At 50.0% G+C, this 70580-nt stretch overlaps 1 protein-coding gene across 1 annotated transcript; it reads left to right on the top strand.

The window, feature by feature from the left end:
* The first annotated feature begins 19264 nt into the window (after nucleotides 1-19264).
* LOC116793975 (gamma-aminobutyric acid receptor subunit gamma-4) lies at nucleotides 19265-54925 on the top strand. The gene is made up of 9 exons (XM_032702243.1): nucleotides 19265-19344; nucleotides 24677-24825; nucleotides 25029-25096; nucleotides 42960-43180; nucleotides 43774-43856; nucleotides 45467-45604; nucleotides 47074-47226; nucleotides 50299-50501; nucleotides 51624-54925. Exons 1-9 carry the CDS (start codon nucleotides 19289-19291, stop codon nucleotides 51915-51917), a joined length of 1365 nt encoding a protein of 454 aa, XP_032558134.1. The 5' UTR covers nucleotides 19265-19288; the 3' UTR covers nucleotides 51918-54925.
* The last annotated feature ends 15655 nt before the right edge of the window (nucleotides 54926-70580 follow it).

Below are 70580 nucleotides of genomic sequence, written 5' to 3'. Positions count from 1 at the left end.
AAAATCAGCCTGAACCCAAAGGCACACCACAAAGTGCAGCAGTCAGCATTTGGCATCTGGGTCCAGCCAGCACCCTGGTGTTGGAGCCTTTGGTTCTGTAGCCACCTAAATGTTCTCCAAGGGGTCGTCCAAGGTCTGTGAGTGAAGCTGTTTGGCCAGATCACAGTGTGAAAGGAGAACCTGGTGCATTGGTGTTACCAGGATCTGGGTTGCAGCCTTTATCCTAAACCCTCTTCAGCATAATTTATATGCCCTTGAAGTGCTATGTCTTTTCCTTTACTTGGACTAGGGTGGCCATGTGGGAGAACTTCCCTCCAAAGCTAAAACAATCCCTTGGCACTTAAAATCTTGCACGGAAAATGTAATTTTCTCCGAGGCAGGTGGGAAAGGAAGCTGTTTCATCTCAGCTGCAACCAGTGGTTTGGGGAAGGAGGGAGATAATGAGAGGAAATTAAGTGTTCAGGTCCAGTTTGGACTGGTCTTGGAGCAACCTGGTGTGGTGGAAGGTGTCCCTGGCCATGGCAGGAGGGTTGGAACGAGATGATCTTTAGGGTCCATTCCAATCCAAACCATTCTGTGATTCTGTGAAGCCCAGGTGGGTCTGCAGAAATCCCCAGCTGTCAAGGCCCACAGCTGCTGCAGGAAGCAGAGGCACCACATGGAGACTATTTAGGACATGGGAGGAGCTCTAGGGCCTGGAGAGGATTGCTGCTGGAATGGTTTCATGCTGGTTTGGGATCCTGCCCCAGTCCAAAGCAGTTCCTGGGACTTGCACTGGCCAGGTGAGAGATTCCCAGAGCAGGATGGAGTGTGGTGGTGAGGAGGGAGGTCTGGGGGGAGGTAACCCCTGGGGAGAGCAGCAAACTGGGTCTGTGCTTCTTGGGCTCACACAGAGCCTAAATCTGGTGTGCATGTGAAGTGCCTGAAATGGAAACATTTTGGAAATAGTGATAAAGGGGTGTTTTTGAAGGGCTCCAACCCTTCTCTGTGTGATTTTTTTTCAGCCCTTCAGAGTGTTTGTCACTTCTTTTGGTGGCAGAATTCAGGGAATCTGAACTGAATTTTTGCACTGTTTTAGATGCCTAGAAATGGCATCTGCTTAAAGACATGAGTTATTTGCTGAAAACATCTTGCCCTGCTATGTGGAGGAGAGAAGGCAGGTATTCCTAAAATGAACCCAGTGTTAGTGCAAGTGTTTGCTGGGGGGACAGAAGAGCTGCTACGCTGGGAGAGCCCAAAGCCTTATCTAAAGAGTGTCTGATTTCTATAACAGCTTAACAGCAGATGTTGCCCTATAATCTCGGGCTCTCTTTCCCTCTCCTGCATCTTGCAGAGCTTCACCAGGGTGCTCTCCCAGTCTCCAGCAATCTGTGGTTCAGGGACTCGCCTGTAAAAGCCACATCCTTCTTCTGTATAATTGTGTTGTGTTCTCTTTCTGTTAAGGAGGCTGAGGGGTGACCTCACTGGTCTCTGCAGCTTCCTGAGGAGGGGGAGCAGGAGGTGTTGAGCTCTTCTCCCTGGTACCCAGTGATAGGATGTGTTAAAGTGGTTCAAGGCTGTCCCAGGGGAGGTTCAGACTGGGTGTTAGGAAGCATTTCTTCACTGGTCAAACACTGGAACATACTTACTGGAGAGTTGGTTGATGCCCAAAGCCTGTCAGTGTTGAGATTTGTTTGGACAATGCCCTTAATAAATAATTTTTTTGCACTTTTGGTCAGCCCTGAAGAGGTCAGGCAGTTGGACTAAGTGATCACTGTAGGTCCCTTCCAGCTGAAAATATTTGATTATAACAACTCTTGATGGGTTGTTGTTTTGTGATTTGGTCCAGCTACTCCTTGAACTCTTATCATCTGTGTCCACAACATCCTGCAGAAAAGAGCTTCCTGGTTTAATTGTGGTATAAAAACATACCTAATTTAGGTTTGGGGGCTATGGTTTCCCCTCTCCACTTGATGTCTTCTTACACACTTGCATTAGAAGAGAAGGTGAAACCTTGATCCCTGTCCATCCTCTGCCTCATAATTTTATGCACTATATCATGGAATCACAGAAAGGTTTGGGTTGAAAGGGAACTGAAAGACCATGTAGTTCCCACCACCCTGCCAGGGGCAGGGACATCTTCCACTAGACCATGTGCTATTCCATCTTAATTATCTCAGTCTGAGGGAGCCAAGGGCTCTGCTTAGCCAGTGATCTGGCTGAGACAAGCTGTGCTGACCATGGCAGACAAAGGTACAGCCTGTTTCCCTCTGCCTCTGAGTACAGCAGCTCCTGGGCAGAATCTGGGTGCTGGGGAGCTGCAGTGTGGTGCATGTGCAGGGTCAATGTCCCAGCAGTCCAGCGATATCCAGCTGTGTGCCTGCTGCTCAGTGCCTAACTCAGGGTTTGGGGAGTGCTTTTGATGATGTTTCCTCCGAGCAGAGCCCACAAGTTCCTGGGCACGTGTGCCAGGATGTCCCTGTGGCCGGTGGGATGGGCAGTGCTCCTGCAGCAGCACACCAGGGGATGGTTTCCAGGACAGCATTTCCAAAAGGGGGTTCACATCAGCTTGTGAAACCCAGCATGCAATAGGACTTCTCATGTGGCATGCAGGCTCAGTGCCCTTCCACTGCTGCTTTCCTACTGCCTGAAAGGGCTGCATCTCTCTCATAGTCTTGCCCAGGTTGTGGTTTTCCCACAAAGGGGCATCCCAGTCAAAATTCCCAGAGTAGGAGCTGGCTGTAGCCCTCCCCTCCGGGGGATGATCACCTCTCCCCTTGGTCTCCCAGGCTGCAGAGTCACAGCCTGTTGCTCCTCACCTCCTGGAAGGAGCTATGGAAAATCAGACCCTGGTTTGGAAAGTCCTGTATTCTGTAGGAGCCTGCTGAAAGGATGGTTCACAGGGCAGCATTTGAAGGGAATGAGATTTATGTGAGTGGGGGGCAGATGAGAGCTGTGTGGGGGTAGTGATGCTGACTGGAGGTACTGTCCAGCTTCCCTGCTCTGCTGGCTCAGGCTGCTGATGATGCTGTCATGGTTCTGATGAGGCACCTCCATCCCCCTGAGCTCTTCCACCCCTCTCTTTGTCCCTGCTTTGCTCAGTGGGGGCACTCCAAGCTCAGGCTGAAGGACTTCCATGGTCCTGCTCCCAGCTGCTTCCTACCAGTCATGCCCAACTCCCATGCAGGGGGTTCTGAAGATGTAGATAAATATTTCATGAGAGCATGGAGTTCACTTTATTAGTGATCAGCGCAGCTTTTCAGGGACAAAACATGGATTTAGAGCTTAATCTCTGCCTCCTGCTGTGTTGCAAGCACTCTGTAAAACCTTGGTGGGCACCAAGGCCATTTTGGAGTTTCAAAGTTAAACAATCCCTCTCTCTCCCCTCCATGTGAACACCGGGAGGATTAGAGAATCAAAGCCTCAGTTGTGAAAATATTCCAGCTCTCAGGTGTCTCCATGCCTCGAACCTGTTTGTGTGGCATGACTCCAAATCTTCCTAGCTTGTTTCCTATGCTCAGGGCTAGAGTTGGTCAGGGAAGTTCAAAACAATAACCACCCCTCAATGCACAAATATGTTGAAAACCAAAGGGACAGTGAATTCTAGCATAAATAAATATTAATTTGTTTTTTTGAAGCTTTTCATTTATCTGCCATCTGTGATTCTTCTGATTAAAAAATCATCCCATCATCCAGTCCAAGACAGGAAAGGTCTATCTGGGGTTTAGCTGGCTCACCCTGTGGCACAGAGATCACTTTGCAGACAGATGAACCCGATGGTTCATTTGTGCCTGACAGGCTGAAAATGGCTCATCAAAAGTATCAGGCAAAGAGCTAAAAATTTGCCAGGCAGAATTCAACCAACACAGTCAGACTCCAGTGCAGAGTTCACGTCCCCTTTAGAAGCAGAGGTTCAGATCAGCAAAGCCCTTGCTTTGAATTACACTTTCCTGGCCTTGCCTGAAGTTCTGGAAATATCCTCCAAATGTAGTAATATGATGTTGGGGAGAGAGGGAAAACACAAAAGGTAACCAGCCAAGTAAATGTGCAAGGAAAAAAAAGAAAAAATCAGTGGACAAAAGGCTTTGCTTTGCCAGCAGTCAGACCATTCAGGCAGCCACAATAGCTGCTCCCTCCCTGCCCTGTGCACCCCAGCCCCGTGCATTTGTGGTTATTATCTCGCCTGGACCACATTGGTGTTGACAAACAAAAACGTCCCCACACGTAGCTTTCATTTTCTCTGTGTGCACGGGCAAAGGGAAGCAGCCACCTGCCCCTTGGTGCCTGCTTTCCCACTGTCCTTGCTCTGCTTTATTCCCTCTGTGTCACAGCGCGGAACAAAGACCTGAATCATGGCAGAAGATGAATTAAGTGTTCGAAGAACTATTACAACAATTAGGTGGTGAGGCTCAGTGCAGGGGGAGGGCTGAGGGGTCGCTGCTTTGAGGGCTGGAGTGCTCTGAGTTCTGGGAAGGTTTGGCTGCTGGTGGAGCTGGTCCTCTGGAGATGAAGCAGGAGAGAAATGCAGGCAACCAGGAGTGGTGCTGGCTCCTGCCATCAGCTGTCCTGTGACTGGCTGCCTAGATAAGGGAACCTGACAGCAAAGGCTTTTTTGGTTCCCCTTCTCCATCCTGAGCTGGTGTGGGAAGCAATTCCCAGCCCTGCCAGGGGAGAGGAGGGAGAGAAAGTCTGGGAAAGCAAATAGACAGCAGGACAAGGATAACTCGTTAGAGATGACTTGCTGAATCATGGAGGGTCCTGGAGAGGGAGGAACTGTCCATACACCTGCCCCTTTCTTTAGCATCTGCTCTGAGCAGCTGCAGCAAGATGGGACAAGGGGCACAGTGAGAACTTGGTTTTACCCACCGTGGCTGCTTCTAAAATGTGCTGTTACTGTGCAGATCTCCCGCCGTTTGTACTCTGGAAGAAAATTTCTAAGGAGGACAGTGGCTGGTGGGAGCAGCTCAGCGTTCCTCGGTGCTGAGGGCACATGCTGGAGATAAGGATTATTTCTTCCATTACTCGGCTGGGGAGCTGAGCACCGAGAAATCCCCTGCAGGCTCCAATCAAGACAGTTCAGAGCTGCAAGCAGCCCCAGACCACGGTATTTCTCAATGGAAAATGCTTCTTTTCAGGATGGGATGAGAGTCTGGAAATCCCTAGGGCACCTGGATGGCGAGCAGTAGCAGTGTGGGTGGGGGACCAGGAATAGAGACCCACAGAGCCAAGTTGTTGCCACTAATTTAAGGTTTGTTAGGTGTGATGGTAAACTGGGTGGTCTATAGGTTTCCCTTCTGTGCTGCTGTTCTCAGAGCACTCCATTTATTCTGCAGCCCAGGCTTGGAGGAAAGCTTTTACTTCCCCAAAATCAGACTTAGTGTCAATGGAAAATGAGATCATTACTCTCTTGCTGGCAGAGTAGTGTGAAACAATGGTGATATGAAAAATGGTAATCTCTAGAAAACAAAGGCCTGGTCTCCCTTGGCAGGTGTTATTTATTTTTTCTAGCAGAGGGAGTAAGAAACTGCAGCTGGAATCTCCAGTTGGCTTCCCAAGATACTACTGTGACATTTTAATGATCTAATTCCCCTCAAAGGTGGCATTTTCACTTGTTCCCCTGACCTATCACTGTACATTTGCTGTGAAACAAACTATCTGCTATCAACCCTGACATCTCAGGCTCAGAGGAAAAAAAAATAAGCCCATGATACCGATGCAATGAATGGACTCTCTACCCTGTGAATCCTTATGAGGGTGTAACTGGCCACTGTCACCACGGGCTCTTTGGAAGCACATCAGTGCCATTCCCCCTGCAGAGGCTGTGACTCAGGGTGCCCTGTGTGTGGTTCCTGGCCTATTAACAGTCTCCTCCTGCACTGCTAAAGATGATGCTCATGCTGTGAGACCCTTTTCTCCCCTGTGGTGGCAGCTCTTCCCTGCTCAGAGCAGTCACACCAGGCTGGAGTGTTGTTCGTTGCCTGGGCGAGGTGACCCGCAGAGGATGTGACACCCAGGATGTCCTGTCCCACAGCCAGGCTCCCCTTTCCACCCTCTGGAGATAAACTAGTTCATGCTGGTGTAAGATGTGTGCAATGAATAACACAACCACAGCAAAATAGTTTATGTAAAGCACTGATGTGGGAGAAGTTTCATAAGAGGTTTCATACCTCAAAAAGGCCTTTTGTCAAAAATAGAAGCCTTTTCTGTAAGGGAAAAAAAAAAAAATCAAGTTTCTTCTTGCACAGCCTTACTGTTGTGCTTGTGCTGTTCCTAGCTGCCATGGAGACCTTCTTCTTTTCCAGAGTGAGAGATGCTGCTGCAGTCCTTTTCTGAGCAGGACAGAGAGCAGAGGCAGCCCTTCTGAGACTGACTGGGCTGGGGCCACCAGCTTCCACCCACTGAGGCAACTGGCCTCATGGCAAAGCCCATTGGGGATTGAGCTCTTTGCCTGAGATGTTTCAAGGGGCTGCTGAGTGAACCTGTCTGGAAGGAAACAGCCTGAGGAGGGGTCAGCTGTCAACTGTCAGCTGTCAGCTGTCTTTGAGGGAGCAAAGAGGGGAAAACTGGCTGGGAAATGGTGTGCAGGGAAACATCCCCCTCTGTCATGAGACTGGGTCAAGCCAAAGCAACTCAGTGTGTGTGTGCTGCTAAACCTGCAGGTGAATGCTGACATCCATCCAGCACCAGCATTTTGTTTTCTTCCTCTGGGAAGGAACCAGGGATGCAGCGAACCCCTAAAAGAGGCAAGAAACTGGTGCTCCCTCTTCAGAGAGGGGCAGGGCGGCTACAACGATGGGAAGAAGAACCCAGGCAGAGAAACCAGGCCATGGAAGTCAATGCAAATGACTTTGATCACAGAGTTTCGAGCCCATTTGCTCTGTAGGAAGCACGGCTGTCAGCGGGGATAGGCAGTGAGAGGGGTGGGAGCTCACAGCTTGCGAGATGAAATGAGGAGTGTGGAAGATGCCTTTTTTTTTTTTTTCCCCCTAGCTTCAGAGAGCCCTTAGCGTTCCTTAGGGATGATCTCAATCCCCAGCCCCACGCCCCTACTCTGCTGTGGGTCTAAGTGGCAGCATGATGGGCAGTGTTGGTGTTGCTGCTGCGTGGTGATGGGGCCAGGGAGTGACGGACACCAGAGGGGGCTGGTGATGGCGAGGCACCGGGGCCCTGGTGAATCGCCTGTTCCTGGGGCACAGGTAGGTTTGGTGCACTGGAGACCCCCGGAATGCCCCTGGAGCTGCCCAGTGAAGCAGCAGAGCCCCTCCATGAGCAACAGCCAGCAGCATGGGAAGGGAGAGTGCTACCTACACACGGGCTCTGCGCAGCGCCTTGGGGAGTGCTCGGATGAGGAAAAGCTCCAGTTATGTCAGTCATCATTTCTAGGCATTTTTAAAAAGAAATCCCTTTGGGGCAGAGGCTCTGTTTTCATTCAGAGCTGCACATGATGGGACGTGTGCCTTTGCTCTAGTTTCTGAGTGCCACTGTTGTTGTAGGTTAATTATCATTAGTAATTAATCATCACCACTCACAGAAAGGCTTTTCCCTGCTGGTCAGGAGTCACAAGGAGCATTAACAGCTTTTTTTTTGCCCTGCAAACACAGATCCAGTTTGACTCAGGGCCTCCTCTGTCTCTGGCAACTGCCTCAGAGCCTCATAGACCCTTGGAAGGTGGTTGTGAGGAGTCTGAATGGTCCTGCCTGGTGATTTTTCTTTTTTAATATAACTTAAATAGAGGTAGCTGAAATCTCTCCATGAGAAAGGTTGCACAGGCTCTCCTAGTTGAAGTCTTCTTGACTTTTTCTTTCTTTAAATAAGTTTCTGACGCAGTGAAACAGCTGGGAAAAAAAAGTAAATCTGGTGATGCATCCCGTGGCAATAAATCAGTTTTCAAAGACGTAGCTGAAAAAAACATGATTGCTTTTACTACGGATGAAAAATGAAGCAAAGAGAAGGAAAGTGGCATCAGGATTTCTCTGCTAAGGCCACACCAGGGGAGGGACAGAGCCCGGGAGACCCGCTGCCCTCATTGTCACGCAGCCATGGGCACAGCCATGAGCCATCTCTCCTGGCAGAGACACGCCAGAAGTGCTGCCACTTCCAGCACTGGCCTCCCCACAGCACTCTGGGGTTGATTTATTTTTTGTCTCCCTCGCAGATCCAGCCGCCAAGATCCTAAAACGGGTCAGGCATATGGGATCATGGCATGAGCAAATTCGGCTGGCTCCAGCTCAAATTTATAAGGAACCCAGTTGCCTTTTTATCTTTTTCTTTTTTTTTTTTTTCCTCCCCCCCTCCCTTCAACTCCAACCAAATCCCAAACATAAATTATGGGAACCAGGCGCTTCCTGGTGCCTGCAGCTGCTCAGCAAAATTGACTTTTCCATCAGTGCTGCCGCTCAGAGCGCAAACCTGGCAGCTGAGCTCCGGACCCAGTTGGAGCCCTGCTTTTCCATTCAACAAAAGTTCAGCCAACTTGGAGCATTTCAGACTCAGCGAATTATTTTCTGACAAAAACGTGGGTTTATTGGGAAATTTCCGGCTGGCTCTAATTGGGACAGCTGTTAAGGCGGCAGTTTTCACAAGAACTAAGAGTTGCTTTCAGATGAGTACAGCTCTTAAAAAGGCTGCTGCTTTGATAGCTGCTCGTTGCCTTTCTTGTCTGATTATTGAGCTTAGTATCTCCCTGCAAGCTTAAAAAAATCCACTTTGCCTGTCTCATCTTTCTCTCCTCTTTACCCAATATTATCTCCCGCCCCTCCTCCTCCTTCAAGGAGACTCTGTCAGTTTGAATTTGACCCTAAATCTGAGCTTTGCAAAAATTAATGTGTAGAGCATTTCAGATTAAGAGAATTTCTCTCTCTCTTTTTTCCCTTTTTTTTTTTTTTTATTTTATGGTTTTTTATAGTTTTACCCCCCCACAGGGTTCACAAACGGTGCTGAAAAGTCAAAGCAAACGTTTGCCTTGTTGCTTTAGCACGGGAGATCCTGCCAAGAAAATTAACGGGGCCTATCTCCACAAAGGGAAAAAACTCATCTCAGCCTGATAGTGGCACTGAGAGATGTGCAGCTTGCTGGCTTTCTGTAATGACTTTTTTAATTTGTTTTTTCTTCCTATTCCCACATACATTTTTTGCCTTTTAGCAAGGAGGTTGAATAAAGCACATGAAGGTTCCTGAATAGCTAATTCAGTCCCAGAGTCTATGAGCTGGAAATTTTATGTCCTTAGGGAGCTGTAAGGGCTGACGAAAGCCCTTGATAAAACAATATTATGAGTCTTACTCTTATCTGCTGGGAATTCCCACCAAACCCATCTTGCTCCCCACATGGCAATGGGAAGACCTGGCATGTCCTGCAATATACATTGCAGAAAAGGAAATTGCTCTGGAGCAAAGTGAGGAATGGATTAAATTTGGTTCATATTGAATCAAATCTTTTATTTTTATTTTTTTTTTAATATGGCTTTCCAGTGAAAGAGGAAAAATGAAAAAATTTCATCTTGTCATCTCAGTATGTTGTTCAAACCTAAACAGTGATTCTTTTTCTACCCCTTTATTTAAAGAAAGTCAGGTTTTAAATGAACATTGGTGTGCTGAAGTGGAAAACCTTGAAACATTTAATTTAGAACATGGATCGATGAAACATTTTGGCATTCTTAAGCAAAACATTTTATTTCAAAACAGGTTGAAAAAAAGTGCTCTCGTCGCAGCTGTTTTTTCTTGGATTGTGGTTTTGTTTGTTTTTCTTCTCATTTAAGCTAATTGCCAAATTCTGCCTATTTTTGCCAATTATCTTGCTGCCTCAGGACTCCGTTGTGCACCAGATTTGTGGTTCATTTAAAGTGAAAAATCTTTGATTGCAAATCATGTGTGTACAAGGAGCTAATGAGAGCTCCCTGGCTTCTGGGTCGTGACGTGCAGCTTTCTTGCAGGTAGTGCCGGGAGCGGCTACCTGGGAGCAGTGCATCCCGTCATTCCCGATGGGCAGTGCCTGATGGAGAGCAGTTCTGCTTCTGGTAATAAACTGGCTGCTTGAAGAACACGTGATGCCAGCGCTGTCCCCTCTGGGCTCTGTGCTGGTGCCTCTGCTGCTGCACCAGCCCCTTCCACCAGGAAAGGTGCCCAGCCCTCCTGCGGTTCCTGGGCGCTCCTGCAGGACCTATGGAATACACACAGTGCCTTCCACCCAGTTACCAGCCACAGCCCTCCCCCTGGGTGGCAGAGGGAAGGAATTTAAATAAAGAGGAGAGAAGTTTATATTTAGAGCTGGAGGTTGCTCCTTCATCAGATTACGCCAGTTTTAAGTAGGTCAGGCGGGAGACCCAAGATATCCAAGTCCCCTTCAAAGGCATCCGTCCGTCACTTATTATTCCAGGCATTTCCCTTTCACTCTGCCTTCCCTTCACGGCCCTGGTCCTTTGTCACTGTTTCTGGGCTGTGCTGGCTCTCGCTGTCCTTCCCAACACTTGATCCTTTCATTGCCTTTCCCACTCCTCATCCCTCCTGGCTCTGGTACAGCCCTGGGGACAGCAGTGGCCTTGGCTGTGTCATTAAGCCAAGTGGTGCTCAAGGCCACCTTTGTGGGGTGCAGCCCAGCAGCTGGAGACCAGAGGGGCAGCTGTTTGTGTGGGATGCTCCTCGCAGCACCATGTCCCCCCACACCTGGGGTTCTAACCTGAACACACGGGGGTTTAGGTGAAGGCAAGCAACAGTGGCAATGAAAACACCCAAAATCCAAAAGAATTCCCTCAACCTCCTTGTTTAACCCTTCTCTCCTAGGAAAATGATTGCCTGCCCTGATCAGTTTGAGAGAACCTGCCTGCTCTCCCCAGCAGCACCAGGATCCAGGTACCTGTTCCAGCCAGTTTCTCCTGTAATCCATCCTAATCATAAAGGCTCTGGACACATCCAAGGCCCTTCCTGCTCATTCCTGGGCTGCCTCACAACCAAATGCCCAGCAAGGAGAACAGCTCATGGGGTCCTGTCACAGGGCTCAGGAATGCAGCAGGCCTGTCACCTTCATTACCCAGAACGACTTAAATCCTCTCTCCTTCAGCACGGGCAGGTCTGACAGGGTGAGGGGACCTCGCTGGAGCAGACCCTGGGGCTGGTCCTCCAGCAAACACTTCAGCATGCATTAAGTTGTGTTCTCCCAGCTGGCTGGGGTTATTTGAGTACTCGTGGTGAGGGACTTTGCAGGGTGGCAGCAGGGAACTTGCACCTTGACTGATGCTGGGCAGGTCAGCAGTGCCCCATGTCACTCATCCCACCCTCCCAGAGGGTCCAGCACAGGCTGCACTGGGGCCAGAGGTGCTCCAGACCCTCCTGGTGGCCACACTGACACGTTCACATGCCAAAATCACAATCAATAATCCCCACTGGTCTATATTGAGCCATTTCCTTCACTCACTCCCAGTCTATTACGTTTTTCAACTCTCAGTGGAATTTTTTTTTTTAACTCAAGGCCTCCTTCAAGCTGATCACAAGGGAATGCTGAGTGCTTGTTTTTTAATATTCTGACAGGTGCTATTTTGCTATTTACTTGTGATGATTCAGGACATTTGCATCTCTTTGTCCTTAATTAAAAAGCACTTCACCCTTGCTGCAGGGGTATGGCAGATTTCTCTTGATCTATTCATTTTGGGGGACTTTTAATCAACATATACACTCTATAGGTGCGGGTGCATTTCTGGGAAGGGGGGTGAAGCTTAGCACGATGTGGAGAGCTGTGTGGGTGTAATTATGGCTTGCTCTTTATTTTTTTTTTTTGGGGGGGTGAATTTGACTGCAGCTGAAAGGCATTTTCTAACAGCCTCCTAGAAGACAGGAGTCCCCTGTCCACCAGACACACAGGCAATGACAAAGACAAAATTTGCTGCAAAGCAAAATCTGCTGCGAGCTGGCAGAGCTGCCTGTGGAGTCAATGCTCTGCCAAGAGCCTGCAGACAGAGTGTCCCCCAGGTCACAGGACCCTCATCAGACCCCACTCTGCTTGCACAGACACGATCTGGCTCAGCTTATCTTCATCTCTGCACTGCAACCCCTCCTGCAAACACCCAGGGCTGGGCACGTCCCTCTGCAGAGCGTGGGACAGAGGTGTGTGTGCTTGCTGTGCCACAATGGGGTCAGTTTGGAGCATGCCCTGGATGGGCACACATTTTTTTCAAGGTGAAAGGGCAGCATCTTTCCCAGCAGGGCCTTTTCCAATGGCAGCACATGTTGCCTTGGGCTGCCAGGGAGGCTGAAAGTACCTGTGAGCCAAGGAAGGGATTCAGCAGCAGCTCAGCCGGCAGTGACAAGTCCATAGTCTGGAAGCAGCTTCCACTGTAGGAACCTCCCAGGCCTTGGGGGAAGATGCAAGGAGAGAGAAGATCCCTCCATGGATGTGCCTTGGCTGAGGATGAGAGGGGCTGGCACAGCACTGTCTGCAGGGATGCTGCAAGGCAATGGGATGCAGAGGGGTGAGGCAGCCCCAGGCAGGATGGTGGGAGCAGGGTGCTGTGCTGCCCTGGCTCCTTGCCCTGAGAGCCCATGAGGATGGGCAGCAAACGCCCTTCCTGGGCAACTCCTTCCCGAGGCAACTCCTTCCATCCCCCCAGTACAGGTAATTTCTCTGCAGATCTTTCCACCTGGCTGGATCCCCCTCACAGGCAGGGTGGTGAGAAGGGCCTGCAGACCCTCCTGGGGTTTCTCACCCAGGGAAACCCATCCAGCCCCTCATGTGCTGGTGCTTTGGCTTGTCCCCAGCCCCGTGGAAAAATGGGAACTGGGCTTTGCCTTGTGGACCTGAACCTGCCAGGCAGCAGTGATCCCAGGGACGGGGTCCCAGGGGCTGGGTTGCTGAGATCCTGTAACTGCTTTTGAATATTCCAGCCTTAACTCTTCTGTCTCCTCCCACAAAATACCAGGCTGAAAAACAGCTCCAGCAAGGCTCAGTGTTGATCTGTTCTGCTTTTCCAGGCCGGGGAGCGCAGGCTCGCAGGAACCTTTGAAGATTATTTCCCTTCAGTTTTCTGAAGAGACTTCAGCCTCCTCTCCAATCTTTTTATTTTGCCTCCTTTCAACACATCGGCCCGATTTCTCTGAGACTTAACAGCAATGAACAAGATTAAGATTGGAGCTTAGAAAGTATTAGGAGAAGATCTCTCATTCCTGACGTGCTGGCAATTGCCAGACCCTAGTGCCAGCATCTCTCTTCTGGAGAGGCACTACGTGTGCAGGCGTTTCTGCTCCGATGGCTTTGGGAGCGCAGAGCTGGAGGGCACCGAGCGCGAACGCCGCAGCTCACGGTGTCTGCTCCTTTGCACTTCAGCTGCCACTGATTGCTTTGGGCAGCCAGAGGGGCTGGGATGGAGGGGGAGAAAACCAGAGGGGAGAGGGAAGGTGGGTGCTGGACACAATGGCACCAGCTGTGTTGGCCAGATGGGGTCTGGATTTCCGCACGATGAGGGGTGAGGACTGTTGGGCTGGGAAGTAAAATCCCAAAGCAGGGGTACCCGAGTGGGGCTCGCCATGCTGGCAGCCACAGCAGCACAGCCTGGGCTCGTGTGCAGCTCTGGGTTTATCTAGGTCAGTATTTCACGGGAGATCCTAGAGCTAAGGAACAGAGCAGTGCTGGCATTTCTCCATGTGCTCCTGCGAGCACGGGCTGAGGAGAATCATGGACACTCACAAGGGTGGGGAGGTGGAAAGGGTGCAAATGGCAGTGCCAGCAGTGGAGAACAGCTGGATGGGGTCTGGACTGGGAGAGCAGCTCTGCCATTGACTCAGGGAGTGAGGGGAGAACAACACCCTGGAGGCATGACCATGGCAGGCTCTCAGGGCTGCTGTGGGGGTTAACTGTGCTCCTGTGTCCCACCTGGGCCAAGAGAACACGGGAAGGAGAGGCAGTGCCATTGATTTCCCCATCTGGGAGTGGGTAATAGCAGCACATCAGATGCTCTCACTCCCCTGCATGAATGATGCTTTGGGGTAGAGGTGGAAGAGGGTCTGTCAAGCTGCTCCAGGGAAGGAGCAGGTTCTGCCCCTGCCCTGAGCAGGCGTGTGCTGGGGATCCCACATTTGGATGGGCAAAATGCATCAAGGTGTGCCAAGCCTGTTCTCAGCTGGTCACCTCCCTGGTGAGCTCTTGCTGATGCAGCCCTGCTGGGTTGGCAACATGGGCTGCAGCGCCACAGTCCCAAGCACTGCCTCCCTAAAAAAACCACAACAAAAACCTCCACAGTGTGTCCCTTGAGCTCAGGCACTTGGGAGAGAAGGGCATGTCCCAAGGGAGACACTGGCCCTTCACACTGGAGGAAATTTAAACAGGCCTTGGGAATGTCTAACAGCTCCCAAGAAGTAAAGAGGTGTGAGAAAATGGGCTCACTGCTGGCATCCCTCCTGCAGCTTCAGAGCCAGGCCCACGGCAGGGAGCAAGAAAGGCAGCTTGTGTGAGCCCAGCTCAGGGGGTACCTGCAACAGGAGGGACTGTGCTCTGCCTCAGCTCTGGGAGGAAAAGCTTCTTGCACTGTTTTCTCCACTTGTCAACCGTCCTGCGTTATCCTCGGGCTGACAAAATGTCAAGCTGCCAGACAAACCACAGTGCCGGGGCGAGGGGGAGAGCGGAGTGCAGGGCTCGGATCAGCTGCTGGAGATGGCTGTAATTGAACATCTCCACTCAGCCACAGATGAGCAGTTCCCATTATTTACTGGTGTATAAACATTCCCGAGACGGCGGAGAGAGAAGTCATTGAAATCCTCACGTCCCTGGATAGAAATGCCTGAGGGTATTAACAATAAAAGGCAACTCTGCCTCCCTCTCTCCCCCTCTCAAATCCCACCAGGGGGGCCAGAAGGGGATGATGTGCCCTCAGCTGTGCCTTCAGGGCTGCAGTACGGAAAGGGTCAGGTAGGGTCATGCTGGCCATGGGGTTTTGGTGGTGAGCACCACCTTCTGCATGTGGTGCTCTCAGTCCCAGTGTGTCCTCTGGAGAGCCCCAAGATCAGGTTTTTCCCAGCTATTGAGCAACTCTGGGAGGAATCACTGTGTGAAACACAGTTTGCATCCCAATGACAGTTTTTGTTGCCTCCATGACCTCCCTGGCTCCTTTTCCCCTACCCTGAACTGCTGTGGCACAGGTTGACAAGGAGCTAGGGTATCTCCATCCAGAAGCAGACACATTTCTACAGTGAAGAGAAGCAGCTCCTCCTGTTCCTGCAGCTGCATGTCCCCAAAGTTTGTGTCAGCAGTTGCAGAGTATTTAAAATAATGAGGTTCTGCCTGGGAGTTATTCTGGAGGCTAAACCACCAGCTCATGGCCCTGGGCTGGATGTACAAGGTCAGATGCAGGGATGGCATAGCTGCAAATTCTATTTGAAAAAAGTATTGAAACACCTGGTGCTCAATTTGCTGAGATTTTTCCCTTTTTTGTCCAATGCTGCCAATTCTCTTCCCCTTCACAGTTTTTCCCATGTGCATTTTCTCTTTTTACATTTCGATCCCTGGGAGGGATGTAACACGTTCAACCCTGAGCTGGGGAGGGGTTCAGAAAGGCAGAGCCATAAAAGTGCAGGAAATGGCATCTTTCCCATCCCCAGGATGACAGCAGGAGCCATGCTGACACACAGGATCAGATCACCTAGCATTTGGTGATCTCTTTCCACTAAGCAACTCATTTTGAAGAGGGACTGTCCACAGTGGAAGGAACTCCAGAGGCTCCTTCAGGCCTGACGTAGCAGCAGAGGATGAAAGTAAAGTTCTCACTCCTGTCAATGCTCTTGTCACCCTCTGGGACACCTTGCACCAGCTCCTGCTACGGCCTGGGCTGTCCTCCCACACCCTTCATTCTCCTTGGAAAACATACACGTCACATTTGTTCAGACTCCAAACACATTTTTTTTAATCTGTCAGCACTGCAAGTTCACTCCAGCACCTAAAAACCACACTGTGTCCTGTCTGCTTCATCTATCATCGCTGCCCAGAAAGGTGGGAAGGCAGAGCCCAGCTGAAGTGGTTATTGATGTCATGTGAGCCCAGATGCAGCATCTGCTGCTGTGCCTGGTGAGCCTGAAAAAGACAAAACCTCGGTTATGTTGAACAAATGCCCTGATACAGTAAACAAATGTTTCTACAGCGCAGGACAAGCCCCAACTTGGAGAAAAGGGTCAAGGCTTATACAGGGGTTTTCATCCTCCAAGTTTCCCAAAGGGACCCTGTAATCAGCTTCTCCTCAGATGTCCTTCCCCACTCTCATGCCAGGTCTGTCAGCACACTCAGCCTCAGGGATGCTGCTGTAGGAGACTCACAGCCCTACCAGCCTCTGCCTTCTGCCAGAGCACACAGTTCTGGGCTTGGAGAGGACATCCGTGGGAAGCCTTGGCCTTGGAACCTGCGCTGCTCCCAGAGGATGCACTGAGTAGGTGACAGCTGGAGCCCCAGTTCATTATCAGGAGGAGAATGAGCACCAAGGACAGCGGCTCTAACTGTGCTCCGTCCTCAGACCTGTGACGCGGAGCAGCGACGGGAGGAGGGGAAGGCAAGTTCACCTCCATGCAGCCCTTCAGAGCTGTCTGCTGCATGGTCCTGGCAGTGGCTGCCTGAGAACGCCCTGGCAGCTCCTTGTCCTGGCGTGCCCAGCTCTGCCAGCAGTGCTCTCAAGCCTGACCTCTCCCTGCAGAGCTCCGTGGGATCTGTGTCTGCCTGGGGTCCCCCAGTCCTGCTCCTCCACACTTGGACAGAGATCTGTCTGAGGCAGATTTTGCAAACGCCTGCGTTTTCTCAGAAATGAGCTCCTGAACACCTTGGGATAACACCTTTCTCCACTTGCATCTGTTTTCCCTCTGATGTGGCCCAGAAGAAGAACAGTCTCCTTGGAGAGAGACACTCCTTGTCTTTGGCATTGCCTGAGGCAAGGAGTGACCAGCCCTTTTCACGGGGAAGAGGCAGGGAGAGAACTGCCTCCTGCCTTCCCCTGCTGCTCCAGCCTGCAGTCACACACACACACATCCCCCCCGTTGTGGGAGCAGGCAGCACAACCCCTGCAGAGGGGTTTTGGGACAGCATGGGGAGATTTGGACAGGCTGTGGATGTGCCCAGACTCATCCTTCTTAAAGCACTGCCATCCTAGCAAGGCTTGGGATCCTGAGCCAGGGCTGGAATTGTCTCCTTGTCTTCCAGAGCTAAATCCTGCAGTGAGGGCTGCACGATGAAACCCTCATTTGCTGTGGCAGCTTGGCCCCCCAGGCTCTGGGCTCATGAGGACTCTGTAAATAATAGGTTTTATTAGTTTGCTGGTTAAACTGAAATACCAGAAGGGATAAAAAGCATCTTGAATAAAACATCGCATCTCCTGTTTAAGTTTGGAATCCCATGACAGTAGACCTCAAAACAAATGTCTCTTCAAAGTGGAAAATAAGGGGCTGCTTCCTCCCAAAACACTGGTGCAGGACATTTTGTCCTCCTCAGCATGTGGGCTGAGGGTGGTTTTTCCTGGTCAAAATCAGTCACCATGAATTTGAAATGGGTTTCTCACCGGCTGAGCCTGTGCTGCTGATAAATAATGTGCTTGCTTGAAAAGCAGTGCTCTCTCTTGCCCTCCAGCACCATCAACACACTTCATTCTTACCCTTGGTCCAAGGAAAAGACCAGTACCAGTTACAAAAAGAAACCACTGTAGAGGAAGGAGAAGACCAGGGAGGGCAGCTGTTTGGATGGTCCTAGTGCATACCCCTGCCTGGAAGGTTTCCTCAAAACAGCATCGTAAGGGGACACTGTGATTCCCTAACACTGTTCAGACCATCTCCATCTCCTTGAGTACCAGTCCTCCCCAGACCTCTCAGTTCTCAGGTAGCTGCAGGGGTGGTCAAAAGAAATCAGTCCCATGAATTTCCCCACACACCACTTCACATCCTGCGTCTTGAGGGGGAGCTGAGAGCACATATATGAACCCCTGGATTTTCTGTGATCTGCTCATGACCAGAATCCTTGACAGCTACATCCTCCCTGCAGCTACTCTTGCACCTTTCCCAACTTCAGCTTCATCTGGATCCCTCAAGAACTTCTGGAGCAATCCAGTGGTTTGCTTTGAAGCTTAAAGAGCTTTTTCCACCTTCACTGTTGCTTTGATATTCATTATTTACTCTTTTGACATGTGCTTCCTGTACACTCTGCCATCCCAGAGCTGGCTTCTTTGCATGCAGTAAAGGGAACATAATCTGCAGTTGCTCCATCAGAGGGAAATGCCATCTCAGATCCTTGATGCCTGCAGCTGGCTCCTGTGGCTTTAGGGCCACTCAGATCTCATGCTTGAAGGCTGAAGGTGATCATGACAGGAATCAGCAAGGGAGAGAGCGTCGAATACCCACCCAGCTGTGCTGCTGTTATTGATCACTTGTACTCCTGGAGCACTCCCAGGCACCAAATTCCCATTTGTCATGGGTGCTGCCAGACCTCTGGGAGATGCAGGACCAGGCCCCTCTGGGGACCAGCTCCTGCATCTCAGCCTATAACCACATGACAACAGACAATTATTGGTACCTCATGTAAATCTGACAAAGTTTGTTCCGATCAGCTCTCACCCCAAACGGATGCTGGCAGTGAAAAGAAATGCCCGAGTGCAGCTGGGCAAACTGTGAAGGCAGAGAGAGACAGGCTGGAAGCCCACAGCCCACCCACGACCCCCCAGCTCCCACCCACGCACCCTCCCGGCTGTTTTTGAGGGACAGCAGCCCCAACAGGTGGGAAAGGACCCTCTCCCCGGCTGCATCTCCCTGGCAGCTCAGCACAGCAGGGCCTGACGCCTCGCGTATTTTAGCGATAATTACCCACTCTTTCTTTTTTTAGACAAACACCCCAACAGTTGTGCACGGAGGGGAAAAAAAAAAAAAAAAGACGAAAGAAAGCGAGTATTAAGAGAAATCAAACGCCTTGTTACGCAGAGGGGGAGCGAGCGCTCCTCGCACCAGCTGACGGTGCTCGCTCCCCGGCAGCGCGGCTCCGGCAGATGCGCGGGTGCCTCTCGGTGCTCCCCCCCGCCGGCGCCCAGCCCCGGGGGTGCGGGGGAGGCCGGCCCCTGCGCGGGGGGGTCGGACCCGCTCCGAGCCCCTCCCCGCCGCGGACCGGAGAAGAGATGCCCAACTTTCCGTTCGGTGCCCGGCGGCGCGGAGCGGGGCGCGGAGCGCGGGGCCGCGCGGGCGGCGGCGGGGCCGGAGCGCGGCGCATCGGGCAGCGGGGGGGCCCCGCGGCCGCCCCCGGCCCGGCCCCGCGCTGAGCCCCGCCGGGCGGGCGCACCGCCGCCGCCGCCGCCCCCGGGGCCGCCCCTCGCCTCGCCGAGATGCCCGGGACGGTGCTGCTGCTCTGCCTGGCCCTCGGGCCGGTCCTGCGCGCCAGGTGAGCCCCCCGCGCCCTCCCCTCGGCCGGGACGCCCCCTCCCCGCCTCGGTTTACCCGTCGGGGCAACGGGAGGGGAGGGGGCTGAGTCGCAGCACCTCTCCCCGTGTCCCCCCCCCAGGCTTCAACGGGGGTTTGGGCACCTCCGTGCCCCCAGCGGTTCCTTCCAGGCGGCCTCGAGGCAGGATCGGGTCCGGTCGCGACAGCACCTAATGCCTGCATGTCCTTTGCACTCCGGGCTCCCCTTGGCATGCCGGAATCGAGAGGGCATCCCGTTTTCCACCCCGCCATCACCTCGCTGGCTGAATCCTGCCGGGGGCTGAGCCCCTTCTGAGGGTGTCCAGAGCAGGACCAGAGGGAGCTCGGCACCTCCTGGGAGCTCCATCCGTCACCGGGACATTTCCACGTGGAGTCGGGCTGGGTGGGAAGGAGCTTGCGTCCCCTTCCCTGCGCTCCATCCCCTGGCACCCCGAAGCCCCCGCAGGGCTTGCAGCCTGGCAGGAGGAGGGGGCAGCGCGGGCTCCTGCCTTGCTCTACAGGTTGGCCGCGGGTCCCAGCTCTGGGTGCCGGCCGGGAGCCACCCCGATGCCCCCCGTGCGGTGGGCGAGGAGGCGAGCGGAGGTAGGGGCTGACAGGTGACACTTCTCTCCCAGGGCCAGCGGTTCGTAGCGCTATTCTGTAAACAGCGACGAAAGGGCCCACGCACAAGGGGTTTTCAAGTTTCTTTTTCCTTTTTTTTCTTTCATTTCTTTTCATTTTTTTACAATTTCTAGCCCTGCTGATGAGTTTAATGGCTAGATGGGGAAAGAACATGTTGTCAGCAGATTGTTACCCCCAGGGCTTGGGGGAAGAGGGATTTTACTGGCTGAAGCTAATTGGCAGAATAAGCCGCCTTAAAGCCGATCAAATCCCATTACAGATGCAGTCAGGGACCGGGAGCATGAATCCTGCTACTAATGGTCTGCTCTGCCAAGGCTTCCCGACCCTGGGTGCAGGCAGAAATTCCATCACTGCCACAGTCCTCCAGGGCCTGGCCTTCCCAGGGTCAGGGCAGCGAGAGCTGCCCCACAGCTCGTGCCCTGACACCCAGCCTCTCCTGTGCATGGACACAAAGCCTCCCAGCAGCGTGGTGGTGCTGGGGGGCATTTGAGGGCTGAGAGGGGGATGGATCCATGGTGGTCCCAGTTCCTGTGCCCTACAGTCCCTGCAGTGCATTGCCACGAGCCCTGCATTTTGAGAGGGTGAGTGGTAAGCTGCAGGATCACATGGAGGAGCAATTAAGTCCTGTATTCACGTACCCTTGAGCGGGAAGGTTCACCCCACAGCTGGCCCAGCTTCCCTTCTGCCCAGTCCCTCATGTCTGTCTCTTTCCTGGCCCCTGCTTTGCCAGGAGCAGTGGCTGTGAATGTTTCAGGGGGGGTTGGACATGGTGGAGTGGGAGAGGAATCCTGTGAGAGAAGGAGAAAAGGAGCAAGGATCTTGTTCTGCATTCAGTGCATTTTTCCTGTGTGCAGTTTGTGGAGGGTGAATCTCCTCTGCCCTACACGTTTTGGTAGGTGCTGGGGTGAGGAGTACAGTTCAGGTGCTGTGTGTGAGAGTTCTTCTTCTGGTAAAAGCAGCAAGATCCATCTCCAGGCACTGGAGCAGGCTGGATACTTTGTGCCAGGTGACTCAGCACTCCCCAGACAGTCCCCCCAGCAAAGAGACTAATTCAGTGTTTCTCAGGGCACTGCCTGGGCTGGGATCAAGGAACCCAACTTTGAACCCTGCAGGCAGGATCCCTGCACAGCATCACACCACAGGAAAGCGGGGCTTGGCAGATGGTTGAAACTGTGCAGACTTGACCATTGGGGTTTCATGGAATGTGCTGTAAAAGGAGAGGTACAAAGATGTGAAATTTTGGTAGGGGGCAGTTTAGTGAGCCCCCTGTCCTTTAATCCTCTGCCCACTTCTAATTCAGAGTAGTCTGCCTGAATGTCCCTGTGCCTACAACCCTAGGAGGCATTGGGATGGGTGACTAGAAGGACACATTAGCATGTGGTAATTAGAATTGACCACAGTGCTTTTCAACCAAGGGAAATGTTGTTCTTGCATTTTGCTGCTGTCTGTTCCTTGGGAGCAGGGGAGACTTTCAGCTGTGTTTGCAGAGGGGTTGGATACAGCTCCAGGATCTGCATCTTCCCTGGGAGGCTCCTGCCTCAGGGCTTGCAAATAGTAGTGGGTGTGCATCCTAGTCCAGCACCACCAGCTGTCCTACCAGGCAAGGAGCAGAAGTGTTTTCAAGGGCTCATGGCACATGTTGCTCTTCCCCTCCTCCTGCCTGACAAGGGAAACCTTGTCAGACAGCTCAGGCACTGGGGTAGGGAGCCAGCCACCAGCTCTTCAGGTGGCTTTGACCAAGACTGTGTTAGGAAACCTCAGCAAAAGAGGTGTCTGCTGGAGTAAAACAGGCTCAGGGAGGCAAGGCCGAGCACTGTCCTGCTGTAACACCACAGGTTGCCCAAGGAGGGTTGTCCAACCCCATCCATCTACGTGAGCACATCCAAGAGGACAACTCCCTGCCGTGCAAGCCTCCTGCTCTGGGCACCAGCAGGAGCTGCCACGGCCCCAGCTGCATCTGTCAGACCAGGGATTTCCTCGCAAGGTCCCCAGTTCTGCCCTGCTGTCACCCCCCCCAGCCCAGCTCCTGCCCACACTCTGGCTGTGTCCCATCCCCAGGGCCCCCACAGGAGGGCTGTGAGGAGGGCATTTTGACATTTTAATAAGCAGAGGTGAGGAAAGATGGCTTTGCCTTTCCTCCTGGCTGCACAGAGACATATAAGAACTGGCTGTCCCCTGTCACCAAGGCAGTCACTTTGTGCCTGGAGATGGAGCTGCCAGGCCAGCAAGTGTTCACAGCACGCTGGGGATCACTGCAGGTCTGCACTGTGACATTTCCATTAGCAGCTGGAAGGGGTGCACAAGCCATCTTAATACCTCTCCTCTCCAACAGATCTTGGACTCTTCTCATCTCAATTTAAAGTGGGGCCACCAGGAAGAAAGACTAGGGAGGAGGTAGGGGCAGGAGAGTCACACTCTTGACCGGCAAGGGCTGGTGTGTGCCTATGTGTGCAAAGACAGCAAAAGCATATTTTCTCCAGAAAAAGCTGGCTTGCTTATGCTAAGATGGTTTAGTATGGTTTAGTCGACCAGAATTAGCTGCATTAGCAAAAAGCATATTTTTGGTAGTGTCACTGCATCTGTAATAGAGATATGGCTCCCTGGAATAGCTAGCCCAAGCCTTAGGATGTTAATCAGTGACACTAAATGGGGGGAAGCCAGAAAGCTGAGGGCAGAGTAAGCAGCCTGGGCTTGTTCAGCCTCAAAAAGGGTGTTTTGGACTCTACTTTAGCCTTAAGTCTTGGAGGAGCTGCATTTTTGGCAGAGCAGTGGGACACGCAGTGTTCGGTGCCAGCAGGTGACTGGGCTGACTTCAAGTGGGGTCAAGGGACCAGTGACACAAGGTTTTGGTGTGGCTGTTCCCACTTTGCCAGGGGCAGCCTCCATCACCCAAAACACTGGCAGCAAGGGAGAGCAGTCAGCATTGCTTTCCCCTGCCCTGAGCCACGCTGTGGGCTCGTCTCCCTCTTTGCTTCCCGCAGGAGCGGGGCCAGCCGCACACTCCAGCTCCGCGCAGCTTTTGGGTGATCGCAGCGTGGTCCCCTGTTCCTCCTGCAACCGCTGGAGACTCGGAACTCGTCTGCTCGGCTGCGTTTTGGAGGAAGCGCTCCAGAGAGAGAGAGCGAGCCAGGCGAGCCCTCGCTGCCGCTGCTCGGATGGGGAAGCGCATCCTGACAGCGTTGCTTAACACTCCTTAAGCATCGTTAGAAAGTGCAGCGCAATCAGACAGGAAACAAGGAGCTGATGTACCAACACCTAATGTGCGGCGGCAGGCAGCCAGCTGCGCGCAGCCCAGCCCTCGTCGGGGGACGCATCCCGGCGCCTGCAAGCTGGGGAGATGCAAAGACTTTTAAAGTGATTGTGAAAGCACGTTTCATCTGGGGTTTTAAAAGAGGAGCATCTGATAAATTGGCGGCAACATGTCAATTTGATGCTTCCCCCCCCCTCCAAGTGCCTTTGCCAGGCTGTGCCTCCCCAGGCGCTGGAGGGAGATGTGTATCCGAGATGTGCATCCGCGGTGCCTCATCGCACCTCGGAGCTGCGAGGCTCCAGCTGGGAAGTGTCAACACAGTGGCAGCTCCCGCTGCGAGAGCCTTTCTGGCGCTGGAGCAGGTGACACGCTGGCATGGCAGACGTCGAGGGGGGTGTGCCGGGCGTGGGATCGCTCGGCATCCTCTCCCACATATGGCTGTGTCATTCCGGAGACAATCTTGTGAATGAGCTGCCCAGAGCAGCGGCAGGTGGTTAGAATTTCCCGGGTGACCATGTGGACCTAATCTAATTAGACGGTTAGGAAAACTCCTTTAGGAAAAGGGAGGAGTGAGAAAGGTTTAGAGAGGGCAGATTTGAAAGGCAGTGAGAGAAGCTCTTGCTAAGTGGATCATGTCCAAAGGAGGATACAAGCTTTCCTTGCCTGGCTTGGAACTGGAAGATGGGGAAGATGGAACATCTTTAAATGGGAGCTCACGCCAAAGGCTGAGGAGGAAGGGTTGGTGAGTGCAGGCAATGGGTTGTGGCAGGTCTTGGCCTGGAGGCAGAGGAGTTTGCATAAGGCTTTAATTTCTGAGGATCTGTGCAGGGCAGATGGCTGGGTTCCTGGCATGCCAGATATACATGCTGCCTGCTTGGTAGTTTTAGGACCTCCTTTTCCTTGAAATGCTTTTATTGTCAATGCCTTGCTCCCCAAAAACACTGTTTTGTCACTGTCTTCTTCCTCAGAGGAAGCCTGCTTCAGGTGTCAGCAGCAGGCAGAGCAGCTCAGGTATTCAGGGTTAACAGGCAGCTCCAGGAGTAGGAGCTGCTGGCAGCAGAAAAGGGCCAGGAATGGGATGAGCAGGAAGGCAGGGAAGAACAGAGACTGGCTCCCACACCTTGGGGCTGAGCAGTGTGTCTCCAAAGAAAGTTGAGGAAGATGTGGAGCACCCCATGCCTGCTAGTCTTTACCACTGGTGATAAGGCCCCTGCATGTCTGGGGACCTTGAAGTCAGCAAAGGTACCAGGTGAGTTGTGTCTTAGCAGTGTGGCCGAGAGGAGATCCCTGAGCTCCTTATGCCTTTTAGCTGCCCTGCATCCTTCCCCCTTAGTATCTCTGAAACACAGCTGTGCCCCTGCTCCCACAGAGCACCAGGAAGCTGCCACAGCCATGTCTCTGTCCCTTTGTATCTCCACTCCAGGTGTGAGAGCACAGAGGAATACGATTACGATTACCTCAGCATCAATAAAACCTGGGTCCTCACCCCCAAGGCACAGGAGACTGATGCCACACAGATCCTCAACTCGCTGCTGAAGAACTATGACAACAAGCTGAGGCCCGACATTGGCAGTAAGTGTCCCCTGAGGTTCCCTGTGGCCAGGGGTGGTGACCTGGCCCGGCTGTGTCTTGTGTTTCCTGTACTTTTGTGACTGCCATAGCTGTGATTTTCGGGGCGATAGAGCCGTGCTGGTCCCAGATGCTCCCCTTGTCCTCAGCCCTCTGCAAATGATCCTGGCCCCAGCTCACTCAGCCCTATTTTATTCTCTTTGCAGTCAAGCCCACGTTCATTGATGTGGATATATATGTGAACAGCATCGGGCCGGTGTCTGTCATCCAGATGGTGAGTGCTTGCGTCGCTGCAGGGTCGTGGTGTCACCACAGCTGAGTGTGGCAGGGAGCTGGCCCAGCCCTGCTGGTTGTATTGTGCTGGTCAGATGTGGTGTGAAGGTGCTGTTGTCATGAGAAGAGGTTTCCCCTCCCTTGGGAAGAGGTGTTGTGACCCGCCGGTGGTTAGGAGCAAAGTCCTCGAGGGCCCTCGGTGAGCTCAGCAACCTTATACCATGCCCGTGAGTTCCAGAAGAAGGATGATGATGCTCTTTGATCTTCCCTGGCAGTGTGTTGACAGACACCTCTGCCTGCTGGCTTTGCCATCTGCTCTCTGGGAAGTGTGTGGGCACCAGGATACTCGGGGCAAGTTGTGCCACCCTGGTTCAGCCAGGGCAGTGGTGACAGAAGAAGGGGCGGTGTGCTTCCAGGAGGACTGAGATAGGTACCTGGAGATGATTTCCATGGCAGTGGTCTGGTGGTGTGAAACTTGGGTGCCCAGGCCTGGCATGTGATGCTGGGGAAGGAGAAAGCAGAGTGCCTCAGGTCCAGTGTCTTCTCTTTGTAATGGAGCACCTTAGAGTGATGCCACCACAACTGTGACAATTTCTCCTCATGGCTCAGGACCCAGCTTTACTGGGAGCTGTGGAAACACTTACCAGAGACAGTCTTTGATCTGGAGAGCCTTCAGGCCATGCACTGGAGATCAACTGTTGATTATTTATTTTTCACAGGAAACTTACATTATTATTGTTGTTGTTGTTATTATTATTATTATTATTATTTTCCCTGAGCGGTTGGGTTTTTTCTCTTTTTCAACAAGGAAAAAAACTGATTGTTGTCAGGTTTTGAAAGACTTCTTTGGTCCACTGGGCAGTGGGGTGGAAAGGACAAAGGAGAGGTACAGCCAGGACAATTAGGCTTTTCTTGTCCCTCTCAATGCAAAACAAAGCAGGAACAAAACCAGCCCCCTTAAACTGAAAAAAAAAAAAAGTTCCCAAGATGAGCATGTTATTTTTAGTTTCCGAAGTACAAAATTTCCACTGAACAAACCCCTCTGGGGATGGAGGAATGGCACTGTAGCTGTAGCACTTCTACTCCAAAGAGCATTTTGAAGCGGCTGCTCACGAGCCACCAGATGGGCACCTGGCTGGGCGCTCGCTCACACGCCGAGGGCACCATCAGGAGGCCCGGCAGGGGCGGCCTCAAGGCTGGAAATTTCCTTGCTTTGTGCCAGTGTGCCCGGTCTCCAGGAGAAGAACCACACCCCGAGCCGTGTGGATGTCATCCCTGGCTGCCAGCAGGTCCCACGAGCTCCTCCATCCCACGTGGGTGCGTGGACATGAAGCCGCGGTGAAGCGAGAGCAGCAGTGCAGGGGCAGGGTGTACTCACCTGCCTGCGGGGAGAGCATAAGAGTCATGTTATAGGTGGCTGTTCTACCTGCTTTGCACTGCCCAAGGATATGCCAAGAAAACCAGGGAAAACCTCAGTGCACATCCCCCTCATTTCCTTCTCTTTCCCCCTCATCTTTACCCCTTTCCATCCCTGCTGGAAGCTCCGCTCTGCTCTCCTCGCTGTCACAGGAATGCTGCATAGCCACACAGGTGGTAGCAGTAGAGAGTGGCTTATAAAATCCAGTCTGCATCCAGAGTGTATTTTTCCTTCTAAACAGGGACACCAGGCACTGCTGCTAGGCTGGTTTCCTAAGAAACACAGCTTATGCCATGGTGATGGGTATGTGAGAACGTACGTCCATCCATCCCAATCTTTCAGTATTTTGGATCCACTGGGCTAATACCAACCATATATGGCTTCAGGTACAGGAGCTTCAGGCTGGCATCAAACATGATAGACTGTCTTTGCTGGGGACATGTCACTCCCACTTTGCCCCTTTTGACACAGCTTCTCTCAGCCTGAGAAGCTCTGCTTTCTCCCAGCTGTCAGGCCCATCCCATGTGCCTCATCCTGCCTTTTTCCCATAAGCAACCTGAGGAAATGCACATTTCCAAGGGAAGGGAATCAGAATTTGTCTCAGAGCTAGATCTCTCTTGAGCCCATGGTGACATTTCTCTCTACCACAGATACAGAGGCTTGTGTAGGCTGGGAGGTCCACTGGAGGGGAAATGTCCCACTGATCTCTTTTAGGTGCATTGCAATGACTGTGTCTTGAGTAAATATTCCTCTCTCATGTAGACAGGCTGTGTAGAAGACAAAAAGTTCTGCTTTTAGGAAATACAACAGCATTGCTGTGGCTATTAGCTTGGACCAGCGTGGTCTGTGCATATGAAGCTGAAGGCTCTAGGATGGCCTGACACGCTGGTGGAATAGAAGGCTCCAGCTTCAGCAACATAGTTTGAACACTGGTCTCCAGTGATCTTCTGCTCACACCTCAAAGGGTTAATGACTTACTGCTGTCTTCATCCTGGTGAGGCTCTGTCAGGGCTTGGAAGCTGGCCCTGCGTCGCCGCTGCTCAACCTCCAAATGATAAATCACGTCAGGATACAAAACTGATTCCGGTCCTTAAAAATGAATAGGTGATTTGAAAATGCCCTGTGCTGGGTGTGAATTCTGCATCTCCCTCATCAATCATTTGTCATAAATAACATTAACATTCAGGAGTCAGCAGAAGGTGGGCAGGTTTGGAGCGGGAAGAAATGTAAAGTGATTTCCTGGTATCTTTTGTAGACGAGAGCGGCAGTCTTGTTTCTCATTTAGGTAGCTGAGCAAATTTTACATTCTCTCCTCCCTGGGGAAAAGACCCTCTGTGTTCTGCCAGCCAAAATGTGGCAGTAACCAGAAAGAGAGCTAGGAGATGGTTAAATGATAAGAAGTGGGGCAGGGCTTGGTTGAAAGAGAATGGGCTGAGGGGGAGAGGTGGGACCATCAGGTCCCACAGCTGTTTATTCCAGTCGATGCATGGACTGGGATTTCCTCCCCAGCCCCGTGAACCTGTCTTTGGGTGGGACTGGGACACGTGGCAGCTCTCAGGGTGGTGGGAAGCTGTGTTTACACCACCAGGGAAAGGATGCACTCGGCCACGAGCCCTTCCAGAGCTGCCAGCTGCCGCTGAGTGCCGGCCAGCAGCCCCTCGAGCCAAATGAGTTATCACCCACAGAGCTGCAGCTTTCCAAGCTGTGTCATGGACCTGGATGCCCAATTAGATTCCCATTAACATGGACAGTGTTTAGGTGTCCTTGGCTTATCACTAAGCTGAGCCTGGTGCAAAGCCCCACCTTGGTTCTCTGAGCATGTTTGTGGGAAGAGGTGCCAGGGAGGGCTGTGGCAACATGGACTGAAGGAGGAGACTTTGGGTTCAGATTTTTCGCTGACTGGTTGTTTGCTGGAGGGATTTGCTCCTGGTTTTGTTTTGTAATGGCTTTATTGCTATAGATTATAGCTTTAACTGGTGTCAAGGGCACCTAGAGCTCTGGATCACCTTCCTTTAGGGATGCTTAACTCTCAGGAAATGATGCTGTAGTAGTAAAGCAGGTGCCAACTATTGGGGCCGAGTGTCTTTCAGTCCTCAGGATGCCCGTGAAGTGTCCATGAGAGCCAGCATGGGGGAGGAAGTGCTTCTGTTCTGGGGTTGGGGATGGAGCAAGTCCAACCCAGAGCTTCTCAGATTCCTCCCAGAGGTCAGAGCTCAATGTCCTTTTCTTCCTTTTTTGCCCAAAACCAAGCGTGAGGCTCGAGGAGCTGGACACTGAGAACACAGCCCAAACACAATGGTAGCCTCCTGGCCAAAGTGAGTGGGGGCATGCCACTCATCCAGGGACCTGCCGTGGTTACCTGCTTCAGGCATCTGGGACCAGAGGCAGTGCAGCAAGGGCTAGTTTAGATGCTGGAGATTCCTCTCTTTGGTACGTGTGAGGAGATGCTCTTGTGTGCCAAATTCTGTAGCAAAACATGATGACAGCTCGTCTGCTGGGGTTGTACACCACCTCAATCTCATTACTTAATGATAATAAAGATGGAAAGAGCAAAATTGGCCTCCATTATTCACCAGGGTCGGGATTCTGCTGCCTCTGAAGTGCCTGTGATTTACAGGGGTAGGGCTGAGCTCCTGTCTCAATTATTACAGCAAATTATTTTCTTATCTCTGCCTATGAGCGGGGGGCTGGAACCTGAAGAGGGTGATATGTCCAAACACAAGTGTTGACTATTTCCCCCTTACCTCTTTAGGAAGGAGATGCTTCTCACTATTAAATTCCTAGTGCTGTGCCTGGCTACATTAGTTACCATGCAACACACTAATGAAATTGAGGATGAAGAACATATTTTCCCCACATCTGGAGTACTGCAGGAGTGATTTAATAGATTTGCATGTATGGTGCATTTGTGAACACACTGTGAAAAAGGGGGAGGGAGGGAAGAGGGAAATGTTTATTTGTTATCAGCTGATGAATAATTAATTTACAAACATTGTCTTGTTAAATATAAATTAAATCCTCATTTGACACACTTTATAATTTAGAAGTATAAGCCCCAGCATGAATGAAGAGAACTCCCCACTGACTGCTTTCATGTAAATCCCGAGGAGGCAGGGAGGGAGGTTTGGCTGTCAAAGTTAAGGCTGGCAAGGAGCAGTGGTTAGGAAGGGGGCTGATGTGCCAAAGCCCCCCTGGGGGCCTGGGGCACTTTGTCTGTGCTCATGGGGAGCCTCAGTGGGGCAGAGAGGCCGTGGCTGTCTGCACATCCCTCTTCCAGGGGTTGCTTCTCCCCACTCAGAGCTGTGGGTGGCCAAGCTGCTGAGTGGTGGCTCTTGGAGTGAAACCCCCTTTGATGCCACATTATCAGGGTGTGCAGTGAGGCAGCAGCTGCTTGTGAACAGCTGAGCTACCCCAGCAGCAGGGGCAGAGAGCCCCAAGAGAGGAGCTGGGCAGGCAGGGCTGAGCCACCCTTGCAGAGAGCCCTGAGCCAGCTGGAGGCATCGGAAGCTGAAGCCACATCCCGAGGAGTGGAGGCTGTGCTTTGTTGGAAGGCAGTCAGTGTGAGAGCTGCAGGGTTACAGCCCTGGTGTCCCACTGCAAGGCTTGGGTTAATATCTTGGTTTCTCCTTTATAGACGGGGAAACCAAGACCGGTAATAATTGTCTGGCTCTGAGGAACACTTAAGTCTTGATTATACTTAGCTTTGGCTGCTTTGGAATAAGTAGGAAGGAAATGAATTGAAAATGGCACACTGCTTAAAATGCTTGACTATGTTCCTCTGGAGCACAAGATAAGCCTATAGGTAAAGCAAATTTGCTACCTCCCCCCTTCTTCCCTGATAATAATAGACTCCAGCGGTTGCACAGCACTTCTCAACTGAAAGGACTTAAAAATGCTTCACAAATCATCTGTCTAGGAGGCAATAGCCCAGATGCACCCACTTCTAGGGTAGATTGCAGTGCCTGAAGCAGGCTGCAATGCTCTGCCAAGGATAGTGTGCTCTCCTTGGCCTGCCCTGTGTGCAGTGAGAGTTGGGCATCAGCATAAATCTGGTGAGGTTTCACAGGACACACTCATGTAATGAGCTAAGTCGGGTTTTGGTCCCCGATAAAGATGTGTATCATAGAAATTTAAAGTGCTGGGAAATGGGTATTGCTCACTGAGGGCCCCAGTGCTTTTTCAGGCTGTTATTTTCCGTGCCTGAGTGATGGCTCAGTGCCGCAGGAGCTGGTGGTGCATTTATAACGTCTTCACAAATACTCATGTGCTTGGAGAGTTCTCACAGCACATTCCTTGATGTTCAGGAATGGTCACCTGAGCCCATTCCTGTTCGTCCAAGTGCTGGGGAGGGACTGTTCATCACGTGTTTGCACAGCAGTGAGGTCAGGAACACAGGGAAGGGCAGAGGCTGTCCTGTAACCAATACTTGTCAGTACCTTACCAAAAAAACCCCATGAGGCTACTGAGGAATCACACCAACCACGTGTGACTTGTGGGGCAAATCATGGACTGCAACAAAAAGTCTAATGAAATAAATAAGTTACTCCCATCCTGAACCCAAGAGCTTCCAGAAGGGTCAAAGTTTGCTTCCAAAACGGAAAAGGGCTGATTTATTCACTATGAATAATTCAACCAGCTCCTTTTACTATCCAGAACATACAGTAATCCCCTCCAGATATTTTCTGTGTGACATCCACGTCGGTATTTTATTTGCAGGCTGTGCGGAAAACACGAGGAGTCAGATATCAGGGAAAAGCTGGGGGTTTGCCTCGAAAACTCGGAGCTAAATAAAATATGAAAATCCGGACAGCGGCCTCCTGGGGGCAGAGAATGTGCTTTTTCCTCAGAGACATTTCTGGAGAGCAAAGCCCCAAAGTTAATTAACAACCGTGCTCGGAGGCGGAATGTGGCTGCACTGAAGGGTTTTTTAACTGCAGCTTCACTCCTGGCACTCAGGTGCTTCCCACAGCCACAGCTCGGGCAGCCTCTGGCCCTCGGGCAACTCAGGATAAATCAACATTCGTAAAGAAGTAAGCAGCTCTTGTAAATTCCTTCACAGATCTGATTTCCGGCCTTCTGCTGGCAGGAATGGCTCAATCCCTCATTCATTTTGTGCCAGCCTTTGGAAAAAACTCAGATTTCTTCAGCTGGGCTGAATGCAGAGGGTGTTTTGTTCGCCCTGAACTACTGCAGGCAGCCTGGAAAGAGTGCTTACTGTGGGTGCTTCCCAGGGTCAGATGTGCTCACTGTACCTGACCTGAGAGCATTGCAACCTGTAATTCCCCACCCTTATCCCCAGAAAACCTTCCTAACACAGTTTGGGACTGCAGCAGCTGCATCTGGTCTCCCTTTCCAGAGATGTCTGCCAGCAATTGGGCTTCTTGTGTGTTAATAGCCCATGATGATCGTTTTCCAGTAACCAGGGAACTCTCCTTACTGGGCCCCTGACCAGGCTGAAGGGATGTCCTGGGGCACCCTGGCAGCTATCAGCTTGCTCACAGGTTGGCAGGGTACTACAAGGGGCTTTGCTGTGATCCACAGGCTGCAGTTGCTGAATGGTGGGAATGCAGCCTTGCCCATGGCACTGGTGGGGATGTGCCTGGGAGATGTGGGCTTGGAGCTGCTGGAGCTGCATTTCACAAAGTGAAGCGTGGCTGCAGCTGGTTCCACCACAACCACAGAATTCACGGAATGAACCGGGTTGGAAACGACCTCTGAGATCATCGAGTCCAATCTTTGCCCCAACCCCACCTTGTCACCCAGACAAGGGTGACACTTGTCACTGATGCCACGTCCAGGCTCTGCTTAAACACCTCCAGGGATGGTGACTTCATCCCCTCCCTGGGCAGCCCATTCCAATGTCTCATCACTCTCTCTGTAAAGAACTTCTTCCCGATGTCCAGCCTAAACTTAACTCATTGGAAGGGAGTTATGGTGGATAAGGAGAATGAGCTTGGCTGGTTCTGCTTGGGTTTCACCCAAAATTTTGGAGGATGGTGGAGCTGGGCACAGGGGCACTGAATCTTCACCCCCACCACCCCCCTGCTATTGGAGCTGCTCTGCAGATCCCCAGTGGTCCTGCTTCTCCACAGGGAGGTGTGTGCTCCTGGACAGGCCAGGAACCATGTGTGTGATGCAGTTACTGGTCTGTGCTCTGAACCTCATTAAATTGATTCTTCCAAGTCAAAGGGAAAGCACCGTTGTGTCAAATTTGAAAGATATAGACTCTGAGCTGTACCAATAGTTGTCACTCAGTGGGCTGAATTATTTTTAAGGCAGAGCTGATTTATGTGAACTGAAGGCTTTGGATGTCTCTGCAGGAGAGGGCGGGATATTTCAGGTGTGTGAGAACCAAATCAAAGAGCTGGTCAGAGGCCATGGTTTCTGGTCTAGGGTGAACAGCCAGCACTGAAGGGGAGGAGGCCTCATTCTCCCCTCCCTCTTGGGAAAAAGAGCCAAAATTCTTCAGCATTTCTGAGGAAAAATGGGTTTAGGGACGATCAAAACATTTATATTTAATATCGCCAGATTGTTTTGATTTGCTTTTCATATGGTGATAAATTCTGTCCTGTGAGTAAAGCATGAAAATGAGTATTTGAAAATAAACGTCAAAGTGAAGTACATCAAATAGATAAGGGCAAAACAAAATACTTTGTTAGCTTACTGAAGAAAAAGAAGTTTCTGAATGAAATTTTAAGGTAGAGGTAATTCATTTTAGGTGTTGACTAGTTTAATTTATTTTCAACAAAACTTCATTTTTTCCGGTAGAAATCAATTCTGTTTATTTCCTTCATCCCCAGATGAAGCTGTCCTACCCTTTCCCCTAAAAGGCTGATGTGGAATCTGCATGCTATAAATGTGTTACAAAATGGAGACCATTTCTCAGAATTCAGTGGCTGTGGGTGACCCCAGTCAATATGCTTCACAGACCTCTTCATGCCTCAGTGCTAAAGGCTGAATATTCAGACTATTGCATCCCATCTCTGTGCACAGGAAGGATTTAATTGCCCATGATACAAATTGCAAGTGAGCAGCAGTGGAGCAGTGATACTGCCAGCCCGAGCCTTCCTGTGGCTTTGCTTCTCCTCCCTGCAACCCCTCACATCTCCTGTGTGCCTCCAGGCTGTTCCTTGGTGCCTCTGTGTCTCCAGCCTCCTGTCTTTTGTAGGAGATATGGTCTTATCTTACAGTCAGCACTGAGTGGGCAGGTGGATTCTGCAGCCATTTCCCACCAACTCCCAAAGCAGCAGCTCCTCAAAGCCCCAGAGGAATCACGCTGACTGTAGGGGGCACTGGAGGTGGGGGAATTTGTGGGTTTGGTCTCTGACCTGCCAGGAATGGCTCTAACCCTCTGTTCAACAGGAGAATTGCCAGCGGTGACAATGGCTCCTCCCAGGCAGAGGCACAGGGGATGTGTGAACCAAAACACATCAGGAGTGTGGGTGATGGAACACCTTGTCTCCATGTGGCTGGGGAATACGGGAGGTGAGAGCAGGGACTCTGCAAATGTTGGAAACCTTGTTTCTGACAGTCCCCCTGGATCTGCTTCTCTCTCCCTCCAGCCTTGCCAGTGTACCTGTGACACCTCCCACACCTCACTTGTGGCCCTTTGTCATTCTCCTCACACAGACACCCAAAGCCACCTTAGCAGTAGAAAGAGGACAAGGAGAGGATGTGAAGCAGCAGGGTAGAGAAGTGGGAAAAACTTGTGGGAGTTAGGTTCGTTGTTCCTACAGCCACAGGGGGGAAGGAAGGTGAAGTCAGGATGATAACTGGCTGATCTTCTCTTCGTTTTGTCCTTGAAAAGAAAAGCTGAAGGCAGAGAAACCTGTGATATACTCAAGACAACCATTTCCTTTCATGATCTGGCAGTGTCAGACTGACAGACCTGCCCAGAGCTTGCAGCCTTAGTTTGTCAGAGGAATCTGCACCTTGTGAGAAGGGGCAATGAACTCCAGTTCTCCCCAACACAAAAAAGGGCCACAGTGGTGACATGGCTTGGAGCAGATTGCCAGAGGGATTGGCAGAGTAAATCTCACCAGGAGGTGTGGGAAGGAAGGGTCTCTGCAGAGAAGGAAGGGGATGGAAGGAGCTCTGGGAATGGGGATGTCAGTTTGCATTTCAGGGGGGGAGTGAGCCTTTGTGTGGAGCCAAGCTCCCTTCCCGGTGCTCGTGGCTCTGGGAGCAGCTTCCTGTGGAACTGGCTGCAAGCTTCAGTCCAGCTCTGCAGCAGTGAGGCCAAGGACTGCTTAGATGCTGCTCCTCTCTCACTGGATCAGCAAGAGGGGGAGATGAAAATACCTCAGTGTTGCTGCAATGGCAAAAAGCCAAATGCAAGTCCAAGTGCTGGGATTTGGTAAGGAACAGCAGAGGATGTGCTGCCCAGATCCTGGGAACTCTGGGCTAAGCTTAAGAGCCAAAAGTGTTTGGTTTCTTTCTATGTTTGATTCTGGGAGACACAAACTCTGTCAGTGTATTCCTTATACCACTGCATAGAAAACTGAGCCTTCATCTCTTTCATCACTCCCAGAAATGTCCTGAAGTCATCCAGGGGAGCTGAGGAAGGTAGAGTGGTTGTGTTTTAAAGGAGGCATCCACCGCAGGCAGAGTCTCTACAAAACTGTTGGGAGCTGGAAAAAAAAACACTGGGAAAAAAACCACTCTCATTTCTGAGGAGAGTCTTTTGCAGCCAGCAGGTGCCATGGGAATTGAGCAACCCACGGGAGCAGAGTTTGGCAGGTCCTGCTTGTCCAGTGGCTGGACAAGCAAATGACCTCCACACTTGGCCTGAGGCGTGGATGTCTGCCTGGACAGGAGAATCAGCTGGCCTGGTAACTCTTCTGTAACTGCACTCCAGCTTGTTTTACCCTTTGAATACCCAGCAGGGGAGGCAGAAAGAAATTGTTCTTTCCCTGTAAACTGGTTAGTTTTCTTCCAGCTGCTTTCCTTAGCCCGGTGCTCCCTTGAAATCTCGTCAGGGCTGGGTTTTGATTTTGTGGTGGCTTGAAAAGAAGAACTCCGAAAGGAAAAACAAAATGAAGCTGGGAGAAGGAGCTACATCAAGGAAGTGGCAGGGCAGGAAGAGAGAGCTGGCAAGAACAGCAAGGAGGCATGAGAGACAACATGAAACAGGTTTCCTTGAAAGAGTCGGTGGAGCAGAGTACACTGTTCCCATCTCCTCCTTCATCTGGGGCCAAGGGAGAACAGGGTCAGGAATGAGGATCTCTGCAGAGGGGACAAACCCCTCCCCTTTTGTGAATGCAGAACTTTCTCTTATTTTGAGGATGAGGATTAGAAAGGGATTTGTACAGGCAAACAGTGTTTTTCCTTCCGGCCAGCACAGGCATCTCCATACAATGGATGACATCCCAGGGACTTGCCTGCACTGCACTTTCTCAGACCTGTTTTTGTGGGAGGAGGACAGAGTAGCATCAGGGTTTGGGAGGAGAGCCTCTCTCTTAGGTACCACCTCCACCCTAGGGAAGAGGCAGTGAGGCTGCAGTGTCCAGCTCCAGAATTAAGCAGGATCCTGCAGGCAGCCTCATGGGAATAGAGCAACCTGGGACAGTGAGTTTGTAAGGACAGAGAGACAGGCCAAGGAGTACGTCCAAGCTGGAGGAACAGAAGATGTTTCCAGGCAAAAGTAGGCTCTGTGGAGACAAGCTGACCATCCCAGACAGCCCAGGAGTGTTTGGGACTGGACACCTTGGGAAATCCATGGGACCTTCTACCTTCCTTTGCCTGGTCCAGGGGAGCAGCAGCAGCTGCTTTCCCAGTCTAATACTGCCCATCCCAGTGTTTCATTTTAATCACAGTGGGTGGCATGGGAATGGGAAGTGCAATTAAAGGAATTCCAGCTTCTCATCTGCATCTTGTCAAGCCATCCTGGAGGAGCGATCTTGGGGAGTTAATTGTATGCAGTGAGAAGGTTTGTCTTCCAGCCCTTTCACAGGAAATTTCTCTTTGTCTTGTCAAACACCCCATGAGCCTAAAGGACAAACAAACAAGAGCACCTGTCCAAAGTGCTAAGCATTCTCTTCCAGTTATCCTATGTGCTTTTGTCCTCACATCTTCTCTTCCCCCATCTCCTTCCTTCTTCCTTCTGTCCCAACCATTTAAGCATTTAGCAGCGAGGTGTGACGTGCAAACAGGACTTTGGACAAGTGTGGCTTTGCTCTGCAAGCACCCCAGGCTTTTTCTGGAGATCGTGGTAATTGGGCTGCATCTTTGCTTGCATTAGAAGGTGCTTACACGTGGCTTTGCACCCATGTCCTCTCCTGAGAGTGGACAAAAAAACTCAGGCTAAATGGAGGTTCCTTCCCCGTGGTGCCTTTCATAATACTTCATTCAAGTGTTCGGTACCTTCCCCTTTAATTAATTCTGCCCCATCATCATATAGCATCCCGTGTCCACATGTCTGCCTTTTCAGTAATAACCTCATCAAGGACAGTGCAGACAGACTGTGCCTCTATAAACCAGAGTCTGGCTGATGTCATGTCTCGACTCAAGGACTTTCCTTGATCCTTGGGGTAGTGACTGTTAACAGATGTTAGAACACACACATCTGGGTCGTGTGCCCCTTGGGCTCACGGTGAGAGACTCCATGTGCCAGCCCGTGTTCCCATGAAACAGGCACCACAGCAATCAACAGCCACCTTGGGGTTGTGTGGGAGGAGATAACATCTCTGAAATACAGGACACGGTGGCACAAGGGAACATCTCAGAAGAAAGGGTTTGAGGGGAAAGAAAGTCTGAGATGGTTGGCTGTCATGAGTATAAAAACCTGCCTTTTAGATGTCCCCACTTGCACCTTCACAGGATCAGGCACGAGCAGGGGTGTGTGGGAAGGGGCAGGTAGAGATCTTAGAAACCAGCAGAGTTTCAAAAGCCCTGCCCAGTTCCCATCTGCAGAGTCCAAGGGCGAGCGAGCTGGGACTGGGGAGTTTGCAATGGACAGAGCAGCAGGAATAGCATGTCTTGTTTGACAGCTCCTGGCACGAGCACAGGACATGGAGATGGTTTTTAATAGCAAGTTTGTATTATAAAAAGAAAGCTGTTTCAACTGAGATTCCCTGGGCAGAGGCAAAAGACATTCCGACAAGGACAGCGCTGCCGGTGTCGCTGCAGAAGTGAGACAGATGGGAAGTTCAGTGTGTCACCTTGAAACCACAGATCATCAGAGCTCTGTTCCCCTCGTCCTTGTGAGCTCCCCTAGCCACACCAGCATCACGCCCAGAAAGCTCTCTGGGGTCTGATTTGGAGAGAGGGGGACCTTGGAAACAGAATGAAACTTATATTCTCATTCTTTTGCTCTTTTGTGTTGGAGAGACAAAACTCGCCCAGAGTGGGGACACAGAGGCAGCCACGAATGAGGTGTCTCACACTACGAGTGGGAGAGCTGGGAGAAGCCTGGTGCTGCCCAGCCAGTTGCTGAAGTGGTCAGTGCCAGGCACCAGCTGGTACATCTCTGCTCACTGCCTTTGGAGAGTGCTTGCACATGTCATCTTAGAAGCACGTTCCAGCCCACAAGCTGTGGGGGCAAGACATTGTGCATTCAGATGTCAAGATTATTCTAAAATCCTGTTATTTTTTTATTTAGTTTATTTACTTAGCCTTGAGAGTGTCTCCAGACCTTTTACCATTATGATGTTCCCTGGGACATGGTGCCAGCTTCTGGGTGCAACCCAGGGTTTGTCAGAGATCTTTGCAGGTTGGAGTGTGAGTGGAGTGTCATGGAGAGGAAAATGCTCACCTGTGCAAGGCTGGGGGGTGTGGACATGCTGAACACAGTTGTGTCTGAAGGGGGGATGTTTGTGCTAGCCTGTTTTGCAGAAGAGGAAGATGAAGGAGAGGCTTCTTGGCTCGCCTCGAGCTGCACAGTGACCTACCAGCCCTTGAAAGAAATACACCCAAAGCCTGGGTCTCCTCCAACAACTTCTGAGATTTTCCTCAGCCTCACTGTTATTTAGGATTTTTCTAACCTATCTCTCCAGCAGAGGAAAATGGAAGAACGTGTTTACAGGTCTCTGATCCTTCTGTTTGGAGGTTTTCTTGTTGCTGTGGAATACAAGTGAAGTTGCACATTGAAATCCTTCATTTGATCCTAATTAAGGAAACCATCTAAGACATATCCATCTCATGGCTTTGCTCCTCTCTTTGGCACTTGGCAGAAAGCTGAGCTCCTTAAGAACACAGAGAAAGAAGCTCATAGGTGGAACAGAGGAACCACAGGGTACCAGCTCCTCTGTATCCCACTGAATGCACCCTTGAGAGGGATCAGCAGAACTGAACACACAAACTTACTTGGAGCCATTTGAAAAGCATGTTTTGAGAGGGCCCAACTGTGTTTATTTGGTGTACAAGGTAACCTGAAAACACACCCTTTTGATTCCAAGTTGTGTCATGCCAACCCTGTGAGTTTAAGCTGTTACTCTGAAACCAAGTAGCTCTAACTCATATCTGCTCTGAACTCAGGGTGGAACTTAGTCTAGAGTAGAGTTCCTGGAGCCAAACCTGACTGGAAATATGGGCTGATTCCCCATCTGTGAGGGCAGAGCAGCAGAGGCAGGGGTGACAGGGTAGCCCACAAGGAGAACAGTGGCCATCTCCCAACTCTTGTGCTGGGCACAGGCTGATTTCTGAACCTATTTTCTTTTGAATTGAAAATTTTGGGGCTTTCTTTGAAATTACTTTTCACACAGAAATCCCCTAGCTTTTGACTTAAGTGATACTTATTAAAACGAAAGGGTTTGGGAGTACGATAAAATCTTATGGTTATTTCATTTTTTTTTTCTTCCAATATGAAACATTCCTGTCAACTCCCCATCCTCTTATTTCCCACAAATGTTCTTCTTACAGAATACGATTTTTTCCATTAAATGTTTTGGGATTATACCATTCTCTGGAACTGTGTTTCCACCAGCATCTGTGCTGCCCACATGAGGAAAATGAGGGCTGACCAGTGATGTGCAGCAGTGCCAGGTGATGACAGTGACCGAGGGCCAGCAGGGACATTCTGAGAGGCTGGGTTGGACAGGAGTACACCCAGCTAGCATCAGCAAGGCTGCAGGGCATCCCTTAGCATTGGACAAACTCATGTGATAGTGTTTAGGGCAGGCAGCCCTCAGGGTTTACTTTATGAGCAGTTTGATTTATTATTTATGACTGAAATTTGATGTGATGTTGCATGCGTGCCAACATGTGTGTGCCACCCCACGTGTGATCCAAATGGCGTGGCCTAACTGTTAGAGCAATTCCTCTTATTTTGTTAGCTCCTTCTGCTGAAAACACTAAAAATGCCTGTGCTTTCACAGAGAAGTTAACAACCTCCATGTGCTGCACAGCAGATGGTACAGTAAGGGTGGAGGCGTATTTTACAATAACCTTTTTTCCACATGGGGAAATTGAGGCATGGAGAAGTCTCTTTCTGATGGCTGAGAATGAGTCAGGGGCAGAGAGAAACTACAGGGGTGCAGGAGATCAAGAAACAGCACCCGAAGTTTTAGGGGCTGAGCTCATCTTCAGCTTCAGCCAAAGTTCAGCTGTTCAGCCTTGATCAGCCTGAACTCCTCCAAGGTCAGTAAGAGTGTGAGGTGTTTTCAGAAGACAACCTGGATTGTTTCATACTGATATCTCCCTCCAGAACTGCCTGCCCCTCTCCAGTGACTGTAGGAAACCCGTGGTCACACACCTCCTGTCTTAATCACCTTGGTCAGATGCCTACAGCTAAGTGGGATCTCATCAGCGCCCAGGGAAGGGTCTAAGCAGTGTCCCACTGCTGATCAGAAACAGCTGCTGAAGGAACTGCTGTGGTTTAGCCCCAGCCACACACAGCTGCTCACTCTCTTCCTCGCAGCAGGAGGAGGGAGAAAATTGGAAGGGTAAAAGTCCTCCCAATGTCCACAGCGTTTTTGTATAAATGTTGCCTCGGATAATTCCGAAAGAAAATACATTTGTAAATGCCAAAATCTCCCAATGGGCTCCCTATGTAGAGCCAGCTCAGCTACCAAGTTCTTCCTCGTGAATAGCTGTGCTAATAATAGTCACTGAAATTAGATCAAACTACAGGACAGTGACAATAACAGCTCAGATTTTTCAGGACTGAATGACTTGTGCACTACACCTTTTGCAAAGGCTGGTTATGAATGGCACAGGAGGGGCTCTTTAATGCTGATCCCTCCTGAAAATCTGGGCTTGACAACAAATACTAAACCCCCAGGATAGCTGACCTTCCACTCTTCCAAAAGTGTTAGCATTGGTTATAGCAGACCTGAATGCTGAACTTTACAGCAGGACATCTAACTGAGCAGCCAGCCCAGAAGCAAGATCTCACCAGTAACTCCAGTTAGGAGTTAGAAAATGATAGTGGCAGCTAACGTGGATTTATCACTGCATTTTTGTTTGCTTTCTCCTACACCAGAGATACTGCTCAGGAGGAGAAATCTAAACTCATCCTAACTAACTCAAACAAAGTGTACAGGGGTTGGGGAGAATATGTCAAACGTTGTGCTGTTTTGGCCCCGGTGGCTGACAAGAAAAAGAAAACAACCCCAAGCAGCATAAAGTCAGCTCTGCCCATATATGTTGTTTTCTTGGGCTGCCCATCTTGCCTCTGCTGTGCCAATGCTTCTTTGCCCACCTGTGGGCTCTATTTCACTGTGTCACAGCCTGATCCATGTCTTCATCACCACATACCCCGTTTCCACTCAGTACCCAGTGTGATCCAGAGCACTCAGGGGCTGGAAAGGGCTTTCCCAGCCTCCTGGTCTGGGGCAGTGGCCGTGCCTGTGCACTTGGCTCAGAGGGCTGCTGCTGTCCTTGCTCTGTGCCTCCTCACATCTGCTTTGAGTGAGCTGTAGAGGCAACGCCATCACTTTGAACATGCTGCATCTGCCCCAGTTTCCCCATTTAGACACCCATTAGGACCTCGTCCCTGTCACCTTTGCTCATCCCTGTGTGTCACCGGGCTGAAGCATCAGCCCGGAGAGTGACTCGCCCGTCCAGGTCCCATCTGACGGCAAATGCTCCTTTCTCATGATCTCATTCCTATGCAGGGGACGTTTTTGGGGCCAATCACTCATCCCCGGCTGGCTGACAGCGGAGCGAGGGCGAGGAGGATGAAGTGGGGAGCCGTGCTCTGCCCTGCTCTGCCCGCCCCCGGCAGGACACGCCGTCCCGGGGAGAGCTGCATCTATTTTAACAGCGTGGTTCGAGGAGCCAGCCCGGAACCAGCAGCGAGGGCAGCGGAGGGAGGATGTGCTGCAGTCATAAAAATTCCACCGAGATAAATCAATAGAGGGAGGAGGAGATCGAGAGGGAGAGATGGCAAAGTCAGGCATTGTTCATCCCTGCCCGCAAGAGAGAGGGAGACAATGCCCCAGTGGTCATGGGGGTTTAACAGGAGTGAAAGGGAACAAGGGTCAAGATATCAGGAGCAGGTGACCGTCTACAGTATGGACTGGTGGAACTGGATTTGGGGTCTGGTTCAGACAGCTACTGAGTGCCAGACATGTTCCTGCACGGCACTAATTAGCACCTTCTCAGGCAGGCTGAAAAAGAGGTTAAGGAGCAAATTGGCTTGCAGCAGCGAGCAGCAGAACGGTGGGCTAATGGTATGGACTACTGCCAGTCCAACCCAGACAGGAGCTGCCTCCCAGAAATTCCAGTTATCAGTGAGCTAGGACACACTCTCACCAAAACTGAAGGCCCTTACTATGGTGGAAACTCTCTTTTCTGTCTGCAAAGACTCAAGATTTTAACTGGTTGCACCAAGAACTTGGAGCATAACAGCCCCTGCACCAGCTTCCTTTTCTGATCTGCAGCAAGGGGTATCTGCCCAGGGACCCAGAGTGCCCTGAGTTTTCATATAAACCATTTACAGGGTAAGTCCTGCAGCAAGGGATGGATTCTCACTAGATTTATGCACAGCACTATTATTGCTGTATGTACAAATTAGGAGTGTGAAGCACAGCTGGGCTGTATCCTAATAAATAACAGAAAGAGCTGTCTGCTTGCCTTCTCTGATAAGCTGGTGAGCAGCTTTCCCTGCCTGTGTTTAAAAGGTGTAGCTAAACTTAGGACTGGATTCAGCCAACATCCACATCATGCCCGTGCTTAACAGGAGTGTTGAGGTGCCTGTCAAGAGGAAGCCCAAGCCCTTGTTTGTTTGGTCCTGGTTTTCCAGGCATGGGTCAGACCAAACCTGATACAGCTCAGTCCAGCAGCAAACACAAAGTCTTTGGCTCTTCCTAAGCGTGCCATGGATGTCCTGACTGTGGGCTAAAGGTGATCCTGGAAAGGTGTCAGCGCTCACCAACACCCGCTCTTGGACTTAAGGAATAAATGTTACGGCTGTGACTCCAAAACAGTGGCCTGCAGACGAGGGGACAGGGCTCTGCTTTGCCTGAATTCTCTCTCAGGAAGACCTGTTCTTCCTTCTGTTCCACAGGAATACACCATTGATATCTTCTTTGCTCAGACGTGGTACGACCGGCGCCTGCGGTTCAACAGCACCTTGAAGGCCCTCACGCTGAACACCAACATGGTGAGTCGCATCTGGATCCCAGACACCTTCTTCAGGAACTCCAAGCGGGCTGATTCCCACTGGATAACCACTCCCAACCAGCTCCTCCGCATCTGGAACGATGGAAAAGTGCTCTACACGCTCAGGTACATCCAGCAGGCACCGTAGCTGGCTGCTCAGGTGAGGGAACAAGGAGATGGTCAAGGCAGGGGAGGTTCCAGGTACCCTGGGAGAGGGTAGTGGAGATGCCTCCCAGTGCTGATGGAAGCACACATGCAGTATTGCTTGCAGAATGGGCTTCCTCTTCCTAGGACGAAAGCTTCCAAAAAAATCAAACCATTTTACCCCGTACACCTCGAAAAAAAGTCAAAACTACAAATGGTTTCCTAAACCAAAATCCTTTTTAAAGGATTAATGTTATGTTGTTCAGTCCAGCTATTGCATTCTGCTAATAAACATTTGGCTTTTGTTCCCACAAATTCTCACTTCCATAAATGAATCTGAAAAGTTGACTAAACAAAAAGGCTTTTTGAATGTGAAAATTAGATGGTTTTCTTCACTTTGAAAATGTCCAAACATATATTTTGGTTTTCTGCTGGTTTGGAATGTTCCTGCAAACAGACTGATCTTCAACAAATTAGTTGTCAAGGAAGCGAGAATCCCTCTGTTACGTTGTGGTGTTGGAATCAAACCACCTTCACCAACACAAAATCTCCTTCTCTCTCTTTTCCTGTCTCAGGCTGACAATTGAGGCTGAATGTCTGCTCCAGCTGCAGAATTTCCCAATGGACACTCACTCCTGCCCTTTGGTTTTTTCCAGTTGTGAGTACACATATTTTTAAAATAGTTTTAGAAAGCAAGTAGAGAAACTTCGGTGGAGCAATACTCTCCTGGGGAGACCATTCTCCCTTTTAGCTACGTTTTTTCACCTAATCTCTGTGACTCTCTTCATGAGCCCAGAAGCATCCTCCCTCTCCTGGGCTAGCAGAGGTCATAAGGGACAGATTCACAGCACTTCTGAGTTTCTCCTTAATTTGGATGAGTGGCTGGAGGAGATTATTTCACTGACCTTCTGGTCACTCTAGACAGAACATGGATATATTCTAGTAGACAAACAGCAGCTGTCCTTCCTTGTATTTTCCCTCTTCTCCCACTCTCTGAGGGGGCAGCCTGGCTTTCCAGACAGCCCAGAGTGAGGTCTGGAAACATCCTGCACCCAAGGCCATTGCAAAGGAGGAAGGAGGGTTACTCAGACCTCCCCTCTCAGTCACTGCTTGTCCAGACTCTTCAGCAGAGAGGGCTGCTGATGTTAGCACATCTCCACTGGTAATTCTGCAGGGAGCCTTTCTGCACCAAGAGATCCCTGTCCTCCTGCGTGGGTGGGAAACCTGATTTAATCATCCGAGCTCGGGTTCGCCTTTCCTGCTTCCCCTGCCACTGAAGAGATACAGCTCACAGAGCTCTGAGGTGCTTCAGAGGAGACAGCATGCTGAGGAGATATCATCCCCTCGTCTCCCACCATCCCTCATTCCCTGCTAATTAACAGTACACGCCGTACACATTTGATAATTAGAAACACACTGTTAGTTAGCTGCCAAGCTCTCGCTCCATCCTCCTCTGAGGAACCTCTTGTAGGTCCCTGCTTCACAGCAGGCTTGTTTCTTTGTCAAGAAAGCCAGAGGCAGGAGAAGCTGCAGCCTGCAGGACCAGGTCTTCTTCTCCATGGAGAATGCATCCCTTCTTTTCCATAGATCAGCTCCCAGACTAAGAGGTACAGGGAGCACACAGAGCAGCCAGAGCTGTGCTACCTCCCACGTTGGCAGCTTTGTGTTACTGGTGTACTCATGTCTGGGATGGAAGGTAGTCATGAGGCACCATGCTGCTCCAGGGAGCTAAAATCCTTAAAGATTTCAGGCTGGTGGAGTCACAGGATCACAGAATAGCTGGGGTTAGAAGGGACCTCTGGAGATCATTTAGTACAGCCCCCTTGACAAGAGCAGGCTACACAGGAATGCATCCAGGGTTTGGAATCCAGAGTTTTGACTCCAGAATCACTGGGAGGCTCCACAACCGCCCTGGGCAGCTTATTCCAGCACTCTGCCACCCTCAAAGAAGTTCTTCCTCAAACCAAGAGTCCTCTTACACCAATTCGTGTATCATTCCCAGCAGTGCAGTCCTTAGAAAGGCTCTGCTCCTGGCATTGCTTTTCCCATCCCTAGGATCTGAAGCAGCCCATGAGGGGAGATGCAGTCCCTACTCCCACTGCATGTGGGAATGCCTGAGGGAATCTAAACAAGAGGCATCAGAAATACCTGTCTGAAAGCCTCATGTTTGCCAAACAGCTCAGGGGAGATGCTCCTGTGTTTAGGGTGGTGACTGAGGTGTAGGCACGTGCAACGCTCTTCCACTGATGTCCGTGCCCCTTTTCCCAGATGGATACCCTCGGGAGGAGATTGTCTATCGCTGGAGGCGCTACTCCATCGAGGTCTCTGACCAGCGCACCTGGAGGCTCTACCAGTTTGACTTCACGGGGCTGAGGAACACCTCAGAAGTTCTCAGGACTGGGGCAGGTGAGGGGAAGGGAGACAGCCCATGGAAACACCAGTGTGCTGGAGACCTGGGGGGAGGCAAGGGAGTTGTCAGACAGCTCCAGAGTGGGGGGAGGAAGGAAGGTCACAACCATGGACCTTGGCTAGAGGGAGCAGAAGTGATGGAGATGAAGGGTGAGGGGAAGATGAAAGCGGAATTAGGCCAGAAACACTTGCATCTGTGAGCTGGGGGGTGACAGTGCTGATGTGGATGAGGCAACCCCCAATTGAAGGGTTAGGAGGGAGAGCTCAGATCCCCTCTTGCTGCAGTAGGTGCATATTATGTGATCTCTGGGTGATGCTTAGGATTGGAACAGGAGTGGGGAAGTCAGAACTTGCAGGTCTCAGTCTTTCCTTCTGTAAACTTGTGTCAGGCTGATGAACACCTGAATTGTGCTTTAAGAGGCAGGGGTAAGGCTGCATGTGTAAAGAAACTGAGTGATGGAAGCCCTTCAACCCCCTCTCCTCCTCATAATAGCTCACATCCCCTTTCCTTCCCACGGACAACTGTGGAAAGCCTCTGGATTCCTGAAGGTGGGTTGAGGTACTTTTAAGCCCTCTGGAACAGCAAGGAGTAGTACTTCTCCCACTCTGCACAAAGCTGCTGCTGTCCACAGTGGCAGCCAGCCTCTAACTGGGGTAGAAAGGCAGCACAAATGGGGACAAGAAGTGAAAGTGTCTTGAATGCACCAAGTGGCCTTTTGATGTTTGTAATTCTCTTTTTTTTGGTAATTGCTTGCAAGCTTCATCTTACATCTTAACCCTAGAGCTGTCAGGTGGCTTTCTTCCAATACTCCCCGGGAGTCCCTGAAAAGAGAAAGAACCTCTGCTGTAAATTGTCAAACGAGCAATTAGGCTGTACAGCACCACATGCCTTTTCCAGGGGCAGAACCAGAGTCTCAATGGAAGTGATTGAAGGACACCTCTTTTGTCAGGGCTCAGGTAGTTCGTTAGCAAGCCAGGCCATGTAGCCTGTTATAGCCCAATAGCTTCTATAGAAAAGAAACCCTGGCAGCAATCAGCTGAAGATGAATGCTCGCTACAGTTTCTTCCCTGAAACTTTTCCAGACTATGTGCTTTTCAGTGTCCTTAGAGGCACAGCCAGGCAGGTATAAATGCAGCCTGGTGGCCACATAGACAGTCAGGCAAATAGCCAGCTGGGCAACCAGCAAGTCAGCTCTTAAAGCAGTCACACAGACATCAAGTCAGACAGCTACAGAGCCAGCCAGGTAACCACAGAGTCCACCAGCCACCAAACCAGAGAGTCACCAAGCCTCCTCAGCCAGCCACATGAAGATACCAATCTGGGGCAGCTACAAAACCAGAGGGCCAGGCACTTAAAACAACAAGAAAACCTCATCAGAAACACCCTGAATTCAGTAACTTTGGTGATTTTTGTGTTTGAGGAAGGCCCATGTTCTGATTCCACTGTCTCTGTTGCTTTTTCCTAGGGGAGTACATGGTGATGACAGTTTCTTTTGACCTAAGTAGACGTATGGGTTATTTTGCCATTCAGACCTACATTCCCTGCATCCTGACTGTTGTGCTTTCCTGGGTCTCCTTCTGGATTAAGAGAGACTCTACACCAGCCAGGACATCTCTGGGTAAGAGACAGGATGATGCGTGTCTGATGCTTGTCAAACTCTGCCAGGCTGGCAGACTGGTAGTACTGGAATACAAAATTTCCTAAAGACCTTTGCCATTTTCTGGCATTTTTTAATTTACTGGAGAATAGTCTGCTCCTCCAGTTTCCTGTTGGTAACACAGTTCTCAAGCTCAACCAAATCTCCAGCTGTGCTGGCTTGGACTACTGGATTATTTTAGGATAGCACATCACTCTCATGTCTTGATGTGAGACCTGAACACAGCCTTTTCCAAGTTGACAAGGGGGTACTTTCATGCACTGAAAGAGAGAGGGAAGGGGTGAGCTGTACCATTGCACTGCTGCCCAAAGGGCTCTTGTCACATGTATTCCACATTTCCTCGTGACTTCTCAAGGCCTCAGTGTAGGACCAGTGACAGGAAGGTTGTAGGGTTAATGGACAAAGTTGCTCAGCTGTATCCACAAAGCCCCAGGCTCTGGCAGGAGGTGGAAGCCCTGTAGGTACAACCTTTTTCTGTCAGTCACCCCACAGGACCCAGGACAGAGGACGTGGCAACAGTTCTGCCCATTGTTTAGATTTTCTCAGCAAACTGCAGTGGCTCTTTCAGGCAGAAAAAAAGCTTCTGTTGATTGAATGCTGCTCTGATAGGTGCTGGAGAGGCCTTTGCAAACCTTTAATACACTTTGGCTGTATCTGCATTTTGCAGCAAGCTCTGATTCCCAGCGCTGTCCTCCCCATCAGCCCTGCTGACTCTCCCTTTAATTGGAGGTAGCGTTCCCAGCCCTGCCTGCAGGTTCTCTGTGGGGATGGAGAGGAGGGGCCATCAGCTATTCAGAGCCCATCCATGCTGACCATGTCTCCCCAACCCCCCCAGCAAAATTGATTTCTTTTGTGTCCATGGAGAGAAGAGAAGGAGGAGGGTGTCGTTTCCAATGGAGGTGAGGGAATGCCACAGTCCTTGGCTGGTAAAAAATGAACAGCAAGAGGCAAAATGTTCTGCACAGTTGACACAGCCGTGGTGGCTGCCTCAAAAAACAAGGCAAGGTTCCTCAGGAGAGGGGCCCCTCTCTGTGGGAAGGGACCTCAGCACATGAAGAAAAATGTATTCTCTCCACAGCCCCTGTTGTACTTAATATAAATGATCCCCAGTACATTTCAAGCCCGCCAGGCTACATTAGGGAAATGTAAACTGGACCAGTTCCACTGGCACTTCAAATGTATGGGAAGTCACATCACATCTGCTGAGGCAAATACAGCAGGAAAACATGAAAATGTTTTGCCATGCCTGTACCCAGAGCCACTGGGGTGACCCCAGGAAAGGGTGGCAGGTGGATTTAGATGAGTGCTAGAGGAGGAGAAACATGCGGAGTTCTTGCTTCTTCCCCACATCCTAAAAAGCAGGGGATGAGATCACAATACCAGCTCTTGCAGCTAATCCTTTGTTGGCTCCTGACACTTTATCACAGGTCTGTGAGCATTACTGCTGCTGCAAAAACAATTCCAAGCCCCATTCAAGTCAAAAGAAATTCCTTATCACCTCCTACCCACTTGCCCTCTGCGTCAAGAAATGGATAGATTGTGAAGAGCTGTCTCTGAAGAACAGCCACGAGCAGATTGAAAGCTTATGGGTAAGAATCAGAGACCTAGGAAACAAAGGGAACCCTGTGACTGGTGTCTACTTCAGGCTGCCTAATCAAGGAGAGGCTATTGACAAAGCCTTCCTGCTCTAGCTAAGGAAGGAATCGTGCTCACAGGCTCTTTTCCTGATGGGGGACTTCAACCACCCCAGAATCTGCTGGGGAAGCATCAAGGCAAGCTGTGGGCCATCCAGGAGACTCCTGGAGTGCACTGGGGATAACTTCCTAAGCCAGGGAATGGACAACCTGACCAGAGGGATGTGTGGTAGTGGACCTGATGGTCACCAAAGCAAGTGAGCAAAAAAAGAAAAGCAAACCTCCAAGTTTTCGAGGAGTTAGTCAACAGGACCCCTCGGGGGACTGCCCTCAGAGACAAGAGAGAACAGCACTGGCAGATTTTAAGGACACTTTCCATAGAAAGCTCTCAATCCCCAGGTGTAAGAAATCAGGAAAGGAAGAGACCAGCATGGATGAGTCAAGACCTTCTGGTCAAACTAAAGAGCAAGAAGGAACTGCACAGGCAGTGGAATTGGGACAGGTATCCTGGGAGGAGTACAGGGATTCAGTTTGTGTAGGGGTGGGGTCAGGAAGGCCAGGGTGTGGGTGGGTGCAAAGAATACTAACAAGGGCTTCTACAGGTGCGTCAGCCAGAAAAGGAAGGTCAAAGAAAGTGCCCTCCCCAATGAATATGACTGGAAAACTGGTAACAACAGACAAGAAGCCTGCTGAGGTACTTTTTTTGCCTCAATCTTCACTGACAACCTCTCTCTCCACATCTCTGAAGTGGATGGACTGCAGGACAGGGACTGGGCCAGCAAAGTCCCTCTCACTGCAAGAGAAGATCAGGTTTCATACCACCTGAGGAACCTGAACATACATAAGTCTGTGGGACCTCACAAGGTGCATCCCAGAGTCCTGAGGGAATTGACTGATGTAGTTGCCAAGCCACCCTCCCCGATGCTTGAAAAGTCATGGCAGTGACTGGAAAAAGGGAAACATTGCACCCAATTTTTCAAAGGGTAGAAAGGAGGACCCTGGGAACTACAGACCTGTCAGCCTCCCCTCTGTGCCTGGGAGGATCATGGAACAGATCCTTCTAGAAGCTCTGCTAAGGCACATGGAGGACAGGAGGTGATTCAACAGAGCCAGCACAGCTTCACCAAGGACAAATCTTAAGTAGATTTAAGTAGAATCTCAGTTCCCCACTCCTTTACCAGTCCACACTGATGGCCTGTGTGACATTTCTCTTTCAGAGAATGTTGTCACAGGACATCTCCAGACCAGAGTCTGGCTGAGCAGAGCAAAAATGGGACCACACAGCCAGAGGAATTTCTGTTCCAGAGCAGAGAGGAAACGGGGGTATTTTGGGGGCTGGATGCATTTGGAAGGCAGCAGTGCTCCTCATCATTACTTAAACCACTCTTTTCGCTCTCAGGAATCACGACTGTGCTCACCATGACCACCCTGAGCACCATCTCCCGCAAGCACCTGCCCCGTGTTTCCTACATCACAGCCATGGACCTCTTCGTCTCCGTGTGCTTCATCTTCGTGTTTGCGGCTCTCATGGAGTATGCCACACTCAACTACCTGGTGGGAAACAAGAAACCACTGGAGCACAACAACAGGAAAGCCAGGCTGGTAGGTCACAGGGGCCAGCAGAGGTGGATGCTGCTGGAAACCCAAGCTATTTAGAAATATCCCTCCTGAGCCTGCACTGGAAATTGCTGATGGGGTTTAGTGCCTGACCCATATTCATAAAGGCTTCTGACCACTCTGCATGCTGGGTCTGAGCACCTGAGAGGTGGGACACAACCAGAGAAAGCAGTTGAAATAAAAAAAAGAAGCCTCTGTCAGACCCAGGCACCCTGTGCTCTCTTCATAACTGCTGGACAGCTTATCAGTACAGTTTGTAGTTTAATTTAGTTTACACTTACACGACCAAATGTAAATGTTCATTTTAAGACCCATTCTTCCACCTGTATCAGTTTGACCTCTGTGGATCACAGAGGTATCTTAGGCCACAGAGGTGCAGAAACTTACCTTCTTTTGTGATCTGTCCATCACAAGACCTGCTGAATGCGGGGAGAGGGAATACATCATTCTCATCATCCATCATGAGATCTGCCCAAGCTCATGTCAGATACTTCTGACACATCAGCTGAAACAGGCCTCTGAACTGGGAGAGAAATGAAAGCAAAAAAGATAGATCTCTTCTGTGCCAGGCTCATTTCCCAGCATATCCCTCATATCCCAGGGTGGATAGAGCTCTTCCATGAGGCTGATGATATGCCTCCTCCTGGGCCAAGAAGTTATGAGTCACACACAGCCTTTCCTCAGCTTTTCTCCAGTACCTGCCAGCAACCAGGAGACACATTTGGACTGTGTGCTGTGCCTTCAGAAATAGCTGAGCTCAGGGGAATGAGGGAAGAGGCTGCACAGCTGAAATCAGACAGGTCCTGTTTCTGCACTGACGATTAGTGGCAGAGATTGGGAATCAGAGCAATTAGATCTTTGCTGACTTTGGCTCTGGGGTGTCAGGGAGGACTCTCACAGCCATGCAGGGAGCTGCAGATTCCCACACCGTGCCAGTGTGGTGGTTTACAACCAGGTGCAGAGATGGAGGATGATCAGTCATCCCTCTCCACTGAACTTCACCTATGCTATGCGCTCATCTATTGCCCCTTGGGTGGGGTTTGGTGTCTAGATCACATTTTCTTGCCTTTTCCTTCCCTTTAATCTGCCTCCCTCTCCCCATTACAGCCACCTGCCGGTGCACAGGTGATGCCAACCTTCACCACCATCAACATCAACCACATCATGCACTGGCCCCCAGAGATAGAGGAGGATGACGATGACGATCCTGGCTCGCCATGCTTGGAAGGAAAGGAGTGTGAGAGGTTCTTCTGCTGCATTGAGGACTGTCAGACAGGGATGTGGAGGGAGGGGAGGGTCCGCATCCACATCTCCCGCCTGGACTCCTACTCTCGTGTCTTCTTCCCCACTGCCTTCCTGCTCTTCAACATTGTCTACTGGATTGCCTATCTCTATCTCTAGCCCTTCTTTGTCCTCTGCTGGAATGGACTGGAGACCAGCAAGGTGGGCTTCTCAAGGAGCATAGAGAACAGCATCTCTTCTGTTGTAGTCAGCTGTCAGTCAGAACAATCCAACCTGGTGATTCCCTCTTCCTGCTCTCTCATCTCTTCTGAGAAGAACCAAACAGCTTTTTTTTAGCCTTCTAACATATCTTTTTAGAGAATCTACCCTTCCCAAACAGCCTCATCTCCAACACCACCAGCACTGTACTCCTTGTAAGATTGCCCAAAAACATCCTATTCCCATCTCAAGCATTAGGGATTTTGTCAAAAACAAAAACCTTAATGCATTTCACTTTTCCATCCAATCCTACTCCAAAATTCCATGGGAAATGAGGGCAAATGGAGTTTTCTGCATAGTTGTTAAGACTGCAAAGGAAATAAAGGAGATCTTACAGCTTCTGCACTACTTCCACCAGAACAGACTTTGTGGAGTGCTAGAAGCTTGGAAAGGTCAGAAGGAAATGGTGTGGAAAAGGGCAGCAGTACAGCTTCCCACAGTGGCTGGGCTTGACTAAAATGTTTTGAACCTGCCCAGACATCTGACAGTGGCACTGACAAGGATGAAGCAGCTGCAAGCCTCCACCAGCTCCCTGCAGAACATCTAGGAAGCATTCCTCATGGATCGCTCCACTTGTTGTGCCAAGTGGCACCCGAGACATCCACCCCCGGAGGCGTTGCTGATTCTCGTCAGATGGTGGCAAAAAGCACTTCACAAGTTTGCAGGGCCCGTCTGCCTCACTGGAGCAGACTCTTCAGGGCCCACAGTGACATTCTTTGCTTTGTGATCGGGATTTGGAGCGGGCTCTGCAGCTCACGTTGGGCATCACCAAAAGAGGGTGAAAGTCCTTATGCTACAAAGGCCAGAAGTCTCCTGAGCCTGATATGAGGTTTTCTTAGGCCTGTTTCACGTGAGCTGGGCCCTCCTGTGCCGTGGAGCACAGAAGGGCAGTGCTCTCCTGCACAGCAACACTTGTTGAAACTATCAGGTCTGCTGCACTTACCAGTGGTGGGAAGAGAGCATTCCTGCAGCTCAGACGTGTTCCTTTAATTATTTTCTTTTTTTTTCATAATTACATAAAATGACAGCCTTCACTAAGCCTGTATGACTCCTTCCAGTTGCCATCAATACTTGGCCCTTTTCCTCCCCAAATCAAGCAAGGGAGTGAGTTGTCCCTGATAGATTTCAAGGTCAGACATATTGAGATGGTTCCTTCTGACCCATCTCAAAGGGACAGAGAAATCCATAATGCAGTTTCAACTGGGAAGAAACTGCGTAGTGTAGAAGAGGAAACTCAGGCCCAAGGTCCATAATGTATAAACTGGCTGCCTCCCCATTTATACCAACTGCTGATGTAGCCCACACCATGATTGTGAAAAGCAATGGGCCATTAATAGTTACTTACTGTGTAAATTAGAAACAAAGAAGACCTTTTTTTAAAAACAGCATGTTTTAGAAAAAACTAGTACTTAAAAGACTTGTCATGAGAAGAAAGCCAGCATGGCTGCAGAGAAAAAGTTAGGAAAGGCTGGCTCACAGGACAGCTAACAGAGGCAGGAGGTTTTACATATTCTTGGAGAGTAATTTGATCTGGTTTAAAGACAGATTTTGACACTGTTAAATCTGATCTGAATAATGAAGTGTCATGTTTAATTCATTCATAAATACAGCCTTACCTTGGTTCCAGAGGAGCAGCTAGAGCATCTTATTAAGTATACAATAGTACAACAGTCAGCTAAGTATAACCTAATGGGGTCAGACCAGCAGAGCTCTGAAAGGGGAAATTGTGCCTGTCTAACCTGTTACAGTTCTTCTTTTAAAATACCAAGTAAGAGATAAAGGTTACCCAGAAGCATAATTTGCTTAGCTGCTCCGACAGCTTTTGAAAGGATGGAAAGAAATTATGGCGGGCGGTTCTAACTGAGGAAATTGATTTAGCAAAAGAATTATTAAGGAGGTTCTAATTAGAGGAAATTAACTGAGGAGAGGGGGGAAAAAAAGAATTGTTAAGGAGGCTCTAATTAGAGGAAATTAATGTTTTAGAGAGACAGACACAGAGAGGGAGAAGTCTAAGAAAAGAATCAAAACAACTTCCAGACAAGGGGAGCTGCCGGGTGACAGTGCCGACTCCCAGCCAGGCGGGTTGATGTTCTGCTCCCGATAGCAAAGCGTTATTAGATGTAGCAACAGAAAAACCTCCTATGACTCAGCCCTACACCGACGGGGAGCTGGATTAAACAGGGTCCTGTGATCTCTGTCGGGAGCCAAAAGGAAAGAGCATCCTAGATTAAAACTGGCTCACACGATGGGCTCTGAGGGAAGGCTCTGAGCGAAGCGCGTCCCCACGCTGCGGAAGGCAGCTGTTGGGGTGTGCGTGGGAGGGGACACCCCGTGGCAAACCAGGGCCCGGGCCAAATATGCTCATTAACAGGATGGTGGCTCGAAAGGTGTGCTGGCAATGTGGGCTGCAGTGAACACAGGCAGCGAAACGCGGAAGCGTCTGAGAAAGGGAGGGTGGAAGGGAAAATTTAACAGCCAAGTGCAAAGGAGTCCAAACATCTACAATTTGCTGTAGCCTCAAAGCTCTGGGGAGCCTTGATGGACGCAGATGATTATCACTGGAGTACAGGCTTCAACCCTCAGAGCAGCAACTTGTTGAAATTAGACCTTTAACAGAATCAGTCAGGAGAGAAACAGGGTGTGCAAGAAACCTAAGAGGATGACAGGGACTCGGACAAAGAAGACTTGAAAGATTGTAAGATTTCACCAAAAAAAGATAAAGCCAACACACACCTAGGTAATTTAACCAATGATGGAGGATCTGACAGAGGAAAATAGCCTAGCGTGGGCTGCAGCACAAGGGAGCTGATTACTAAGGCTGGGGAAGGAGGAGGGAGGGGGCTTCTTGGCTTAGGGAAATCTGTGCCCATCATAAATAGCGCAATAAATAAAGGCATGAACAAATCCAATCATGTTTTGAAGTTACTATAGAATCTCAAAAAAAGGAAAGCTATGAAAAGCCAAAAAGAAAAATCTGCCATTTTTCGGAATTACTGTGCAAAGCTCCCATTTCCTGGAAAAAAGGTTTCCCTGCTATCAGGAGGGAATCCAGACCACAGAGACATCCAGAAGCCATGTGCTGCCCTGCTCAGCATGGCAGTGGGAATTGACCCCACTGGCCCCTCCTAGACTGGCATAAACCACCCGCCTTTCCCTACATGCTGTACTTTCTGCCATCCTGTTGAAGTGGGTTATGGTACCCACAGTGTCTTTCAGCCCAGGACAGCTCTTGCCTTTTCACTAGTTCACTCCAGGGGACACTGCCCAAAAACATGGGGCTGAGTACCCTGGGATAGAGACCCCTGGCTTGGGGAGAGGTGCCCAGCAAGCACAGATCACACCATGCCACAAAGGAAGCACCTCTTGCCTCTCTCTGGCACACCATGTATCCCTCCAAGCTTTGACAGATCCCAAAATGTTAAAAACATGAGGTGGTAAAGGATGGGGAGGTGAGGGAGGGAGAGAAGAGGAAGTTATATTAAGTCGTTACTTTTTATATTCCTAAAATACGTTCATTATAATTTGTCTTCCCCTTAATGCCTCAGATTTATAGGCCTTGGGGAGATTGAATTTAAGGAGAATGAGTGTGGCCAAAAATGTTTTCAAGCTGTGCACTCCAGGGCAAGCTGGGGGGAAGACATAAACACTCCTGCCCAGTGTTCCCACCAGACTGGGTGAGGAAACCCAGGTACCCGAGGGAAATGCCCAGTTGCCTGCAGACCTTCAACAAAGTGTGTTTGGGGGAAAAAAATGGATTTTTTTATTTTCTGGATTTTTTTTTTTTAAGGATTGGGCAAAAGCACATTGACTCAGTTTTCTGTCAGGGAAGTCTCAGGTGTTTTGTTTTTTTTTTATCATTGCTGTTGTCAATCCTTCACGTGTCTGCCTGGCATGATTTTACCCCTCTATCCTTGTTTTTTCCCCTTCTCCCCACATCTTCCAGAAAAGTAAATAACAGAGTCCAGGCCCTATCTGTTCCAACTACACCTCTGGCACCACCTGAGGCCATATGACAAAAACAACAACACAGGATGGAAGAGATCGACCGGAGCCTTAATAGCTGCTGTAAACAGGTCGGCATAGCAACATCTCCAGAGAGAGCTCTCCATGGGGTCATTTCTATTCACTTTACAGCCCACTTGGGCTGCTAAAGTGGTATAAAAGGGACTCAGAAAAGCTGTTAATTAGGATTAGCAGCTTCAGGAACATGAAGCCACAGTGCTCTAAGCTGAGCCATTTATCTGAGAGAGCTCAGGCCTCTTGACTACTTTCTGAAACAAGGCACGGGACGCCACATGTCAAGGCAGACAACTTTGAAATCAGATGGCAGAGCCACCTGGTCATCTGCTGAATGGCACTGCAGGACTTTTCCTGTGGCCAGACGCCCCTTTGCTGGACTCAAGTGGTTGGCAGGTCCAAGATGCACCAGCCAGCTGCACAGGAGCAGTGGTGAGGCACGGACCCGTCTTATCAAGACAAGTTGCACATGGTCTGAAATCCACAGGGACTATGCTGGGTGCCCCTAGGTGAGTTTTTTGGATGATATATGTGCCATAACATGCCTGTAGAGCTCCAAGAGGAAGCAACCACTGCGGACAGGAGAGGGCAGCCATGGGTGTCAGACACAGACTCCATGGAAAAACAAGGCAGGGACTTTCCCAGCTTCTAGGATATGACTTTTATTCTATTTCCATAAGCTTCCTGCCCTGCATCGGTTTGCTGCATGAAAGGTCCAAGGAAAGTCCATAACAGTGAAACCCATCTTTGCAGCAGCTTTTTATCACACCCATAGGTAAAACAGGCTGTAGGGAAAGGTTGAGTCATTGCCAGGCTGCCATTGGGCTGATCTGCATCTCTCAAGTGTTACTGACTCTGACAAACCTCCTAAGGCAACCTGACACCTCCCTTTTCCAAATATATGGTGAAACACAGATGTCTCCCTCACATTATTCTGCTTCTCCTGGTGTTTTCATCTCTGCAGGGTAAAACACTACCTGAATCAGAACTGAGCTGAAGGCAAAGCTTCCCATCTGGGACTGGAGTGCTAGTTTCCTTGTGTACATCACTTTTCCTGGAGAAGCACATTAGGTCTGGTCAAAGGCATGTAGCAATCAGGTTTTCAAGATCACGCAGTTCAGGACTGCTGGTAGCCACGCTCTCAGCTGTGCCCATCACAAAGGAAAAAGTCTTTTGCCATATGGACAGCTGGACCAGGTGCAGGCAGATCTGAAATACAGATGGACCTGTACTTTTCTCCCATTTTAGCCCCAGAAACTCCCAGTAGCCTCAAAGAATATACATATATGGCAGCAGAGAAACAGAAATCCCTACCCAAGAGTTTACAGTCAGCACCTTGAAGGTGGTAAGTATCTACTGTGGTCCTTGCCATGAGAATATTCTATTACTCCTCTCCAGGAAACATCCTTCACCAACCAACCCTTCTATCACAGAGCTCCAGGCAGCCCCCCACAGCATCCAACAGAGACCCAGAGCTCAGGGAAATAAGACAAAGCGTGAGAAGAAAAAGCTGCAGTAAGAATTCAGTAAGCTAGAAATATCACACCTCAAAATAACATGTACAATGCTAGGTGACTGAATCTCTGTAAGTGCATATGTTGGTGCTTTGGCCAAGCAGGTGGAATCATAGAATTGAAGAATAGTTTGGGTTGGAGGGGACCTTTAAAGCCCACCTACTCCAGTCCTCCTGCAATGAACAGAGACATCTTCAACTAAATCAGGCTGCTCAAAGGCCAGTCCAAACCGACCTTGGAGGTTTCCAGGGATAGGGCTTCTACCTGAATCTACCATCCTTTAATTTAAAACCTTTATTTTGGCACAAAAAGCAAAAGGAACCACACAACTCCTGTGGAACCATCTCTGCCCAACACCACCGAGATATTAAAGCCTAACAGCTGAGTGAAGAAACACACTGAGCTCATTCAGGCATTTCTCATTAGTTTCCCAAGATTTCTCAATATTCTGCTACTCAATATATTCATCTGGCAGCAAATTAGAGATTAGGGAAAAGCGTCTCTCCCTAAATCATCCAGAGAACACAAAGCTACAAAGCAAAATCATAACAGACAGGGAAACTTCTTGTGAGTCATCCTCTTCCCTCCTTCCCCTCTCCCTTTGCAGCATTGCTGATAGCCCCGGGACTGTTCCAGGAGGCCTGGAACCAGAAGGTACCTATTCCTGCTGCAGGCACAAATCACTTTGTTCCAGGTGAGAAAAGAGGATTTTTAAACATGACCAGAAGAAAACAGCAATGGCATCTTTGTATCTCTCTACTTTAAGCACCTGGTACATGCTCTTCTGAGATTGATGGCCCAGATATGCCAAATGCATGAAATAAAACAGCTGTCCTTTCCCTAAAGACCCACCATCGTTCCCAATGAGATCCTCCTGCCCCGCCCTCCCAAAAAAAAAGAACACCAAACCAACAGCCAAACAACATAAACCAAACAAGGGGATTTGTCAAAGAGAACACAAGAGCAGTTGGTCGTTGAAAAATAATCCAGGGTGGCTACACATATAAGGAATCAAATGAAAGAAAAATTGTCTCATGTCTGTAGAACAGAGAGCATGTTTTTGTCAAACCTTCATATCCACGTGTCCCAGCTAAAAGGCATTTTCAATGGCATTGATTTTGCTGTATCCTACCACGTATTTCAAATTATGGCTTGATCACCAACTTTCACTGCTCAAAAAAAAAAAAAAAAAGATTAAAACTTGCTGTAGGCTGATACATTTTAAAGAACCATTTCTGATTTCTTTGGCCAAATTTCCAGAACAAATACATTTGTCCTTGAGATAAGTTTTATTTGATCTGCATTGATATTCACAAAGTAACCCACTTCTCCCTGGCTGGAGAGACTGAAATGTTTGCTACAGAGACTCCAGTTAAGCCATTAATAAATGTTGCTGGGTTTAGGGGTTATAGGGTCAGCATTCCATGTGGACTATAGGTAGCCAACATTTCTACAGTGTTTAGGACCTGAATTTAAATTCAGTACCAGTATATATGTATATATTAGGGGAAAACTTGGCAAGTTGAAACATAGTTCAGCATATTTTTAATGTGGTTTTCTCACTGTGTTCTTCATCTCCCAGGAAACCTCTGAATTTAGTTTAAGGGGAGATCCAAGTAGGACCAGCATACCTAATCTGAGGAAACTCTTTCACTTCCATTTGCTGTACAGAAACTTCAGGCTCATGTAAAGGAGTTACTTGTTGGCTCCTACAGCTCCCCCAGTTATTACAGTCCTTGGCCTTCAGCACATTTTATGTTGATTAATTCCAGTGGTAGGTCCATGTGTGGGCTTGCCAACATCATTATTGGACTCAGTAGCATGAGTCTCTATAGCCATAAAAAGCAAGACCACCAAGAACTGTCACCTCTGCAGCTGAACTAGTGGTATAAAGTTCTCCTACATGCTACAAAGATGCATAACCAAGTTTTAATTGATCTTACAGAATCACAGCTCACAGCATGCTACACATTGATCCCCATCCTGCATTAGCTAAAGCAATAGAAACATCCAGTTTGGAACCATTGGGATCCAAAAGTACAGAATACTGAGTCTACACAGGCCATCCCACCTGTGAAAAGACGGATAAGAAGCTGTGAGGTCCAGGCATGAACTCCAGAAAGGGAACTCCATGAACTCAGCCTGTCCCTGCTGTCTGCCGCCTTCTCTCTGCTCTCTGATTTATTAAATCAAGGCTACTGCCCTTGTAAACAGGAAATCTATGTTAAGTGATGTGCAGAAACCATCCAAAGACACAGGAGGTTGCTCACCCTGTCTGTTCCCTAAGCCACACACACACAAACACACTCTTTGACACCAACTGCCTCCTGCAGCAACAGCTTTCACCTGCTGATTGTCCCAGCTCCTCTCCAGGGAGAGTTTGTCTCTGAGACTCTTGAAAACACCAAGTGAGAAGGAGAGATGCTTGTTTGTTGGAGTGTGTGGGGTCTGCTGGCTTTTATCATTTCAGGCCAGCCAGAGGTCCAGGCTGCCCAGGAACTAGGGTCCCAACGGAGCAGAAATGCATTTGGCTGAGGCATGCACTTACAGGAAGAAAGAAGAAAAGCAGAGTATGAGTTTAGAAGAAGTTTTGCTCAAAGAGGCAGGTGAACGCAGGTAAGTCACCTGCTCTCACATCAAAGTTCGTGACTTTGGATGGGGGGAAAAAAAAAATCCAAAAATAAAATAGGTTTTCGGCCACCTAGAACTGTATTGGAACAGAAACAATTTCTCTGTGATCAGATTCTAGAGCAAAGCCAGAACTCTCCTTAGAAGATCAGACTCTTTGTTGGCAACTTAAAACAGACTGTGAGGATAAAGCACAGGGACCTCGCTTTCAAGCAATTAAAAAGCCTCCTGACCCCAAGCCACCCCTACCAGCTCCCTGTAATATTTCCCAGACCCAAGCCTGGCCAGAATAAGTCAGTGGCTCCTACCCAACAATTTTCAACTGCAATGGGTGCAGTTGAAAATTTCTCCAGAGACCTCCTGTACCTGGGAGCAGGTCTCCTTCCCTGCAGTCCTACTGCTCCCCCACACAGGGCCCTCAGGAGATGACCTTATACCTCTGCTGCATTCAGACATCCTGCTTTAGATGGCCCCTAAAGGCTCTGGAGAGGAAATGACTAAACTGAGCCACTGAGACCCCGTGTTAGATAGTCCAAAAACAGCATCAGCCCCCTCGTCCATACAAACAGCCTCCAGCTTCTCCAGGGCAGCCAGGACGCAGCCAAGCTTTTCCTGGGCCCTGAGTTGGGAGAGGGTCCATAGCAGGACCTGCTCTGTGCCTCCTCTCCTCCTCTCAGGGACTGCTCGTTGTAAGGGCAGATTATTATACTGCAAAATTTATTTTAGCCCAAACTGGGAAAAGTAATGAAAGCAAATGCAACAGCTCAGAAGGAATCAGAGGAGGATTAGACACTTATATGAATAAGAATAGCTTCTGTGCTTTGACTTGCTGTGATAAAAATAATAAGAACCTCCGTTTTCATGCTCCAGGGCAGAAACCTGATCTCTGAACAAGGTGTTAGAAATAAATCTCCTCTCCCAACAGTAGTCCCCAACTGTCCAGGCCACAGCACAGGGTTTGGTGATGTCTAGTAACCATTGCTAGGCACAAAGCTGGCTGGAAGCCCATGGGCTTGTTTGGGACCTGCTGCAGTCGGGAGGGAGTGAGAGGGGTTGTGATGTATCAGATGCAGATGAAACAAGCCCATCACTCCCTTTTCCCTTTGCATTTCCTTGCTAAATCTTAGTCCCTGAGAGATCAGTGAGTTTGTGTGCTGGATTCCAGGGATCTCCTCACTTGCTTTGGTTTGGTTCTCTGCAGAGATGGATCACTGTCACCCCTTGCCTCCTGTGCCCCCCAAGCTGAGCCTTTAAGCGATAATGTCCTTAGCCCCAGCTGATTAATAGACTGGCTTGAGACTGTTGATCTCTTTGGACCATTAAACCTCTCCCCAGCAACCAGGCATTAATCCCCCCAAAAGTCTGCCCAGATGAGGTTGTTGTTGGCCCCATCAATCCTTTTTAAGGCCCTCAATTTGCAGCAGAAAGGAGCAGGGAAGGGAGGTGGGGGGACAGCCTGCGTTTGTCAGGCAGTGCCATCTGTTCCCCCGGGTTACAGACAGCTAAGCCAGCCCCTGCATGCCAGAGCTTAGTGCTTCCCCCCAGATGAGGGCTGTCCCCCTGCAGCACAGACATCCACCAAAGAGCAGGACAGCACTGCACCAGACAGCTGGGGGATTAAGAAAGGCCAGGAGAAAAGCTGACATTTGTTTCCTTAATTGCAATGCCTTTGGCTGGGGACAGAAGGCACCTGCACACGCAGCTACCTTTGGAATACCTGCCAATATCTTTCAGAGATGCTTTCAAACAAACAGGTCTAGGACATGAATTACCCAGAGCATTGCTGTCTATAGGCCTGAGCAAGTCCCCTTGTCTTCTCAGCTTCTCTTTCTAATTCAAATGTTTTCATTATTAAAACAGTCCACATTTGCAGCCAGAAGACCGGATTTGCCTTAATGTTGGCTCAGGGAAGTGGAATTGCAGCCACTCAGTCCACAGCCTCCCCCCTTTCAGCCTCTTCCCCCCTTGTCAGCACACTAGCCCTGATTATCTTTCCTTAGCTCTTCCAGGACGTTTCATATCCTTAAATCTCATTACCCTGAGCCATGCTTACAGGCTTGGAAGGAGGATGGTGGCAGCAGAGGTGTCGAACTCCACCTGCCACTGATGGTGGCAGCATGGAAATCGCATCTGCAAAACCACAGTCCAGCGTTTCTGGATTTTAACCTAAAAACTCACAGCTATTTTTTCCCCTCCCCTGTCTCTGAAAAGTTGCAGCTTTTGAACTCTGGGTTTTATGTCCATGTGGGGTTTTAAAACGAATGACTGGTGCATGTTTAAGATCAGGTTTTATAGATATGAGGTCGTATAAGCCTGTCAGCTGGAACAGAGCTACATTTGTAGCTGCACACAGAGCAAACTGTGCCCCAGTCTGGTCTGTGCTCCTGCATATTGCAGTGCTGTTAATGGCCTGCTGGAGAAGTCAGAGAAGGGAAAGGAGTGAGGGATGATGCTGGTACACAGCTCGTGCTACGGACAACAGCTTTCTTCTGCTGCTGGTTGTATGAAGGATGGCTGCTGTTGAAGCCCAGAAAAAATAGATTCAAAATTCAAGTTGGGAGCTTGACTTAACCATGATGCCACTGCTCCCACAGCACATCCAAAAGGGGCAATGAGAGGGCAAACCTCTGGCACTAGCACAGCTTAGAGAGGACATCTCCATCCTTGGCCAAAGAGCTGGTCAGCGCTATGCTTGTGATTAGACTTCCCCATGTCTGTGCCAGCGTTGCTTTGTGTCCCTGTGCCTCAGCTGCCTCACCTATAATTTGGAAATTACCCTGTCAAGTTCTGTCCTTTCAGTGTAAGACTTCTTATACCCCAACAACACCACCCAGGAGCTGCAGGTGACACTCCAGAGCAACCTGAGTTTTCCACAAAAAATACCTTACCTTTAACAAGTAAAACTTCCACACATCCTCATCAGAGGTCCTGGTTATGCTTCTTTGCCACCAGCACAGCCCATGACGTGCCTGAGTGCACCACCAGATGAATATGAACAAGACTTTTGGGAAATAATTTTGGCTTTGGCAATGGCTTGGCCGGTGTTGAGCGCACCAAGTACAGCCAGCAACAGCTGGACTCCACAGGGAGTGGGGGAAAAAGAAAACAACCACACACACATGCAAAAATCATCAGTCAGGCTCCTTTTAAATGATTAATGCAGTGCACAGTGAAAGGCTTTCCAGCTCTCAAATCTTCACATGATTATATAAACCTTAACTCATTCCAGCTACAGAGGACCCGTGTTTGTTTGTGGGCATTAACAGCTGCTGTGGTGTTATAATTAGAGCAGAGAATGAGGAGTCCCATGGGGAAACAGAGGAAACCCCAAATTGCTCAAGTCATTTAAACATTCAGGGAGATAAAACACTGCAGAGAGGTTCTGGAGGGAGCAGTGCTCGAGGGAGGGAGGTCCATACAATTAATTTTGGTTATTAATTTAGGATGCTACAGTAATAATTAGTGCATCTCAGCCATTGAAATCATAGAATCACAGAATGATTTGGGTTGGAAGGGACCTTAAAGATCATCTAGTCCAACCTCACTGCCATGGGCAGGGACACCTTCCACTATCCCAGGTTGCTCAAAGTCCCATCCAGCCTAGCCTTGGACACTTCCAGGGATGGAGCAGCCACAGCTTCTCTGGGCAACCTGTGCCAGGGCCTCCCCCATTCCAGGGGAGAATTTCTTCCTAAACCTGCTTTCTGTCAGTTCAAAACCATTACCCCTTGTCCCATTTGTAAATATCCTTGTCCAAAGTCCCTCTCCAGTCCCTCCCTCTCTTTAGGCACTGGAAGGGGCTCTAAGATCTCCCTGCAGCATTTTCTTCTCCAGGCTGAACAATCCCAACTCTCTCAGTCTCGGGACAGGTGCTCCAGCTCTCTCATCATCTTCATGGCCTTCTCTGTATTTTCTCCAACAGAAAATATCCCCTTCCCTCCCCTGGAGATCCAACAGGACCTCACAGACTCCTGTGCAGTCCCTTGACTCCCTGCCCGTGCTCTTGGAGTCCCCACTGCACCCTTGGGAAAGCAAAGGCTGGTGGTGCCAGCAGGGAGAAATGACCACCCCAGCCAGGGCCCCCCACCCCCCAGACACATGAACAAGGGCCCGGGGTGGAGGGCAATGGGGGCTGCTCTCACATGGGACAGTAGCAGGGAGCAGGTGGTTTGGATGCTGCAGTTTTCCTGGGAAGACACTCTGGGTGCCAGCATGGAGCAGGAAGGGACCTGCTAAACCAAAGCCTCTCTGGGGGCAATGGGGATCTATGGGGTGCTCCTGTTCCCCAGCCCTCTCTTGGGCATCTCTCCAGGAAGAACTTGCATGTGACCCCAGACTGATCCTTAGAGAATGGCTTTCCCTAAATCCATCACCCTTTTTTGTGCTGGTGAGTCCCACAGCCTGTCCCAGGAGTGCTCACATTTGCAGCATGCAGTTGGGATTTCTCCCTCTGTTCTCCCTGGCTGTGGACACCATGAGCCAAGAAACACCTGAGGACTGAGGACCTTGATCTGATGTGAGAGGTTTTGCTTTATCTGAGGGTCTCACAAGCAACTACATTCCTCAGTGAGGAGCCAACAGAGTTCACTTCCCATGCCACAGCCTCTCACCTCCATCCACCCATCAGCTGATCCCAGAGGAAAGGTCCCCTCCAGCCCCACTTCTTTCCATCACATCAAGTGGCACCTCATGCATAGTGATTTAACAAAAAAATTAACATATTTTCCAATGCCCACACCCTGCAGAAACACCAGCAGACTCACACCATCAAAGAAATAACTCTGAAACCCAAGAATCAACTCTTCTTCTCCACATCCAGCCTCTCCTTCATCCCCTAGGCAAACCCTGACTGCTGCTCACAACATCCAGGTCCCCTCTGTGACCCATCAGGCCACACTGCCCAGCCTCCTGGGGTCTTGTGTAATGGGGGAAGTGTCAGAGATTAGAGACAAGAGACCAGTAACTGCAATATAAAAGCAAACTGAATAATTAAAGAGAGGAGCTGTTCCTAGCAGAGAACAAAATGAAAGAGTTGTGTGATTTGAGCAGAAGTGACCTTTACACTTCATTACAAGGAGGTGGCGTCCTTATAGGGTTATTAATATTTCCAGCTGAATTAGCTTGGGTTAAAAATGGCTCAAAGGAATGAAGAAGGAAAGGGAGAGTGCACAAAAATACATCATTCTGTCTTTTTCTCCTCCTCTTCTTACCTATTTTTTTTTGTGATTTGTTGACTCGAAAGCAGAAGGACTGATTCCCCTTCCCACAAAACATCTTCCCACCTTCATCAGTGGGGAAATGGTGAACTGCTCAGCACCCTTTACCCCATCCAACTGTGGGGGCATTTACACCCTGACACAAGGGACAGACAGACATCCCTCCTCCCAAACAGAGACAAAGCCAAGGCCTTCACTAAGGCTATCTTAGCAGAGGACAGACCACACAAATATCCAGAGAACAGACAGAAGTTCCTACACACAGAGACACTTTTTCCCCCAATGTGCACACAGAAAAGGACCTTCACTTCAGCAGGTCTCAGCAGATGCAAGCCCACACAGCCTTACAAAAACACGACTGTCAGTAATGTCCCAAAGCACCGGGTGAATTAAATGAGCAAAGCTGAACTTGGCAATCAAAACCTAAATCCAAGCTGCAGTTTTGCTGCTCAGAGCCTCGAGGTGTACACAGTTGTGCTTTTTGCTCGGATCACTCAGTCTCACATTAGTCCCATCACCGAGTCTGTGGATGCAAAAGCATCTGCTACCTTGATAACACATCCAGACACCTGGCTGCTTCTCCACAAGCCTGACCTAAACATTTTCTTGTACTGCCTCTCTCTGCCCAGCAATAACAGACATCAGGAAAACCCTCCACAGCAAACAGAAGAAAGAAACACAAGGTGTTGCAGGTGCACATCAATAAGGAACGAGGGTGCAGTGGTGGATCCTGCAATCAGTCTCAGGGGCTGCATCATTTCCACAGTGGTTCCTTCCACACCATCCTTCCTGGAGGCACAGCAGGCTGCCTTCCCCTGCTCCACTTGTGGAGGGGGCTCTTGAAAATTTAATGCAAGAACACAAACCAAGTGAAGAGTTCAGGCTTTTGAAGTGATCATGAAATGGACATAGTGGCAGCTGCTTCTCCTCCAGTGGCTGCTGAATCACATCCCTTCACTTATTTATAGGGCTCCCCAGGGTGCTTGCAGTCGAGTCGATGACAAATGCCAATGAACATCCACTCTCACCCCCACAAGGTGTTGTTATCCTGGCTGGAAGGGAGATGCAGAGCGAGGAAATAACACACCCTCAGCTGCTCCAGACGCATGTAACTGAGGCAGGCAGAGGACCCAAGACACCTCACCAGCTCCAGGATCACCTGAGTGCTCTTCCCAACAAATGCTCTCACCCTCCAAGACACAGCTCATGTCCACTACTAAACCCCACAGTTTTTGATACCATCTTCTCTTTGACAAAGGGCAATGCTCTTATTACCACAGTAGAGAGGACACTGATGCTCAGATTAAGCCAAGGCTCACCTGGGTTCTGAACCGAGCAGGAGATGGAGGCCACAGTGCTGATACTCCAGAGGGAGAAGCAGAAGTAGATGTTGAGACTGAAAAATCAGCCAAAATTTTCCCCTTATTGGTTGAGACTATTGCACACGGACCAGACAGTGACCAGTTCCGAGGGAGAAAACTCAGACTTGTTGCGCTAGGAGAAGGCATGAACCTGAAGGAAGAGGAAGGAAAAGGCTGGAAAAGGTAGGAATACCTTTCAGGGACAGCAAAGGTGAACTGTACCGCCTTGTTCTGTCCATAAGAGCATCCCTCCCAGGTGATTCCACCCAGGCTGTGCTGCAGAAGGAAGAGATCATTTCTCTTGCCACAGTGCCAGCGAGCTCTCTCTGGGTGCATCCACAAACTCTGGTGCTGTACAGCTGACAAAAGCAGGGGTCAGCCTGCAGGATCTCCATTATCAGTGATGATTCACAGGCCAAGGAGATCACAGCTTGCCTTGTAGATGTCACTGGGACCTGGAAGGCAAGGCAAAGCACCTTATTTATAAACTGGCACAAATTACAACCACTGGTTTAGTCCACACAGGAGCTGCTGCCTGCTTTCCAGAACAGAATGACTCTTTAAATGATACACAAGGCTGCAGGACCCTTTCACAGGGCTGTCCACCCCGGGGAAAGGTCCACCTGGGCAGGTGTGCAGAGCCCTGTCTCTCACTCACAGCCAGACCAGGGCTGGGCCCCTCTTTCACAGGCTACTTGGTGTTAGTGACACTGTGCTGCTGTGGCTGGTTATTTATTGAAGTCTTCACTCACACATTAAATCTGAAGTGGCTGTTTGGACTAGACATGCTTTCTGTGAAAACTTTCACAGGGGCTGAAAAAGCAGTGAGATTTACCAGGAACACTCCAGCACCTGTTCCAGGGTAATTCCAGATGGACCCAGGAAGTCAGTGAGCTGCTCTGCAAGGGAAGCTTGGATCTCTCTGGAGCTTCTGGGATGAAAATCTCTGAGGTCTGACTTGGGGTTGAGCTCAACTTTTTTTAGCCAACCTATGACTAATCTGAAAGGACTAGAGGCAGCAGCAGTCCCACACAACTGGCTGAGATCCACTGGGAAATGCAACTGTGGAGCAGTGGGGAGAAAAAGAGAGAAGAGTTAGGAAGAGGAGATAAGAGGTGCAGAAGACTCCTTGCTAATCTCAACAACCAAGTCCCACTTTAACTCTGCTAACACAGAAAGCAGTAACAGCAGTAGCTCATCATCTGAAGACTGTGACATGAAATTTATCTTTTTTTCATTGCTTTCACAGCAATTTTGCACCGTGTTTGATAGCTGATGTGCATATCCAAATTCATGCAGCCCTACCACCCCTCTCCCTCTGCCTACTCGCGCTCACCCACGCTCTTCTGCGTGTGACTCAGGATGAAAAGGGATTTAGAAAGATGCAGGGAACGTTTACAAGCCACCCACCGTTTCACCCTCAGCCTGGATGGCCACATTAGCACCTCCAGTTGACATTTCAAGGCAAATCCCTGGGACAGGCATTTCTTCTGTCCCCAGTACAGACAGGCACAAAGCACGGGGTCTACCCTGGTGTTTACTGTTGGCTGGGTGTTGCAAGGCTGGATTTGCTTTAAGACAAGGCAAGTTTCCTGAATTCTTGCACAATGCCTTGCCCACAGGCACTATCAGTCCAAGAGTGGTCACTGCAGCAGAGCCCAGAGACCTCCTGAATATTGGTCTCATGATCAGGAGGTACCTCGGTCACCCTGGGGGGTGCAGGAGGGTGGGAGGCGTTTGCAGAACAGCCATAGCCTGTCCTGTTCAGGAGCACCAGTTAAAACCAGGATTGTGTGAAAGTATGGGGCTTTTTCTGGGCTGGTCAAGCGAGGTGTGAAGGCTGGAGTCTGTGAACTCTTCAGCAAAAATTCCTGCAGCACAGGGCACTGGTGCAGATTCCACCAGCACGGAAGGAGCAGCAAAAAATCCCCCAGCAGCAGCTGTCAGGGACTGACTGGGGACGAGCTAACCACATTTGGGTGGCAAACTAAAGCCAGTCTCTCCCCTTAACACGGCTGCTGAGAAGCCATTTAGGGGAGTGTGTCACCACTAACATCATCCTGTTTCCATGGAGACCAGATTAAGAGAACAGTCGAGAGAAGCTGCACTCCTAATCTCTCCCAGAGAAAAGAGCTTGCTGATACAAGAGACTTTAAAACATCTTTAATCCAAACTCAGGGTTTTCCTTTCCATGTTCTCTCTAATCCTTCTAAAAGGTTACCAGCCCCTTCCAACCCTGAGCCCAGCACAATAGTATCAAGCAGTGCAGTCACCCACAGCCTCTGCAGTGCCTTGCTAAAATAAATTCTGCCATCTCTCTCTGCAAAAGTTGCCCCAGCCCATCATGTGCAAGAGGCCTGCAAAACGATGTCTGCCTTGGTGCACTCAGCCTTTCTGGAGATGGAAGCAGGCCCTGAGAACACAGATGGAGGCACCTTTCTCCATCAACACAAAGATCCAGCTCCTGCCTTCTGTATTGCACGAGACACTTTTCATTGGCTTTTTTCCCCCTGAGCTTTTGCCTTTCTCTCCCAAAAGCAGATCCCACAGGAGCACTGGATAGTTTGCCCAGTGGAATGGTTCACTGCAGTTACAGTGAACCGTTTAACTTAAGGATTTACAGAACCACTGAATGGTTTGGGTTGGAAGGGACCACAAAGCTCCTCTACCTCCAACCCCCCTGCCATGGGCAGGGACACCTTTCATTAGTCCAGGTTACTCCGAGCCCCATCCAGCCTGGCCTTGAACGCTTCCAGGGATGGAGCAGCCACAGCTTCTCTGGGCAACCTGTGCCAGGGCCTCACCACTCTCACAGTAAAGAATTCCTTCCTAATATCTAATCTACATCCATACTCCTTCACCTCAAGGTCATTCTTTGTCAAAAATCCCTCTCCAGCTCTCTTTCCCAGGGGAACCTCCAGACCCCAAATCCAATTCTAGTTTGGGAGGCAGGAGCACAGTTAGCACATCTCTAATTCCAGCAGCCCTGCAAATTTAAGTACAGCAGAACGAGGTCGACTTCCCCTTCAGATCTTTTTGGCTTTGTCTGTCCTGTTACTGATGGACAATTCGTATCTCCAAATGCTTCAAGAGTTCCCCCACCCTCCCTGCCCATCCAAGGCAGGCACCTGCATTTTCACACCACCAGGCAAGGTCTTTGCCAAACAGCTTTGTTGATTATTTTTTTTTTTCCAATGGGATTCATGCTGATTAAGCCTCATCTACTCCTCTAAGACTCCAGGCAGGTGGGACACTGCACACAGCCCTTTATGCTCTCCATCAAGGGGCCACTGAATACCACAGATGTGGCTCATACAGAGCTCCAGCTGTGCTGAGTCAGAGCCATTTGGAACAGCTCTGTCTGCTGAGCTGAACAAGACATCAAGGGCTCTGCCACCTTCCTGTTGCTTCCAGAAGTTAAAAGAAATTTGACTACTTGCTTTTTCTTGCTATTACCCCAAAAAGCTTGTCAGGAGGTTCCTGACAAAGTTTGACAGTGCCAGAATGAGGAAGAAGGAGTCAGTGTGACTGGGAAAGTTCAGTTCAGTCTCAATGTCTTTCCTGCTGCTCTTGCCAGAGGGGTTGATGATGTTCTGAACATCTGGAGGTTCACCCCAGAGGGCTGGAGCTTGTAAATCAGCTGGTAAAGCACAAGGTTTACCTGAGTCAGCCCTCTGGCCCTTCCCTGGGATCAGATCCTCCATGTGCTGAGGTTTCTCTTGGCAGACAATACATGTGCCTGAAGCCTGAAGCTTCCCAAAAGCTCTAACACAGGTACATGTGTCTGGGAAGGGCCGGGCTGAGCCACATCTGTGTCCTACAGCTGTG

This window comes from Chiroxiphia lanceolata, chromosome 14 (genome assembly GCF_009829145.1).
Source record: "Chiroxiphia lanceolata isolate bChiLan1 chromosome 14, bChiLan1.pri, whole genome shotgun sequence".
In the NCBI taxonomy this organism is placed as follows: domain Eukaryota; kingdom Metazoa; phylum Chordata; class Aves; order Passeriformes; family Pipridae; genus Chiroxiphia; species Chiroxiphia lanceolata.
Note: the sequence above shows the minus strand (reverse complement) of the source record. Positions and strands in the feature narration are given on the sequence as shown.

What these genes read in the sequence shown, in the direction of transcription:
- LOC116793975 (XM_032702243.1), top strand. Translation starts at nt 19,289, where the DNA reads ATGCCCGGGACGGTGCTGCTGCTCTGCCTGGCCCTCGGGCCGGTCCTG. An exon ending in GCTGAGGCCCGACATTGGCA is followed by an intron (nt 24,826 to 25,028) that starts GTAAGTGTCCCC and finishes TTCTCTTTGCAG; the next exon opens with TCAAGCCCACGTTCATTGAT. An exon ending in AGTTCTCAGGACTGGGGCAG is followed by an intron (nt 45,605 to 47,073) that starts GTGAGGGGAAGG and finishes GCTTTTTCCTAG; the next exon opens with GGGAGTACATGGTGATGACA.